Genomic DNA, 71914 nt, shown 5'->3' on the forward strand with positions numbered 1-71914 from the left:
AGGGCCTGGACCACACGAGTGATTTGGAAAGAATGCAAGAATTGCACTGTATTATCTTTCTTCATTTTTCAATTAGTCTGCTGAACAAGTTACTCACATCTAAGTGGTTTAAATTCTGGTTTAAACAGTGAAATAGCACCACTTTTCTACCCACAGATCAATTGTACTGAATGATTACAAATCAATATTATTTTGCCTATCTGTCAGATCATGAAACTGAGGCAGAAATGCTTGGAAGTTAAATTGTTTTTCCATGCAATGGAAATAAAGCACACCTATGTCCAAAACTCCTATCTCCTGTGTCCCACCTGTGTACCTTCTCTGTTGGATCCCATCTCTCCCCAGTAACATGGCATGAAAGAAGAAGCTCTTCTGCAATGTTCCTTTGTTATGACAGTCAATTGTATTTCTTTGTAATTCATCAGCCTAGTGATAAACAGTCCGAAATGAACCATAGAACGAAGGAGGGGAGAACAACCTTATCTGGCAGTATGTTCTTCTTTATCTCCTCCAAGAAATTCAAGTGTTTTGTTCTGAAAAAATAAATTGGCATGGTCTTCTAATAAGACATGCAATGTCCATTCTCTATAAAATACAGGCGATAATTCTGATCCTATTGAGATAAGCAAAGACTACATCAAAAATTTTCTTTTCATTATCCAAAGCAATGGACTTCTTTTTTTTTTTTTTTTTCTAAAACATGTAACTTTCCAGAAACCTTCTGTTCCTATACTGCAGCTTAAAGCTGTTTGTTAGGGAACACTTGAGTATCCCTGTTAGTTATCGTAGTGAAGAAGAGGGCTCCAGAGGTGCAAAATGCCAGTCCACGCTTAGTTTGTTCCTTTGTTACATGCATTATTGAGGACTCCTCAACAACACAATCGTATTGCCATCCTACATATCCTTTAGAGGGTACAGATGGTGTTGACTGGGTTATTGAATATGTAATATTTCTCCATATTCAATGTGAGGCGTTTGTGCTACATGTATCTGAATGAGCTATTTGCACATGTTCCAAATATAACTTCTTCATATTTCTCTAGCAGTACTTAACACTTCAGGAAGAGTGCTTCACAAACATCTGATCACCTCCTCTAAGCTCACCTCTATGTATGTTCACAAGAGTTCATTATTTCTCTGATAAGGAGCTGAAAGAGAGTCTGTGAGTTAATTTCTCAAGTTCTTATTTCTTTATGTGCTTTCCAGTTTTCAGGGAACTCTGTAGCTTTAGAAAACAGCACCAACTGACTGAAGTTATTTACACAGTCAAGTCATAAGTGGTTTGTGACCAAATGTGAAATATTAGGGCATTGCCGAACTTCACCTAGGTTGCTGAGACTGGGGGAAATTAGTCTTCATAGCAGCAATCTGCTGCCTAAGCCGTGAAACTTCCCCATAAATTGGCTCTTGCAGCTCAGGGTCATTCCCTGAACACCATCCATCCTCTGCGCTAAATGAGGCAAAGGCCTTGGTGAATAGTAGAAAATAGCAACTATTTAGATAAGACTATATCATAATGCATATGTGCAAGAAAACCAAATCAAGATTACAGAGGGAACTGTAATTCTGGCCTCTAGAGCCTTGCTTTAACATAATTTCATAGCTAAAATATTTTAAATTAGGTTCTCTGCATATTTATTTCTCACAAATGTGTTATCAGAAATGCCATGTAAATCTGTTTTGCTAATCTTCACTTACTACAATGCAACATTCTCCTGTGTGGATTATCTCCTAAAGGCTAATATTTTCTTTCCTTGGCCACTTGCCTTTGTTTTTTTGCTCTACCAACTTCTTGTATCTTCCACACATCTTGCCTGTATTCCTAACTTGAAGTTGTCTACAGTGATCAGAGGTCGATACAATCAGTAAAATATTAACAGTTTTAATGTATACAGCTACTACAGTTCAACTCAGAGTAGACCTAGAAAATGTAACAATGCTTGCTTGACAGGTTGGTAAAAGCCTGAGCAATATGATGCAATATGACAAATATGACTATGCTCCATCCAAAACACTGGTCTCCTCAATTCCTAAAAAGCCTGTACTTCCAGGCTTCTGGCTTTTCAGTAGCTGCAGATTCACAGATTTTTGTTCTCTTCTACAAAGAATTTTGATATTTTGGAAGGGTTTGATTCACTCTAGAATGCAGAATTAATTTAGATTAATTAAAATTTCCTTTCTCTCATTATAAGTTACTTTCCCATGTGAAACCCTGGGACTCTGGTGTTTGAAACACCTTTATCCCAGCAATGCAAATGCTTCATAGTCATATCTATAGAACTGACGGTGCTAGGATAATTCCCACTACTAAAGAAAATATTAAAAATTTCAACTGTACACAGCACACCTGGGGAGAGGCAGTGAATAGACTTCTTTTTTTTAAAAGTATGTCTTCTGAAATGAACAAACATTAATAGCAGCCTGGTGTTCTAAAGGAAGTACTAAAATTATTCTCTTCCTTGGTCTGAAAAATAGACTGGGAGGTTTGTGAAATTTCTAGGCTTCAAAGATTTGAATAGAATCTAAACTCTTAAGGTTTTTTTCATAGTATGAGCACCTGTGCATAAGACTAGTGTTGATCAAAAGTTTACTGATAGGATTCCTGTCCTGAACTGAAAGAAACAAATAGATTCTCATCACAGAATAGTGCTTCTGTTAGCCTCTCTGCCACCTATGAAACCACTATGTGGGCACCAGTACAGGCTGTTCCACTTCACTACATCAGGAAGAAAATACAGATGGTGTAGATGGAAGCTGCGTACTTTTGAACATTTGTCCTTTCAAACTGTATATGTGGGCCTGGAACTAATGAACATCCTAAACTGCTGTGGTTTAGTCCAAATGATGGTTCTACCCAGCATGAATGGGAACATAGCAAGCACCAATTTAGTGAGATGTTGTACTATTCATTTCCACTTTTCAAATGAAACTGTGCTTAAAAAGAAGAATATTCTGACAGGTGGCAGTTAACAGTACTACCTTTCTGTTGCCAAAATTTCTGTGGCTCATCATCCACAGCGTATTGAAAAAGAAACCTAAGTGTTTCTGGGAAGGCTGGCTGTTGGGTTTTATTGTTTTTTGTTTGATTTTGTTTTTTTTTTTCTCCCTGCTGCATGCAAGAGAATTTCTAGGTATGTCAAGAAGGGCTGCCAGAGAGTTTGTCCACTTGGGTTAACTAAAGGTGCAGATTTACCCTCTGTAGTCCTTGATGTGTTCTAAGTACCAGCCTGAGGTTGGGAGAACAGGAATCACATCTTGGTTCTGCCACCACTTTCATGTATACTTTTCAGGTAGGAGGAAAAAAACAAAAACCAAAAAACAAACAACTTTTCACAATGATAGAATGTGAATGCATGGTCTTTTGATTCTGGGATATATTTTAACACAAAAAAGAGGAGTTTCTACTGTCTAAATAAACACGGTATAAACAGTTATTAGTGTAAAATTGCTCATCTTCCTTGAGAGGAGGGTAGAGATGTAACCTGAACACAAAATGTTCAGCTATCTAAAGGAAGCTGTATCAAATGGAGTTTGAATTTTAAGTCAGTTCCTATTCAACAGTAGCTGTTGCTAACTTCATGCAGATCAAAACACAAGTCTTAGAAACCAAGTAGGTTTCATAATGCTTTAAACAAAGTTCCTACATGATATATACTGGAAAGGAGGATTGCTCCAAAGAGTAAGAGCCCCCAAAATGTGTTGCACTGCTTACTTCCAGCCCCCTTGTGAAATGTCTCTTGTGCACTCTTTGCAGATTATGAACTTCAAATACTGTTGCCCACAGAGTTAGCACTCTGAGATCTTTCAGGAATCTTTGCAATCAGCTTTAGAATAGACCATCTTGAATATTAACCGTAAACCTGGTTTTCAGCTAGTATACTGAGTAAGGTACTGTTCTGAGCTCTGCCATGGGCAAATGGGATAGCTTCTCTGAGCCTGACTTTGTAATAAATTAAATATAAGCAAGGATTTATTTTCTTGCCTGCCTGGAATGAAAGGCTGTCTGAAACTGAAAATCTCTGGGAAGAGATTTATCCCTCACGTATACAAAAGATGCCCAATGTGTCACGACATTATTGTAACATCACTACGAAATATTGTTAGGGTTTTTTCCTCCTCTTATTCACCATAAGTTTAAGCTGAAGTGACAAGCTCACTATACTGAGTGATTTAAACTCAGTGGGTAAGTGATAAAATTTGTTAATACACTTATATAGGAATAAGGGTTTGACTATCATTTTTCATCTCTGATATTTATCCATGTTTTCTATCCTTGCTCTCTTGCAGAATTTTTGGCCCAGAAGCCCTTGTACTGCTTCAATCTGACATCCATGCAGGATTCAGAGATGATCCTTGCTGCCACTTTCCACTTCTATGCTGACAAACGCCCTCGGCACCGGGAAGTGTTCTGCAAGCGGTCCAAGAACTCATCCTGCCGCCTCCTTCACCTGCCTCCGATCCTGCGGCTCAACCTCATTTTCCAAAGCATTCACCAGAATTCTGCCTATGGGCTAGTGAAAGGGAACATCACTGTGTCTCTTCAAAGGCGAGGGGCTTGGCATGCAAAGGACATTTCACACATCATAAAAGAATCAAAACGGGCTGGAGAGCTCATTCTCTGCGCTGAGCTCGATTCTGGGGAGAAACACCAGGGCTTCCCTGAACAGGTTGCCAGTCATTTACCTTATATACTAGTTTATGCCAATGACCTTGCAATCTCTGAACCTAACAGTGTGGCAGTCACCCTACAGCGTTATGACCCATTCCCTTCCAGTGATGGGGACCCAAACCTGTCCCCTAATGCTTCTACGGATACCCGAGTGAGGAGGGATACGTACCTCTCTAGCTCTATTCAGAACAATGAGTTGCCAGAAGTAGATTATAACAACAATAAATACAACAAACATGACATATGGGAGAATGCCTACAAGTCCTTGAAACCAAAAGCCTCACGCAAAGACCGAAGGAGAAAAGGGCAAGAAAATACAGAAGCACTTACAAAATCTCAAGTGCTAAATTTCGATGAGAAAACAATGAATAAAGCAAGGCGAAAACAATGGAATGAGCCAAGGATTTGTTCAAGAAGATACATGAAAGTTGACTTTGCAGATATTGGCTGGAATGAATGGATCATATCTCCCAAATCATTTGATGCCTACTACTGTGCAGGGGCATGTGAATTTCCAATGCCCAAGGTAGTATGCCTTTTTGTTGCCATTAGCTTGCAAACAGTAGATCTACTGTTTTGCCTATCCAACAACTTTAGTAGTTAGATTTCCCTTTAAATTTTTATTGGTTTTTTGCTGCAATCTGTTGCCTTGTCCAACCTAAATTTTAGCAATACCATTTCCATCAACTTACTCATCAGAGTGCAGAAAGATTCCAAGCTATCTTTAAATGTAATCCGAAGAAAAATGTCTCCAGTTTATCTTAGAATTTCTCATCATATATCTTCAAACCATGACATAAAGACTTATGCAGCTTATTAAAATATGGTTACACACATTAAATCATCAAACTACTCTGTTGTGGTAGCAGAAGTACAAACTATTATATGCTAATAATAAAACAAAGCACAGTATCAGAATATTTTTGAGTTCCACTGGTAATACTTTAGGATAAAAATGCAGAGTAGTGACACAGAGATATTTTTAATTTTAAGAAACGGCTTGTCACTTTGAAAATAAGAATGCTGGTTAAGGTGATATTTGCATCTCCAAATTCTCTGGTGGTTTTTAAATTTACTAAATTCTTAAAATTAAGATAATCCTTCTGGAACAAAAAAGGTTATTTACTTTATGTGGACAAAAATGACAAATAGCTGTCTGTAACACCCTAAAGCTACCACAGTGAATTCCTTCATAGAAGCAGTGTGAAATTTGCTAATAGAGAGGCAAACATGAACTCCTGCTCCAATGGAATTTCAATTTGGCCCACTCCCATTCACTTGCTCTGGGGCAAGAGGTAGAAATTTTGGCAATTCTATGCAGCACAAGAATTATCGGCATTTTATAGGACTTTCAAGTAATGGGGAAGGGCAGGATTTGAAGCACTGTATAACCTGCATGTTTAGAAACTGTGATTATTTTGCAATTCTACCTACAAATGGCCTGATTATTTATTCTACTGCTATTTTTGCATGTGGTCACTCAGCACATAAATAATGGATAGTGTTTTACAGCAGAGATTTTCAAAGCTCTAAGACAGGAATCTGCCCTACTTTACATACAGGGAGATTGATGTATGTTTGTGTTGAAGTAAGTAGTATGACTTCAGGAATAGTAGATATGCAGGCTAGTTTAAGTCCAGTAACAGTGGAAATTGAGACACCAGAGTAGGGTGTACAAATCTGACCACACGTTCTTGTGTAGCTGGCTAATGCTGAAGCATATATACATAAACTGATTTATGGTCTGGTAAAAATTAAGCTTGCACAGGCTCACATAGAACTTCACTTTTTTGTTGTAGTATAAAGAAATCATGCAACACAATCACCGTTTAATTTATGCAAAATAAAACACAGCCTGGGAATATGGGTCCTCTGCCATAGATCCACAGTCTAGTGCACCACTGACACATACCAAAGAGAGAAAAAAACAGAAGAGAAGATACCTTTCAACACACTTTAACACACCTGGCTTCTTGTGAGCAAAACACAAAAGCAAACTCAAACACACTCATAAGAGTGGATCTGTTTCTAGCTGTAATTGTTAAATAAGCTTATATTGATGAATTATTTAATGTCTTATCTAGAAATATTACCTGCTATATAATAAGGATCCCTTGTAAATCAAAACCACTTGCTTTAATTCTCATTTTGATATTTGTTTTCTAGATAGATTAACATGGCTGCACTATCATCTTGGTGCCAAAAAAACAAATAATTAAACAAAAAGCCAGAGAAATTTAAAACTAAATCATAGATACACAGACGTGAGGATTTTTGGTTTAACACTCCTTGATTGGGTTTGATTTGGAAGAAGTCTGTTTTTTGCTAGCTTTGTATTTTTACGGGGAAAAGAGGGGGGATGGAAGCAAATTTACAGCTGTAACTTTTTAAAATGACTGTTTCCAAATGAACAGAGATAACTAGAACATCAATATGAATGAAGCTCAGGTCAGAATATAAGAATTGCTAAATATTATGGAGGGAGAAATAGGTTTTGTTCGTTCATATATACCCTAGGTCAAGAAAGCACGCACATGATCTTGGCATTCTTAAGTCTAAGGCTAAATCAAGGCTATTCATGAAGTCTTTGTTTACACAGTCAACCTGTGATGGACAGAAGATAACTTATTTCCAAGGTACCATTTTAGAACTATGGGGACACAATTATACTTGTATACCTGGTATGTAGACAATCATCATGTTGTATGATTTTTTTTTAAAGTATCAGTACATCACTCTGCACATCTACTTTAATAACTGCAACTCTTAATCCAGATACAAAATAGCTGTGGTGCAAATTTTGTCTAGCAAATTCACCTACCTTACTGCTGAAGTTCCTCTTCCCTGAACTCGGAGGGGCAAGACTAACTTATATCATTAACAATGGCTAGCTGCACTGCTGCATTTGCCAAATAAATGCTAGTGCTATGTGTGTCAGAAGTAGGTGGGAACACATACCCTTCCCCTGGTCTACAGTAATTAGAATTCTTTTGAATTCCTTGTAAGCGTCTCAGTTCATGAGTTTCATTTTGAGAGCTGAATTCAAACCTGAAAACAAAACTTTCCTGAAACTAAGAAATATTGCTTATTAAGACAGGGAGGGTGTTTTCTGAGGGGCTAATTAATGATAAAACAGACTTTAAAAGTGACAAGGCAGGCAGAAGGGGAAGGTCTAAAATATTTCAAATCTGCTGTTAATTGCTTTCCGGCTACATCACCATCCCTCTATCTCCAGAGGCCCAAAACGTTCCTAAGCTAGGATTGTCCTGGAAGTTAAGTAAGAGCAGAACCTGGCCTGCTGTATATAACTTAGTAGCCAGCATTTAAAACATTAGCACTTCCTTAGTGCCATCACTACTGGTCATTCAACTCATTATTTCAAGCTTTCTACTTCAGCACATTAGTACAAAGGCTAATGTGAAGCCTAGCCCAAGATTACTGAAGACTTTTGCCAAGTTTCCAGAAGGGCTGGAAAATTCAGAGCCTGGCTTGATGTGGGATGGGTGTGCTGCATGGCTCTTCTGTGGATGTAGGGCTCAGGCAGACAGATTCTGTACTGAGTAATAGTCCCTAATAAGTATTTTCTCTATAAGCATTTTTGTGCACTGTGTATACACTTGAAGGCATTAGAAACCTAATTAGTACTGTTGTCTTGGTAAACAGCTGCTCATGCTAGACTTTTCTCACACCTACCTGTTCCTTGCAGATATTAGAGACTGCACAGCTGGAGATCCTAGTTGCATGTTCATACCCAGGAATCCTGTAAATCAGTAACTGGAATGAGGGCAATGACGGCTATCTACTGCATGGGGTCAACAAATTCTGTTTCAGTAGCACATTACAATCTGTGACTGTTTCAAATAACAATATGAGATAATAAAGGTGCTAGGAACACTTTAGGAGGTTTTTCATAAATGTTAAAGTTAAAACTTCATTCTAGAAGCTCTAGTTCATTGAATTTCTAAACTCTGTTGTTGCTTAAATAGACAAAATTACTTCTTTCTCTTGCTGTCCAGATTTGCTGACATGGCCAATGCAGGTAGAAGCTTATTTCTACTTCACATAGCAGCTGTGAGACTAATTCACTCCAGCTTCTTTGTGGACAGCTTTGAAATCTAAAGATAAAAGGTGGCACAAAAGAGCAAGCTGTCAATAATTATGCCAACATACGTTAATTACAGAAAGGCACTTTCCAGGATTGGTCACTTGTTGGGACTTGGCTATAGGGATGCTGTCTTCAAGACCAAAAGGATCAAGGATGGATTTCACAGCTTCTCCATAATAGCTCAAATGAGGTTGCTTTAGTTAAAGGAATATCCAAAAGCCTTAATAGCAATTAATATTTGGATCTGATTTGTTGATATATTACACTTACAGTAAATGTATCAAAACTGAATTATCTTAAAAAATAGCTCCTTTGTTATACACATAGACTACATAACTTTTCATGTTGAAATGACAAAATCAAGCTTTGCATATACCCTATTATTATTTGAAAAATAGAGAAGATATAGGAGACATTAATTCTTCTCACCTGAAGTATCTGCTTCCATGTGGAGGTATGCAAAGTCCCTATTTCTTGTCCCACAGATGTAATCTTCCACCCAATATACAGCTATGTACCTATAGTGATGAAAGATTTCATGTGTCACATATACCAGATCCGTCCAGAAAACTAGCGCAAATGTAGCAAAAAGCCTGATATGACTAACATAATTTTACTACTGTACTGTACTGTTACTGTACTGTACTTGCTGAGAAAGTATTCAAGCATGACAACTGAACAGGAGTCACTGAAGCTTCAGCCTCAGTGGTGGGTTGCATGCCATACTATTGCCTCATGTAACTGGAGGATGTACATGCCATGCTATGCTGAAGCAATGACAAGGAAAGGCTGTCACTCTGTCACCAGCAAATCTGTGCCTAACTGTTTGTACCCCAAGCAACAGAAGTGGTGAAAACTGTTTAGTACCACACAGTTTCTCAGACTGCAAGGGTGAAGAGTAGCTTGTGAATAAAGGCTTAAAAAAAAATACATTTAACTACTAAACAGCATACAATCCACATACCTTACTCCTTTTCTTATTCTCAGTGCTGTTATGCCTAATGTCTACCTCCTCTTCTCAAATACTTCTCCTTGTGTTGTTTACTGCATCCAAAACTCAATAGGAGAAGTAAGAATGTGACTTAGTACCCTGAACAGTATATAGATGTGAAGCTGCTGTGAAACCTCACTTCACATTTCTGCCCTCCCAGACTTTTGTTTTCTTCTCCCACTTTGAGGCTAGTTCAGGGGGGAAAAAAAGCCTAGTGAGGAAGGCAGAGGGAAGCAGACAAAGACTACAGGTATGAAGTACCTGCTTGACATGGGGTTAAGATCAGAAAGGCTCTGTCAGGTTGTTTGACTATATTCCAGAGTACCTCCTTCCTGTGGACACTACTTTTGGAGCACTCTGCTCTTTTAAAAGAGTAACCACTCCAGGAAAAAGTAACTAATTCCAGGTTAGCGTACATGAGGAGAAATACTACTGGAACATAAGGATAGTTATTTTGGAAATAATTACAGTAGCCAATTTTCCAATTCAGGCAAGAGGTTAAGAAAACAAAAGATGACTGAGAAGTGTGCCCCACGTTAGTCCTTTTCTCCTGCCTGTCTGTCTCCAACATCTAGTTGGTGCAGTCAGGGACATTCTTTCTTCAGGCTACTGAGTCCTGTCTGTGCCACCAGCGCCCTCCTCTGGTATTTTTGAAGGCGGCATAAGGAACACAAAATATCTGTTGGATAACACCCTGCACAGGAAAGTTGGAAGTGTGAGGGACTGACTATGCTGCATGGCCCTGCGACTCAATCACATATATTCACTTTTTTGAGTAACAAAAAACGATAACTGTTGTAATTTTCCAAGTCCATCTGGGAAAGTGACTGCTCATAAATGAAGCAATAACTATTTCCTTCTGTGTTCCAGATTGTTCGGCCATCAAATCACGCTACAATCCAGAGCATTGTAAAAGCAGTGGGAATCATTCCCGGCATCCCAGAACCCTGCTGCGTTCCTGATAAAATGAGCTCGCTCAGTGTCCTGTTCTTAGATGAGAACAAAAACGTTGTTTTAAAGGTATATCCCAATATGTCCGTTGAAACTTGCGCCTGCCGATAAGTTCATACAAACACATCTTTAACAAGATCTACGTATCCTGCCTGACTACACTGGGAAAGCTGTGAATGGGAAATGAATCTACTTGTGTTGATGAATGAATGCAAGCCTACAACTCCTCTACAGAAAGTGTGCAGAGAGACTAAAACAATACACATGCTCACCTGGAAGGATATGTCTTACTGTCATCATTTGTCTTTCATATTCATCTTCCAGGAATTCAATCCTTTTACAAACATTTTCCTAACCCATCTAGCCAAGACACCTGGCATTTAGTGAGAAATTTAAGTGTAAAGTTTTCCATAACCAAAGGACTAAAACACACTTTTATACGTTATTTTTCTATTTTATCTCTTCAGTTAAGCAAGAAGAGGGGAAGTAAGCTTGCAAAGGCAGGCCTGTTTTAGAATATCACTTTTGTACACAAATCAAAACTTTTTGCCTCAACCACTCATACTCTTAATCTGCATATTTATACTGAAAAATGCTGTAATAAATGGCTTAAAATTATATTTTCTTCAGGATGCAAGTATAGTGCACTGCATAAGCTTTCATATAAACAGTATGTTAATATTGCCATTTCTGGTTACCCTTCCCTAATATATAATTTGTTCTACAAACGACATATGTAATATCCCACACTTTCAGTTTGCTGGATAATTTCAGGTTCTTAAATATATTCGTTGAGTAACACATACTATATAGTAATATGTTGAAATACTAAAAATAAAATAACCAAGATTTATATTTTTGTAAATTATACTTTATATCCTCTAGATTGTTACATGCTTTTAACAAAAGCTAATAAATTAAAGGTACAGTAGTATCTAAAAATAGTTGAATTGTCTTTCTATAAATGCACTCTGTTACATTCTGTTAATTAGATGGAAACATGTAGATACATGTTAAGCTTCTCATAATGCACCTCAATAGATTAAAGACAGAATTGAATGCTGCGATCATCTAGACCGACCTCCTGCATAGTGCAGATCAAAGAACCTTTCTGCACCATGCATTATGGAACTTCTGTTTTGAGCTTGGGAATATCTTTGAAAAACATGCATAAATTTGGCTTTAAAGATTTCTTGTGATAAAGTATCTCTACTGGACTACAAGTAGTTATTCCAAAAGTTAGTGCTCTTTGTTCAAAAGCAGTGGTTTAATCCTAGTCTGAATTTGTTGAGCTTTAGCTTCAATACACTGGATTTTACTGTAACCTATTTTATTAGATGCCTTTTATCTATTATCCAAAACACTTTCACTGTGTATTTTTAGTATATAGAGCAGGGTCAAATTACATTTTGGCTAAAATTTAAATGGGTACTTTGATTTCTTATTCTAAGCCTCAAAAAAATTTCTCACAACTTTTTTCTGAACACTTTCCAAAACTTTCATTAATGTTTTTTTTCCAACAATGAACATCAAAATGGGACACAATATTTGGCAGTGTTTCCATTAGAAGTCTGTATAAAATAAAGTCTCTGCATCCCTCTAACTCCTGTACAATCCTCTCGATACATTCATGGTAGCCCTTGTAACTGCAGCACTCCTTTAAGAGCATTATGGTTGTCAATCCTCTTTCTCAGTGTCCCTGCATGCCAGGAAACACTTGCCACATATTCCACTTTCACCCACCTGCTGTACAATAGTATAGGCAGACCAACAGTGGAACAAACTTCTAAAGACTGAGAGGTAGCACAGAGTGCAAAAGAGTAGATTTAGAGTAGACATTAGGAAGAAATTTTTCACTGTGAGGGTGGTGAGACACTGGCACAGGTTGCTGAGGGAAGCTGTGGATGCCCCATCCCTGGAGGTGTTCAACGCCAGGCTGGATGAGGCTTTGAGCAACCTGGTCTAGTGGAGGGTGTCCCTGCCCATGGCAGGGGGGTTGGAACTTGATGATCTTTAAGGTTCTTTCCAGCCTAAACCTTTCTGTGAGTCTATGATTCTACGATATGGACTGTTTCCTCCTCAGGAGGCAGTCTAATCTTCTGCACTATCTTAACCTATTAAAAGTTGTATTGTTTAGGGGAAGGACACTAGACACACTACATTCTGCTGAACGACTAACTAGGAGGCTCCTATCCTGCTAAGGTACCAGGTAACTTCTGCCACCAACATTCCATATTCACGTGGTGCAGATTCCCAGTAAACAGAGGTGTGTAAATGTGGTACTTCCTGCTAACCTAGCTAAAAGCAAGATTCAGTGTGTATGGTATTGTCTGCAAGATTACTCTAACAGCAGTTCTTGCTAGTTCCTCCTAAACAGCTCTCAATAAGCAGATAGTTCTAAGGCACCTTGTAGTGACTGCCAGTTATGACTGCCAAAAGGTAATGGAACCAGCTAGGCATTTCTTCTTCTTCCAGAGTACTACAGTGATGTACGCTGGAACTACTGGGATAAACCTTTGTATACTGTCGCTGTTAAAGATCTCCTTTAAAAATGTAGGCTCTTGTGTTGCTACAAATCATGAGAAACTCAGCTACCACTGACAAAGTAATGCTAATGCATAAAGAAAAATGAAAAAGTTATCAGAAAATCATAATTTAGTTCTACAGAATAGCCATAAGCATAAAAGTTTTCAAAGTATCTTAAGTCATTGTCATTTCTGTTCCCTATGAAAATCTACCCTTTTCTGTAGGTCTAGTCTTGCTCCCATTCAGAATCAGCTCTGAACAGAGTGTGTGCTTATGTTCTCATCTATTGCATTTGTTTTCCTTAAGTAATCTTTTCTAGATCTTAAATTAATCTTTGTGTACAAACTAACTTTCCAAGATGTGCTTATGCAAGCAATTTAGAAAGAGACACCATCCTATGATCTCACATAAAGTCTATAGGACATAAGGGAAAATGCTACTCCTGGACTCACTAGGATACCTATAAAAGCCTGAAAGGTTTAGTCTGCATTTAAAGGTTTGTCGGCATATCTATGTTATTTAGCATGGGCAAAACAAAATTATACCTGTAAATGGCACAGCTCTCAAGACATACCCTTACTACACAAGCAATACAATTCTCTTATTAGTAAAGTTTATTTCATCTGGAGTTTAGCTATACCTATTAATTCTGTAATACAAACAAGGTCTTAAACCACTATTTGTTTAGAAGTGGCTACTACTTTCTGGGTCTTTGGTCTTTGGATGTCTAATCTTCCTCTAGAAAAGGAAACTTTGCATTTGAAATGGCACAAATGCAGTCAGCTGCTGCTGGAGGACGCTGACACCTTTGCTCTCTTGATTCCAATAGAACTTTTGATTTTTATGACCATCCTGTAAACCATTCCACTCAATGTTTAAGTTTCTAGAGAAAGCTACTATTGACAAACACTTAAAATAGCAGGTCAGGATAATTCCACTAACTAGTCCTAAAAGAATTGAGGACATATTAATATGAGATTATTAAAGACAGATAAAACAGGAAAACGGCTGATACTAGCCAGCAAAGTGTTAAGGACATTTTTTTTCTCAAGCAAATCCAATTTCATTCTTTGAGGCAACAGTTTAATTGCCAGAGGTAACAGCAGCAGCTATAAGGTACCTACGTTTTTCAATTCACTTGTACAAGGCTGCATAGTTAAAAGAAACCACTGGACAATATTAATTTATTTGCGTATCACAGGAATTAACAACTGTCTCACTGCCAAATCTCAAAGAGCAGCTTTCAAAAGGAATTGCCACTGAGTGAAACTGTTCATTGTAAAGTTTCTGCAAAGCCGACATTTGGCCTGACACTATTTGATATCTTTATATATGAACTGGAAGTCTGTATATAACAACACCGACAGACAGTGTTTAGGAGAAAGGTATTTATATAGATCACTACATCTACCTGTACTTTATGTAATCAAAACTCATTTTAAGGTAGACAGATGCAGAACTTAGTACCTAGGCACAAGGAATGGAGCCTGCTCCTACTATGTAAAAGACTGCACCGCTGAAAGCCATCTCTTAAAACAATTTTGGTGGATATCATAGACTTATGGCACGGTATGAACATCCAGGGTGATACTGTGTAAAGAGAGCTAAAGAAAGCCTGGAAAAGATACACACTGGAGTAGTGAACCACATAAGCAAAGGAGATTTTATTTCTACATGAGTGTCCTTGGTTAAGCTGAGACAGAGTTAACTTTCTTCACAATAGCTAGCAAGAGGCTGTGTTTTGGGTTTGTGCTCAGAAGAAAAGCTGATAAGAAGAGATGTTTGTGCTGCTGCCAAGAATGGCAGACTGGGGAGGCTGGGAGGGAGCACAGGCCCGGTTGCTAGCCCAGGATTTGATCTTGGGTTCGGGACTGAAACCCAGAGTGACCAGTAATCTGTTCCGTAACATATACATCATGCCCAGTATACAGGTGAGGACCCTCCGGAAGATCGTCCCTTTTGGTTCCGGATCTCTTTGTCTCCGGGTCATCTCGCTCCAGGTGGTCACTCTCCCAACGCCTTCTCCCACCCACCCCGGTCAGCTCTCGGTCTGGGACGCTCGGACTGTTGTCTCCATTCCGTGAGTGTGGTTTCAGGACTCTCCCTGCTTTGGGATCGTTAGCGGGGAACAGGCTGAGCCTTGGTCATCGGGTGGGGGGGCAGTATCACTGCGTATCACTCATTTGTATATTTGTATATAGTATTATTTTCAATATTATTGTAGTTTTATTATTAAATTGTTCCTATGTCAACCCACAAGTCTTTTTTCCCTTTACCCCTTTAATTTTCTCCCCCATCCCTGGGAGGGGGGAGGGTGAGCGAGCGGTTGTGTAGAGTTTGCTCCCAGTCAAGGGTAAACAGGGCAAACCCACCACAATGAGCCACTGGTGGACTGCTATCAGAAAACTATGCATAGCCCCAGTGTTCACTCTTTCAAAAAAGACATTCAAATTCTTAAAGAGACACTAAAAAGAAACAAAGACAGTTAGAGAAAATGTCTTAGAACATGTGACTAAAAAGCACAATCTGTTTATGTTATCAGAAAGCAAACTGAGAAGTAACTTGATTACACTGTGCAAGTACTTTGACAGAGAGAAAATGCCAGCTCTACAGGGCTCCTAAAGCCAGCCAAACAGTTACAAGAACTCCTATCTAGCGGCTGAAGCCAGGAACAATGAAATAATAAAATAAGCATGGGTTTTTAAGTCTAAGTGATAATATTTTAGAGTCGGTGCTACAAAAATTGAAGAAATCTTTGATTCTTTGACATCTTCAGATAGATTCTGGAGGACCTTCGAAAGTTATGTTCTAGACAAACACAAGTAATCTGCATGCCGGTAGGAAACACAAAGGCTTTGAGTAAAATGTAACAGTCTTGCTACGCAGGAGACCAGGATCAATGCCAAACAATCATTTCTAACTTCACAACACATGAACATAGTTAACCAGGATCTTGGATCCCAGTTATCACTTGAACAGACACATAAGTGAGTATTTGAGAAGTCTGGGATCACTTTTAACACTGTGTGTCTACTGCGAGAAAACTGGAGATGAATGGCCAGAAAGGACAAAATATTGTCCTCATCCTTGTAATGAGATTTTTTTATTGTAAAAGTTTGAAGAGTAGTATGAGATTTATGACACATGTACAGTATTGACTGAGTTGTGCTTAGAAAAAACAATAGATTAATAGTACAACTAAAACATTTATGTGTTATTAGATTAAATCATAATGCATTCATTGAGATAAATATTGAGTGATACTTTTGTGTATAAATAAACTAGGTTTTTTTTCTTCTGTATCATGAGAAACTCTGTAATCAGTCTTGTATTTTTTCCTTAGCCCATTCTTCTCATGGATAACTGTATCTTCATAAATAATGTTCTGTATCTTCATAGATAATGTTCTGTATCTTAGAAACATAGAATCATAGAATGGTTTGGGTTGGAAGGGACCTATAGATCGAGTTTCAACCCCCTGCCATGGGCAGGGATACCTTCCACTACACTAGGTTGCTCTCTCTTCACAGAGACCTTTTAATTTCCATGTGGCTTTAGAAGGACTAGTTCTGTCTTCATTTGGAGGTCACTGAAATAATGACTGGTTGTTCTTGGACTGGATTGACCAAAAAGAATCTAAGAACTATATTACATAAGATACTATAAAAACAAGACTAAATTCCCATACACCAAAGGAATCAAACTGAAAAAGGACAAGCCTGCAAACAACATGAAGCAAACTTGACACAAAACAGATATTTCAGTGTGTACAAACAATAGCTCTTGACTGATAAACGGAAAGAAGTTTTAAGGTTGTTTGTATTGTCATGAGATCATGTCTTACAGAATCGCAGGTCTCCACCAAATGATTGGGGATTTTCTGATGGCATGTGAAGGGACTGTAATAAAGATTTGTGAGATGTTATTTACTAATAGCTAATAGAGTAACTTCGTTCTAGATCTCTATTTTCTAGTCTTGATGAAAACAGTGTAATCTTCTACATCCCTAAGAAAGCTTCTCTCTCTGTTGGCAAGGAAATGATAGAAAAGCGTAATTAAGCAATGATGACCCTGAAGTGAAATGTGGATTCTTTACAATATACAATGTCCTTCCCACCAGCCACATGTGTTTGTCAGATGTTTATAGAATCTTCATTAACTAAGAGCTTTGCTAGATAACAGAAGCTGAAGCATGGCATCAATGACTCTGATAAGGGCAAGTGTACAACCAATCTGCTTGACAACTGACAAGAGGCTGGGGTTTGAAACAGACTGCAAAAAAGAACACAAGCAAGTGATTTGCAAAGGGCATTCCAGTTGTTTGCCTTCCGTCTCCTTTCCTCTGTCTGTAATGAAACAAGATTTTTAATCAGCTAAAATACCCTTGTCTCTTGTCTCTCCATCAGAAAGTAAATATAGAAGAAATGCATTATTTTGGAGTATTAGCTGTACTGTCTGTTTTCAACATCATTGCTTGTTTGACAAGAGGCAAGCCTTTGGAAGACTGGGACAAGTTATCCACTATGGGCAAGTCTGATGCACACTTTCATGATCCTGAGGAAGTGGAAGATGAGACTCATTTTGACTTTAAATCTTTCCTGGAGGATATGAAGACAGATTTACTACAGAGTTTGAATTTATCAAGAGTCCCCTCTCAAGTGAAGACCAAAGAAGAACCGCCACAGTTCATGATTGATTTATACAACAGATATGCTGCAGACAAGTCCTCCATTCCCGCATCCAATATTGTAAGGAGCTTCAGTACCGAAGGTAGGAAAAGTCCTAAATATGTGGACTAGAATTTTTAAAGAAGTACATGGACAGTAGGTACTCAGATTCTTTTGAAATTCAGAGGGAACTGAGTGCCTAACTTCCACAGATTCTTTGGAAACATAATTTTGGATTGTAGTCTTGCTCTGTAGTTTCTTTCAATCTTTAAAATAATACAGTCACCTTTAGTTTTCTTCTATGATATTTTTACTGTACAACATTCTCCTCTCAAACGCATCAACTGCGGTAATGTACTGAATAATCGTGTACATGAATCATGTTTCTCAAAGCCAGAGATTTGGGACTGAGTTTTCATATTAGAATGCAAACCGCAAACTTCCGACCATTGAGACATCCATGCTAGATGGCTCTTCTTTCAGGTGGGCTCTCCTCATACTTAAAAACCACAGCTGACAACTGAGAAATGTGTCTCTGTATCCAAGCAAGGAACAGCAGTGCTCCCCTAAAATTCTGGTTTAGATGGAAAGATTTACATGGAAATGGAGCTTGTCTCAACTAAAAGAAATCAAGATCCCTGCCTGTGTAACGTTATATAGACTTCTAAAAGCTCCTTCAAAAGGAGTAAACAAGTTAGAAGTAAATGCAATCCTTGTGACAAAAATGAGACAAGGAGAACTGAAGCTTCTGTTTGTAGGAAAAATAGATATACACAGGTAATAGCACTACAGAGAACTCCACATTCCCAAATTAGTGCCCCTAATCCTGAAATGGAAAGAAATCTTAACAGCGTCAACTGGATTATAGATCCGTATCTCACTCTCCTCTCTGACTGCTTTTGCAGGTAAACACTGTGAAGAAGTATCAACATTAGCCAGTTAAAATTGCCCTAAAATCCAGTCGTGACTGGGTAATTATCTTACATTGACCATCAAATAGACATCAGTCAGTGATGACTTTTAATTACTACCAACCTGATCTTCCAGACAAATATCTGTCCCTCCCGAGGCAGAGTTGCTGGTACTGCACATACCTTTGCAGAAAAAAACAAACAAACAAACAATCAAAACCCACACAAGCTCAGTGAGTCCAGCCTGGAATGGACTGGGATCTGGGCATGAAAGGCTGTTTATCACCAAGTCCCAATTTAGACAGACCCCGAAGCTTCAATTCAGGGTTTTCAAAAACTTTTCTATTTCCTCAAACTCCCAGTAATCCAAGCTGCTTTTAAAGTTACCTGAAGACAATAACAAAAGCCAACTAGCACAGCTAGTTCTTGGAGACACTTAAATATATAGTATACTTCTCTGTATTAGGAGGGCAGTTAATCCTATTGCATGATGATAAGAATAGGAAATTCATTGGGGTTTTTTACGAATTTTTTGTGTAAAAATCTCTTTCGGAAATTGCTAAACCTGAACACTCACCAGATGCCTTATTTATATACTTAATACTGACCAGTATCATCCACGGCTTGTTCTAGGCTGACTCTTTATGCTCCCCTACCTACACTCATGTGACCATGCAATCTTGGTGAAAATACTACCAACAGCAGGAACCTCTATTTCCGCTTTTCACTCCCTGCCCTTGAAACTTGGCCAGGAGACAGTGTATTTTTTTTTTTTTTTTAATGCTGGGTAGCCATGCTCTTGTTTTACCCCCAAAATACATCCTGAGTCTTTTAAAAGCAAGTTACTTGCCCAGTCATAAGCACTGTAACCACATGTTTTAATTTCCTATTGCAGATGTTGTTTCTTTAGCTTCACCAGAAGAAAATCCATTTCAGAAACACATCTTGCTCTTCAACATCTCTATTCCACGATATGAGGAAATCACCAGAGCTGAACTGAGAATTTATATCTCCTGTCACAGGGAAGTTGGGTCTCTGCCTAGGCTGGAAGGCAACATGGTCATTTATGATGTTCTAGATGGTGACCACTGGGAAAACCCAGAAAGTACCAAATCTTTCCTTGTTTCCCACAGTATCCAGGAGTGTGGCTGGGAGATGTTTGAAGTCTCCAGCGCTGTGAAAAGATGGGTCAGGGCAGACAAACTGAAGACTAAAAACAAGCTAGAGGTTGTTATAGAGAGTAAGGCTCTGGGTGGTTTCACTTGTGGGAAGATGGATATCAGTGTTACCCCTGATACTAAAAATCTGCCCCTGTTAATAGTGTTCTCCAATGACCGCAGCAATGGGACAAAAGAGACTAAAGTGGAGCTCCGGGAGATGATTGTTCATGAACAAGAAAGTGTGCTAAGGAAATTAGGAAAGAACAACACTTCATCTGAAGAGGAGGAACAGGGAGACGAAAAGGCCATCACTGGGCCTCACCAGCATTCCTTCAGAAGCAAGAGAAGCATCGGGGCCAACCACTGCCGGAGAACTTCCCTCCATGTGAACTTTGAAGAGATTGGCTGGGATTCCTGGATCATTGCACCAAAAGACTACGAGGCTTTTGAGTGTAAAGGAGGTTGCTTCTTCCCTCTGACAGATAATGTTACCCCAACAAAACATGCTATTGTCCAAACTCTGGTGCATCTCCAAAACCCAAAGAAAGCTTCCAAGGCTTGTTGTGTTCCAACCAAATTGGATTCAATCTCCATTCTCTATAAGGATGATGCTGGTGTGCCCACTTTGATATATAACTACGAGGGGATGAAAGTGGCAGAATGTGGCTGCAGGTAGTATACAAGGCAGGATCTCTTTAGAATAAAAATGCCCCCTTTTTCTGCTCTGTGTAAATCTGTACATTACTGATGCAAGTGAAAATCCTTGCAAACCAAGTTTAAAGCAGGGTATGGGGCTGGTTGTTGTTGCTGCTTGTTTTAAAGGAAAACTGTCATTTAAAGAATGGCAATCATTGTAAATAGCCTGCATTATATATCATGGCAAAGTGAATACTGGATTAAAATATTGTGAGACTTAATGAAGCATGCATTATTTGGCAACAGTGATACAATTTGAATACCTTATTTCAACCTTTCCATTTAATTGGCGCTGTTTAGGTCACAAAATAAAGGATTTTCAATGGGGATTTAGGATGTCCTATAAATGTTTGATAGGTATTGAAATCTAATTCTCTCAGGCAACTCAGACATTTTAAACTTCTGTAAAATTCAGTAAATGGAATTTAGTCTGCATGGTAAAGTCAAGAGTCTAAATCCTGCAAGCCTTTTCTCATATCAGTAATTTCAGTGGCTTTTACAGGGAGATTCTTCACTCATGTAAGCGAAGATTTGCAGTATTCAAAACAGAAGAGACTCTCAGTCTTATTTAATTCCCAAGTTTCCTTCTGTGGGTAGCAGGTGCCTTGGTTTCATCTTTCTTATCCTCATCATCCCTATTTTTACCCCTTTATGGCACATACTTGAATGATAAGAAGTGCAGCCTTCCGCTTATAAGACACTGTTTCCTAGGAGGAACAGCAGCCCTTATCTCTGCACAAAGATAAGGAGTCACTTAGACCTACTGCATATTCTTAGTATTTCTTTACAAGAACATGCAGTCAAAAGATGTTCAGCCATAGAAGCTGTATCCTAAGAGCAGTGGGGGTTGGCAGAGCTCAGCACTTCTGAAAAGCCCAGGATTTTTTAATAAGCCTACTTATTTAGAGGCCTCAATATGTTCTTTGGAGTCTGATACTAGGCTCAGACTTTAAAAAAATTTATTCTGAGGAGAAACTCTTATTTTACATACAAAATTCTTTCACCCCTTAGAAGTCTGGGAAAAACTGAAAACTTCTGTCTGTGTTCTATGAGACTTACACTGTCGTAAGGGCAATATTGTATCATACAATGGTTCTCCTGATTTCAGTTGTATTTTCACTAAACAAGGACTCCAAACTTCCTTTGATTCTAATGAAGATTTTGCCTGTACAAAAACAAAGTGTCTTCTGTTGGTTTCAGGTGATAGGCAGAAGTTCTGTACAATGCCATCACAGTCTACTTCACTTCTATTCCTCCACCACCTTCCACACACACACACACACACACACACACACATCTATCAGAGAACACTTTTGATCCAAACCCACTGCAAACTACACATCTGTTTAAAATGGTGAAGAATATTGATGAGGCCAAAATCTAAACAGTAGCCTAATGTATGGAAGCAACAGGATTTAAATTGATACATATGTTTTAAATTAGGTCAGTCTGTGGGCAAGACTAATTCATTTGGCATGAAAAGGTCAGCTTGAAATATAATACACAGTTTACTTACTATCGTTAACTTAATACAGAGCAAATAGCAGGTGCGAGTGAGCAGGGCAGTTGTAATTCCATCAAGAACGGCTGGTTACATCACAAACCATGAGCACAAAGCATGATTCACCAGAATCCTTGGACTGATTTATAGCCTTTTCCTTTAGAACTGGGAGGCAACTGGATCAGATCCGAGATCTGGGCCCATGCAAACTCCATCCATCCATAGCTGCATGACATTAACCTCTTAAGCTTCCCATGGCAGTCCTCTCATTTTACCACTCCCCACTGGCTTCTGTCATCTTACAGTCATCATTTTGTCTTTCTCCTTTCAAAATCCCCTGTATTCTCTCCCTGTTTTGTTCATGTCTCCTAAGCTCATGATATTTTGCACAACTTCTCTTAATCAAGTGAAAGAAACCACCAATCAAGTACATGGTGTGATCATACTAGAAAAGTTATTCACCCATGTGTCAAGGTAATCGTAGCTGTGTGCCCTTAAGTTATCTAAACACAAGGTCCCACTTATACTTTGTTTTCACTGAATACAGGACTTTGTCCATAACTAAACGAAAAAGTAGGGAAGGGGAAAGACCAGTCCCCACACGCTTATAGAGAGAAATTCTCAAGAAACAATTTTTTTTTTCACTTTCTGAAGTCAAACATCGATCTTTGTTTCCCAAGTTTAATTGGAGTAAAAAAAAAAAAAAAAAAAAAAAACAAACAAACAAACAAAAAAAACCCAACCAAAAACCCAAAGCCATTTTTGTCTCAAAAACTGCAATCCTAGATATGCTTCCAGAATTCCAGAGAAGCTCTATAGATCCTGTCCCAAAACTGTACAACAAGTCACCTTTGTATTTCAACCAAAAAAATCAATTGCTTTTCCAGCCAGCTTTAATGATCACACTCCCATAGGCTTACATTTTTGCTGGTATGGTAATAAAACAAAACATTAATCTTTCCATAGGGTGAGGATCAGGGTCAAGAAGAAATGAGAACCCAGCAGTGACGACAGATGCTACCTACAGCATGGCTGAAGCATGTGTCAAATTGATGTTTGGTTTTAATTGATGTTTTATTTTTCCTAAATTTAGCAGCTTGATTTATGTAGTTTTGAACATTTGATTTTAAACAATTGCTCAAGCGCTCTTACATTTCAGCTGCTTTGGGATGCAAGGAATCAGTCAGGTGCCCAAGATGTGCTAGAGGGTATATAGGTTGCAAAGAACAGGCAAAGCACATTGCCTCCTGCTTCGGGCTGGGCCCCATCAGACACTGAGAATACTCCCTCTCGTCACTGGATTCTGAATGTCAACCAGCACGTTGTTGCTACTAAGGAGCAGGTTGGGGCTTATGCACTGTCCAGCAGATGTATAGTTAAAACTTATTTGTTTAACACAAACACATGGCTGGAGCATACCCTCCCTCTGGGGCCTGTTAGCTCTGTGTGTGACAGCCCTGTAACATCAGAATCACCAGCTGACTCCAGAGACAATTTTAAGGCTACCCTATAGCACTTCAGTCTTAATAGATAAACATGGTAAGCTGGTGGAAGCTGGTCAAGAGATATAGCTGTTGCTATTTTTACATAGCTTCCCACCTTGTCTGTGCACATGGCAGGCACAATGTCCTCTGATCTCATCCACTCCTCTGTGCCATGTCCCAACACACAAGAACAGCAGATGCAACTTATCAATTAACAACACAGCATCAGCAATCACTGATCAAAAAGATCTCCATTTTCACTATTATTTTCCACAGGTGAAGAGGCAATGGCCTCGTGGCAATCTGTAGGTGTTCAGCTTGTATCTGCTCAGACACCTTTACACTGGAAAGATCCTGACAATATAGAAATGTTAAGCTAGAATTGCCAATTCCTGATATTCACAATAATAGGGTTTAGACTGCCTCCCAAGGGGGCTTATCATTTCAGATCCAATTGTCCTCTAACGCAATCACAGCTAATTGTTCTCTCCAGTCTCCTCAGAGCCTGGCCATTACCACGTAGGTAATGCACAAAGGTGCGTGGCCATGCACTACGGAGGTTCACATAGGCATACACTGGGAGCTTCAGGAGGTATCAGTACCTTGCTGTAGCTCCTCACGGCAGCACTAAAGCAAAGTTTGTTGCTGCAAAGACTGAAGCTGAAGGATACAGATGGGAACACAGAACAAGCAGGTAAGGCCAACAAACAGTAAATGAACAATGGCTGTGAGGCAAGACCCCAGCCTTAAACAGCGTAACAACAGCTCCACATCCCCTCTGGCTGCTCTGAACAGCTAACAGGCTGCTGCATTTGACTACTAACCACCTCCCTTCTCCCCGTGTTAAATCCCTGACGTACCATTAGTTGTGTGCTTAATGGAGACAAAGGCAGGGCAGGTCCCTCCGCAGTCTCTAGGGAGCGAGGGGTTCAAAGAGCTCTGCCCGCCCAGTCCGTCTGCTGGGCAGGAGGCTCTAACTGCAGGTCCCTGAGAGCTGCCCCGGGGCTGAGCGAGGGCTACAAACCACCTCAGAGCCACCTTTGGTCTCTCTTCAACCTTCAGTGCTTTCTCTAAGCCCTTCCTCCATGCTGTCCCCGTGCCACCGCCGGGCCGCCAGGGGCCTCCGGGCTGCTCCGACCGCCTAGCCTCCCGCCTGGGAGGCCTCCCTGCTGCCTCGGCGCCATCTCCAGGCCGCGCAGTGCTTCTGCGCCAGCTCTGTTCGTTACTCCCCCCTGTCTTTACACATTTTCTTACTCTCCTCACATGGTACCTTAAAATCTCTCAACTTAAAGGTGTCTCCAGCCGTCTCCCTCTGGGCTGCCCAGAGCCTTTTTTGTCCTCCCCATGTCTCTGAGCTGCACCGCTGCCAGCTCTGCACTGGCTGCTGCTTCCCGGCTGCCTCGGTAACACACCGTCCCTCCGTGCTGCCTCAGAGAGCTGCTCCTGTTTCCTTTTTGTCCTTGCCCTTAAGTCTTCTGCTGGACCATCACTCATAATTCAGCTAAAAGCCTCACAGAAGAAAGGCTTCAGTGTAGCCCTGGAAAATTGGATGCCATGAGCCAGTCCCCTCCCTGAGCTGTATGGTTTGGCTGGAGCCCGGCAGACCAGCCGTTATCCCTCACAAAAGCTTTGACACTGGCCCAGCACACTGAAAGAGAAGAGCGACCAACTTCCTGACATCCTGGGCCTTGGTATTGGCCCAGGCCAAAACTTCTGATCCAGCAACAGGGGAGAAACCTAGTTCTTTACAACAAATGGGGTAGCTTAAGATGCCAACAGCTGTGTGCTGGGCACTTCAGTGCTATGTGAGCATAGCAGCAAACAGTGGCAGAGCATGTTTGACCAGTCATCAGAGGTGTTGGGCCCTCAGCAGCACAGTCTGTAGGAATCGGATCAGTTTGGTGGCAGCTGTTCATGGTGCCTGGCCCCTAAACACAAGCTACCATGGATGACTGGAGCTCCCACTGCTTCAAATAACAATGTCAGGATAGGAGACCTCTTGATGCAATATTTAATATTCACTATTTATTGTCAGCTAACTCCGTGTGGTGCATCATGCTGACCAAACATGTAGATCTGTCAGAAGGATCTAGAGGATACGGACAATACAATGCAAGCACATAATATACCAATTCTCCAAGGACTGCACGTCAATTTCCCCTTTTTGTTGAAAAAATGCGGAACAAAATTCAAAACTATATTCCTGAATTAGTTTAGATTAGATAGCTGCAATGCATTTTCCAGAAGCCCTCTTGAATCTTCGGCTTACCTAGACTATGACAGTTCATCTGTTAAGGGGAGTTGGTCAATGTGAGTCTATCACAGCTCTGCTCTGTGAGCTATGATGACTCTCACCTGCTCCTGGCTGAAATTAACGAGGTTTCAAAATGGAAATATAAATTTTCTACCCTTCCTCAATCTTCCAATAAAAATATAAATTGTCTTCTCATTCTTTTTTTTTTTTTCCTTTTCTCTTTCCTAGTCACTGTAAGAAAGAAGGGAAGGGAAGGGAAAAGGAAACTTAACAGAAGAAAATCAAAAGCCAGCACATTTTGGATTTAAGTTTTTCTTATTACAAATGTAATCATTAAAGAACTCACTTGAAGTGCTATTTCCATTTTCATAAAATGAAAAGCTTTCAGTAACAAAAAAAAATGTGAAAGAAAACTTCCAACAGCTTTAATTTTAATCTATTCAGGTTTGCACAGCATAAAAACTGAAAAATTTGGTTACAAAAACCTAACATTACTTCTTTTGGCATGAGAATTATAAAAGAGTCTAAGGGTGATACTACTCATTATTTGTATTACTAAGGGGCCTAGAAAGCCTACTCAGGGACAAGATTTCCTTTGTGTCAAACAGTACAAGAACAACAGAAAAGACAGTCTTAGACCATACCTATGGAATCCAGTCATGCCCGTCGCAGACAGCCATGAAGTAGCACTGACCCAGACTTGTACCTCTATAAAAGGCAGTGAAGGTTTGTCTAGAAATACTTACCAAAGTCCTGGAAGCATTAAATATTTCACTAGCATGGTCCTGTGCTTGAGCTAATAAACCCTCCCTCTCAGTATTTAGGAGCCAAATATCACCTTTACATTAATTTTAATTCATATATATAATTTAAAATAGGGCTGTAGTAGAAGGCTCTACTAAAATCAGAAGTAGTTTCTTTCCAAATTTCACCTTTATCCTGTTGGCATTTCTGTCAGTGAAAAAACTGTTCTTGCTGCCACCTTCAGATGAGCCTCCTGCTACTGCAGTTGGTCTGTGACCAAATGGTATATATGGGCCTGATGCGGGAACGGTGAGATCAGCCACAGATGAGAACAAGGGAGTATTAGAGCAAAATACATAAAGCAAAAACTATCTAGAAAAAAACCATTTAATCTCGGTTTTGTGGAAGCTTTTTAGCATGCCATGTGAGTTTGTGGAATTGATCTGAGTGATGCAGGCCATGCATGCAGACTAGACTGGGATAGATAAAAGAAAATACCTCTTCTCAGAGTATGTGGGAAGTTCATACCCACAGGAAGTCAGAAAATGAAATACTTGTGGACAGATTTTAAAGGATCATAAATTTTTATGAGTTATAAAAGCTACAGCTGGGCCTGAGCTATTGAGTTCAGCACAAAACTAGAATCAAATAGGAATTTGGCTTGGGTTATATTAGAAATTAGAATTGATGGTAGAGTTACATTTTGGATCTAGGTACTCAGAGTTCAATGAACAGACTTGCATAAAACATGTTCAATAAAAATTTATATGTATCAAGGAATGAGTAAGTAAATAGACATTCTCCAAAGCCTGAAGAATCTACACCATACAAGGAAGGATTCTTACCTTCTAACACCATCTATAAAGAATTACCAAGGTAACAGTGAGTGACACCTGTCATTTTGAATTCAGGGCAAGAGAAATAGATCACTGAATGGATCCAGTGTGCAAAAACATTTTTTCCACTGTCCCAGCTTTTTAAGTCATGCATGTTGGGAAAAGTATTTATTTTATATTTACATTGTAAAGACAGGTTTGTTTCTGTGTGCTAGTGATAAAGTGCATGAGGAAGAATATGTATCTGAACTTGAGGAATAAATTGAGCTGTGGAGTGTTACCATGTCTTGGCTTTTACTGGGTAAAACTAATCACAATCATCTACATATTTCTCAGAACCCTAGCTTCATAAAAAACTCAGCTACAGTTTCCAGCTCTTCTAATATGAAAATCTTTAGAATGTGATATGATGCACAATAAATGTTAGAAAAACAGAAATAGATTCTTTTTCTAATCTTATTATTTTACAGCAATCACAGGCAGGAGAGGGCTATTTCATGGTTTTTAACTTCTAGATAAGGCCTCACTGGACAAGAACATTGTGAATCTGTAGAAATACTTCCTTAAATGCAAAGAAAAAAAATCATATAATGAGTTTAACAACGGATATACAAAACTCATTTAGTTATGGAAAGCAATTATCTGGCACATTCCCTGATAAAAAATGCTCAGTTACTGTCTTTTACTGTCTCCTTTCTGAGTGTGATCTTCATGGGCAGTTCATCTATGTCTGTTACATTCAGAGTAAGATGAGGTGACTGTTAAAACCTCATACGTAACATCTGTGACGCCCTATAACATCCTTTGCACAGCAAGTTGAAACTGAGGTAATTTGAGTAATTTGTCATTTCAAGTTATGTTAATTTCTATTCTAAAAGCAGAAAGTGGCAGGGAATAATACTGTGAAAAGGAAAACCCTTCTAAAAAACAATGTGTTCTTTTTAAGATTTGCTGTTATTTAAACAGCAGAATAAAATTACTTTAAAGAAATCCAGAAAATATTAATTTCTCTAATTTTTATGGTAAATTATTTAACCTTATTTCCACCATTATCCTATACTTGTAAATAGCTTCATATAAATATGTGTCCATTATGTACTATGTACTCAAGGATTCAAAAAGAAAGTACTATGTATACTCCATAAACATGCAATGTCATTCTTTTTTCTGGGATAGAAAGCTGCATGCTTAAATCTACTGTACAGACAGACAGAAATAGAGATCCATCATGACTTATTCTTGGGGACATGTATTATTGTACTTTTTTTCCCAATTCCTGTCAGAATGGATCAATTTTGTAAACTGCTCCTTGGCTCCTGGGCATGCTCTCTTCCAGCCCCCGGCAAGATTAAAAGGAAGAAAGAAATAAGAAACAAAAAAGGAGACCCATCGAACAACCCAACCCCCTAGTCCAGCAGGCGAAGTATCTAACTCTTCCATGTTTACACATTTTTACTTCATTGTTTTCTTTATGCTTTGTTTCCATCATAACAAAATCAGTTAGTCTATATCTTCCCTTTCAAGTTAATTGAAAGATGTTGGAACACACAAAAATTGCGAGTAATATTAAAATGTTAAGCACTCCAAAGTGGGAAATGTCAGAATTAAGATTATCTATGCATCATCCACCTCATGGTTGTATGCATTAATTACACAATCACAGCTCATAATTTCACAGCTCAATATTTCAGATGTCCCCTACCTTAGTCAGTGCAGAGAGCACATGGTGCTTATGAATTAAGTTGGGAATTTATGAAATACAATATCTTGTCTACTGAATTTATTATCTTAACGTACACTACAGTGTGTGCAATTAATTATTCCTCTGGTAATGACATTTAGAGACTGTATCAGAGGTTGGAAGTAAAGGTAAGGTATATGGTAGACATTAATGTAGCAAAAGAGATCCCTTGTCCCAAAAACTTTCTAAGATAGACAGACAGAAGGGCCATGGGTTAGAAAAGCAATAGAATTCAATCTGCCCAGGGTCCTGTCCACTCTGTTGGCCACATGAGGAATTAATGCAGCTCTGGCAATAAACCCTATAGCTCAAAAGTCAATTTCTGGACCAGGTGTGGCTATGCTTGAGAGTTTTTATTCCAGCTACCTTTGCCCTAGACTGCTGGTTTATTTTTTGCAGGAAGAAAGCAGGAAGAACAGTTCAAACTGATGATAATGCCCTGGAGTTAAGTCTGTGATGGATGTCACACATTGTCACAATATAGAGCAGCTCCCCAAAATTAAGAAGATACAACAGATTTTAATCTCACTGCTTCTCTACCAATGAGACACACAGAATGTTGCTGTGGCACACTTGGAGTTTAATTAGTTATTTATACATTAGCAACAATAATTTCAGCTATATCGTAGACCTCTGCTTTGATAAGGGAAGTGGCAACATTTTTTAAACTAGAGTTTTTTTACAGATGATAGCACAGTCTGGTTACCAGAGACACCTGTGATTATAACATCAAGTTTTACAGCTTTTGCCGTAGAGCATAGTCCATTTCTCTAATGGACTCTTAGAACAATTTAATTGTTCTCTTTGATGGCTTTGCATTTGTACGTTGACATACGCACAGATACGAATCAACCATGGGATGATATAGTACCTGAATATATAGATGAGGCTATTCCTATACAGAGCTGTTAAAGGAAGGAGCTTCACAAAACTCCTTTAGTACTACACCTGAATGACCCAGTGAGAGGACTGCACTAAACTTTGCTTATGTGAGTGGCAGGCTTCACTCATGACACTCACACATGGCACCAAGAGAGTGCACCTAGCCAGGCCAGACTATCTTCAGACTCTTCCCTGCACATGTGTTCATATGTAGCAACAAGTGACATTTTGAAAGCAATACAGAAATGTGCTCTTCCCAGATTCTCTAGTCTATTGCAGCTACATCCAGCAAGCAGAATGGCTGGGGTAGCAACTAATTTTGGACTTACAGCCAAGAATCTGATCTCGTATGTCTTTGGCGTGTCATACTGGAGCTCTGAATGTTGACAACTCACATGGGTACAGCCTGCAGCTGCATCCCGCATATTCTGATCCTCTTTCAAACTCTTAATACAATAGGGTCTCAAATACATTTTGAGCAGAAGAAAACAACCCCCCACGTTCTATTTTGGTATGTTGAGCCTCAAGTCTATTGGCTGGGAGCTGTCATCAGACATGGCCATATGTTACTCAATGGTATTACAAGTAAATCCTAATTGAGTGCAAATTATGAAGATTAAAGTCACCTCAGATTTAGCTGTATTATGTTGAGGCAAATGTATTTCAAAGTCCCGTTTAAAATACTGGCAATTCTCAGCACAGAAATTAACAGGCTGTCATTACCTTGGATTTTATGAGCTGTTCTGAATGTCTGGAGTTCCTTGTTTGGAGCCCTTAGTCATAGAGTGTAAGAACAGTCCTTTGCAGCTCAGACTGAAAAATACCAAAGACAATGTATTGTCAACAACTTTTGAAAAAAATATTAAATATTGATACAACTAAGTCACTGAAGAATGGCCTGGTATAAGCTTTTCATAAATAATGGTAAAACACTGCATGACTGCTGTTCTAATTGTGGTTAAAATAAAAGTTTTGCATTTAAGCAATCTATTGTCAGGATAAGCCAGGACCAGTTTATAGCAGGCCATCCATTACCTTTTGGAAACAATTAACTGCCAGAAAGATCTTTCTTGATGATTGAAGTTTATTACTGTTTCATAAGAGGGTGTGAAGTAGTAAGAAGCTGAACTTCGTCTATTGGTGCACTCCAGATGATGCACTCCATTTTAATGAGATTAAAGGTTTAATGCAGATAAAAGATTTTTATCTCTTCAGTGCACCTCGATTCAACACAGGGATTTCAGTGTGGTTCTCAAACAGAGAGTCGTTGAAGAGTTATGTTCATTTTGATCAATAATTGCTTCTGACCTCTTTCCTTCTTTTCTATTCCATGCAAAGAGAAAATGATCAGGACAAATTTCTTCCTGTTTTCAGCACTGATCCTGTGCAGCATACCTGCTGAGGAAATCTTTCAGCCAGCTCTAGTGCTGGACATGGCTAAAGTCCTTCTGGATAACTACTGCTACCCTGAAAACCTAGTGGGAATGCAAGAAGCCATTGAACAAGCAATCAAGAGTGGGGAGATCCTGGACATTTCAGATCCAAAAATGCTGGCCAGTGTCTTGACAGCTGGAGTGCAGGGTGCTCTGAATGATGCAAGACTTGTGATTTCCTATGAGCCATCACCGCATGCAGCTCCCAAACAAGAAGCTGCGGCTTCTCCCACTCGTGAACAACTCCTGAGTCTTATTGAGCAAGTGGTCATGTATAACAAGTTGGAGGGCAATGTTGGCTACCTGAGGATTGATTATATCATAGGACAGGATGTTGTGCAGAAAGTTGGAGCTTTTCTGGTGGACAAGGTGTGGAAGACCCTGATAGAGACATCTGCCCTGGTGATAGATCTTCGTCACAGCACTGGAGGACAGATTTCTGGCCTCCCCTTCATCATCTCATACTTGCATGAAGAAGACAAGATGCTGCATGTTGAAACTGTGTACAATCGTCCCTCCAACACTACCACAGAGATATGGACACTGCCAAAGGTGTTGGGAGAGAGGTACAGCAAAGACAAAGATGTCATCGTTTTGATCAGCCGGCACACCACAGGAGTGGCTGAAGATGTGGCTTACATCCTCAAGCACATGAACAGGGCTATCACTGTTGGGGAGAAGACAGCTGGGGGATCACTAGACATCCAGAAGCTGCGTATTGGCCCCTCCAATTTCTATATGATGGTTCCTGTGTCACGATCTGTGAGTCCCTTGAGTGGGGGTGGACAGAGCTGGGAGGTGAGTGGGGTGATGCCATGTGTGGCCACTGAGGCAGAGCAAGCCTTGCAGAAATCCCTGGACATCCTGGCAGTGCGCAGAGCAGTGCCTGGCACCCTAAGCCATCTCACAAACATATTAAAGGACTATTACAGCTTAGTGGACCGGGTGCCAGCGCTGCTGCAGCACCTCCTCACCTCTGACTTCTCTTCTGTGCAGTCAGCAGAGGACCTAGCCACCAAGCTCAACACTGAGATGCAGACCTTATCTGAAGACCCCCGCCTGTTGGTCCGAGTCATGATGCCAGGTGAAGTTGCTGCCCCCCCAGCTGAGAAACCGATTGCAGTGGCAGCCAACTTACCTGATAATGAGCAACTGCTGAATGCCTTGGTGGATACTGTCTTCAAGGTGTCAGTGTTGCCAGGCAATGTTGGTTACATGCGCTTTGATGAGTTTGCAGATGCGTCCGTGCTTGATAAACTGGGACCTTACATTGTCCACAAAGTGTGGGAGCCCCTCCAAAATACAGAGAACTTGATCATGGACCTGCGTTACAACCCTGGGGGCCCTTCCTCCTCTGGTGTGCCTGTGCTACTCTCCTATTTCCAAGATACTGCTGCTGGCCCTGTCCATCTCTTCACAACCTATGACAGGCGCACCAACCGCACACAGGAGTACAACAGCCAGGCAGAACTGCTGGGCCAGCCCTATGGGGCTCAGCGTGGCATCTATCTGCTCACCAGCCATCACACTGCTACAGCTGCTGAGGAGTTTGCTTACCTCATGCAGTCCCTGGGCCGTGCCACACTGATTGGTGAAATCACAGCAGGAAGCCTCTCACACACGCATACCTTCCCTCTGCTGCAGCCTGAGCAGGGAATAACCCGTGGCCTAACTATCACAGTTCCTGTTATCACCTTCATTGACAACCATGGGGAAAGCTGGATGGGGGGAGGAGTTGTACCTGATGCCATAGTGTTGGCTGAGGATGCACTGGAGAAGGCTGAAGAGGTGCTAGCTTTCCACAAGAACATGGGAGTACTTTTAGAGGGTACTGGAAAACTCCTAGAAGCTCACTATGCCATCCCAGAAGTGGCTGGTAAGGCCAGTGCTATGCTCAGCACCAAACGGGCCCAAGGAGGTTATCGATCAGCTGTTGACTTTGAGACGTTGGCTTCCCAGCTTACCAGTGACTTGCAGGAGGCCTCAGGAGACCATCGGCTTCATGTCTTCCACAGCCATGTGGAACCAACACCAGAAGAACAGCTTCCCAATATGATTCCCAGCCCTGAGGAGCTGAGCTACATCATTGAGGCACTCTTCAAAATTGAGGTCTTGCCAGACAACCTGGGCTACCTTCGCTTTGATATGATGGCTGAGGCAGAAACTGTAAAGGCCATTGGACCTCAGCTGGTACAGATGGTATGGAACAAGCTGGTGGACACAGATGCCATGATTATTGACATGAGGTACAACACAGGTGGCTACTCCACTGCCATCCCAATACTTTGTTCCTACTTCTTTGAGCCTGAGCCTCGGCAACACCTCTACACTGTCTTTGATCGTAGTACCTCCCGCAGCACAGAGGTGTGGACTCTACCCCAAGTCACTGGAAAGAGATATGGCTCCCTCAAGGACATCTACATCCTAACAAGCCATATGAGTGGCTCAGCAGCTGAAGCTTTTACTCGCTCTATGAAGGACCTACACCGGGCCACAGTTATTGGTGAGCCCACAGTGGGTGGTTCCCTCTCAGTGGGCATTTACCGTGTTGGTAACAGTTCACTGTATGCCTCCATCCCCAGCCAAGTGGTGCTCAGCCCAGTCACTGGCAAAGTATGGAGTGTGTCTGGGGTGGAGCCACACATCACCATCCAGGCCAGTGAAGCCATGGCTGTAGCTCAGCATATCGCTAACCTGCGTGCCCAGGTGCCACAGATACTGCAAACTGTAGGCCAGCTTGTGGCAAATAATTATGCCTTTATGGATATTGGGACTGTTATAGCATCTAACCTTACCAAGAGTACCAGCAAAGACAGTTATAAAAGGATTAATACAGAAGAGGAGCTGGCCAGGAAGGTGACTGCCAACTTGCAAGCTCTTTCTGATGATGAGCACCTGAAGTTACTCTACATCCCTGAACATGCCAAGGACAACATCCCAGGGATCACGCCAGCACAGGTACAGCTGTCTTGTACCCAGCTATACTGATGCCAGCTAGAATGGGAGCACTGAGTCAGAAATCTTGTTTCTAGCCCATATCCTAAACCCACCTGTACCCAGAGGAGAAACCGGTGCCTGAGTGGGTTTTGGAGGCTGAGCTCTCTCTCTTGCACTAAGGCAAGTTAGGGTAGTAGGTTGTGGTAGTAGATGCTAGTTCTGGATGCCTGAATTTTGGGAACAACTTTCAGGCTGTGAACCTCTTTCAGTTGCCATGTGCCACAAGCAAATATGCAGGGCTTCACAGTTAGAGGGAAGATATCTCATTGTCTCTCTGATCCCCTCTCTCTCAGTGCTGTGGCTTTTCAAGCTGTAACAAATTAATGCAGAAACACAGGTTTCTCATTTAAGAAAAATTTGTTTGGACTAGAGTAAATGCATAGACCTGAAAAACATGCAGCCACATGCTTTTAAATGGATTTTTCTATGTAAAATTTTTGTACCTGACTTCTATTACATCAGAATGACAAGCAACACCTTTGGTAGTGACAGTGAAAAGTTTTTCTGATTGTATCTCATGCTCAGCATCAGACAGTTTCCCAGTGACCTAGAAATACTCTGGAAGAAGTATCTGGGTGGAAGTTAGGTGACCCCATGGAGAAATTGTTTTTTAATAATCTACTTTTCCCCTTACTGGGTGGTTTGCATAACAGTCTGTGCTTTTTTCTGAGCCTGGGTATTTATACACTGGTCTGCCTTGGCAATCTTTCTTGTTCATTGTTTTGCTCGAGGGAGCTCCTAGGAGCACTTGTTAAAATTCCATCTTCAAATTAAAGGGAGGGTTAGGATAACCTGATTCCTTTCTTGGATGGAGTTAACTCCTTTCTGGCTACTGCTGTAGCATGGCTACCAGAGACGTCTTTTCTCCATAGGCTCATAAAATTACTTTTTGAAGAGAATACTTTTTCCTTTGCAATGAACCAGAACATATGAAGTGTCCGGTAACTATTAAATGTAAATCTGTGGGCTTCCACCCACTGAAGTTTTTGCAGTGCATGATTTAAAGTGGTCATGACCTTTGTGGTATTACATCCAACACTAGGTCAAGGCCAAAGTCTAGGGATTGCTAGAGGAGGCCTTTTTTTTTCAAGTTTTTTAACCAAGAGATGGTGGCCCCATTCTTGCCTCTAAGCTAAATAGAAATAATTAAAAAATTTTTCTATTCCATCAGTCTTTCCCTCTTTACATTTGTTGGGTGTAGAAAACTTCACTCTAAAAGATGTTTTCAACAGACGTCCCTGATAAATTATAAGCAACATATCAGTAGTGATATATCATAATTTCTCCTCATTATACAATGTGGGCCCATCTTGCAATTTAGTCATAATATTCACTGAAGGCTGTTAATGGATATTGTTGGCTATTTTTACTTGTGCAAACCTTACCAACTTTATTCAGACCTTGAATGTTTAGAACAGGATGTATGGGACAAATACCTTATTTATCACATGACGTGAAATTCTGATCCTGATAGAGCTAATGAGGAAATGCCATTATACTAATTAATGCCTCTGTTTACCTCAGTTCTTTGTCAAGAGAAATGACTGGAAGAGGTCAGGAATACATCCACAAGAAGGAAATCACATCAGTGTGGATGAAAATCAGGACAAATGTGAGATTTCTTCAAGGGGAAATAATGTACAAATAGCAGAGGAGAAGCACGGGTCTCTTATGAGGCTAAAATAGTTTCCAAGGGCAGATGCATTCCTTCATAGTGCTTGAGGAAACTGGGAGACAGAGATAAAAGAAAGCAGTGTTAAGAGACTTTAACATGAAAGGGGGTGAGTGAACAAGACACCGAAGTCATTGAAGTAAAGGTGTTTCCTTGTGACAAAGGTAAAAGAAAATTCACCTATTCTGCAGAGCACTGAGCAGCAAGGGTACCTTCATTTCCTGCCTTGCTTTTGCAGGGCCGAGGGGGATGTTTTCTATGGAACATTTCAGGAATACCCTATACCAGCACCCCAGAGAGCATATGCCTTAAGATTACAGTGAAGCTTACATGATGGCACTAATTGCATTTGTGATTTTTTTAACCCTCCTATGGACATAGTGGGTTTCTTACGCTGTGTCACATTTATTCCTCAAAAACCTAAGAGCTACATACATTCCAAGCCACCCTTTCCCTTGACAGTTGGATTTGCTTGATACTGACCTTGACAGTGAAGCAGATCCAACACAATTAAATGAAAGTGATGATGAATAACTGCAGGAAGGATGGGATGGGACACAGGAGACAGACAAGTGAAATGCATATAGACCTTTGAATTTTCTACACTAGAAGAGCTGCTGGAGCATAATACAGGGTAGTGAATGTGTCTCCTCTATGACAGAAGCAAGGTCAATGGTAGCTGGAGTTGTCTGCTGCATAAATGCCACTTTGGAAAGTCAGACTTCCCAGAGTCAAGTGTTGTATATATTGTTTGTGATTCAGAAAGTAGCATTTTGCTTGTAAGGCAGAGCTCCGTAAACTTGCCAATGTGCAGTTCAATAATCCCTGCTTCTTATTCTTCTGTTTGCCTCTCTCTCCCCCCAGTCGTACCATCCTCTCCATACTGAAACATTTGTGTTCATTAATATCTAAGTATTGTAGACTACCTATGGAAGAACTGCTGCCTGATTTTGGCAAATGTGTTATGTCAATTTTAAGTGACAGGAGTCTCCCTGAATGACTCTTTTGGCCTCTTCATAATGCCCAAATACTTTTAATGCAGTCTTCACACCTAAGAGAAATTTTGTATTGCTTTAGATAAGGAGCTGAAAATTACAATTAGAGTAGAAGACAAAAAGCAATCCTTTATAAAGAGAAATTGTTCCTGCATTTGAAGTCCTCCTTTTCCCAGATAAATAATATGTATCTATAGCAGAATATTGTACTTGCTGGAGGAAGCAGTAGTTACAGATGTTTCACCGGAAAGGAGTATAGTTTGCTTATGCTCCTTCATTAATGAGTGAAATCAAAATGCTGAGCCTCAAAGCATCGAGATAGATAATCAAATCGCTACATCGGTTGCTAACAGGTGGAAAAAAAAGTTGTGTGTCCATATGATGCTGATTTATATCACCGTAACCACAATAAAGTCAGTGGAACTATACAAGTTTATGCAAGCCAAAAAATGTCTCATGTTTAACTCTCATTGACTCTTCTCCTTTTGCAATTCATGCTTGCTTCTAGTATTTGGTGCAGAAAAGAATATGACACTTTGTTAATCACTTTTGTTCTTTTTCTAGTATCTTTCATATTCTGATCTTGATATTCAAGCTCAATGTTTACAGTTACAGTCCCACCAAAGAGATCTGATTATGCTCATTTTTTTACATTGTCGTTAATCTTACAGTAGATTTGGCATTCGTTTTAAGGATTTTCAACAGGTTTTGGATGAAAATCAAAATTTAGCCATGAATCGTATTTTCAGATTTTCCTTTCCAATCTAATCTTCCAGGACATTGACTAGAAACTAACAGCTCACTGGCTTGCAATGAGTTATGTTGCAAGCTGTGTATTGCCACAGCAGGCTTACACACCACTGTGCAGTGCCACCCTTTGTGAGGTGAAAGTGCAGCTTCTCACTCTGCCATGCACTCCCTCAATGGTGACCGAGAGCCTTAAATAACCTCTTTTAATCCTTTCCAGAGCACTGTCCCAGAGGGTTCAGCTTTTGCTTGTGGTAACCCCCTCATCCTTGGTGCCATGGAGGGCAGAATTAGAATTCAAAACTAAATTCTGGAAATGGAGAAGATGGAGAAATTATCTGTGAAAAGAAGGATGAGGTTAAATAAGAACACATGAAAAGTTCTTACACAGTTTCTAGGGTGATAGTAATTGACTGCACAACACTGTGAGGAAAAGAGCTTGTTTAGGGGGAGTCCTGTAAAAAAGTATATGAGTTATTGAGAGTTCATAAGCTGAACACAAGTCAATAGAGTCAAGTTGTTGCAGTAAAAATAATCATCATCAGACTGAGATGGATAAGGAGGAATATAATCAGTAAGACATGTGAAGTCTTCTGCTATATTCAGCTCTAAAGAAAAGTCAGCTAGAGTAAACTATGCACAGTCTTGGGCAATGCTTTTCTGGAAAGATGTGGCTCAAGTGGGGACACCACAGAAAAGAGTAACAGGAATAAAGAGAAGACTGAATAGAGTTATCTTGAAAAAGTTTGAAAGACTTGAGCTGTTTATTCCAGAGAGAAGAAAATTGAGAGGAGACATGAAAACAGTCTTCAGATACGTAAGCGGGTGTTACAGATGTTAAGAGAATAATCTGTTCCCTTGCCTATGGTGAATAGGCCAAGAAGTAATGCACTTAAACTGTAGAAAGCAGTGAACTCAAACTGCTTACACTACATGTTAAAAACATCTTTGTAATAGTAAGACTAGTGACATACTAGACTGGATTGCCTGGAAATCACCCAGAGATCTGGGTGTTTTTAAGAGCAAGTGAGAATCAGCTCTCAGGGAATACAGCTGATCCTGCTCTGTCCTTGAGCTGGGGGACCTACTAGGATGGACCATTACATTCCAGCCTGTGAAGATACACAAGGAACCCAAATGTTACTCTAAGAAATAAAGGCACAACCCCGCTACCTAGCTCCCAAGATCTCATGGTTCTTAAACCAATCTCACGATTTGCAATGGCACAAGGGTGTTTGCTGATAATATTTTAGTAGCTGGCTGTTGACAGCATTAGCAGCCTAAATAGAAATCAGTGTTACATGGCAATGGTCAGCACAAAATTAGCTATGAATATACAGTTTCCATCTAAATAGACAAAACAGTTTAGGGGAGAGGAAAAAGGAAGGAGAGACACAACTGGAAAAGCAGCTTGCCCATAGTTGGTGCATGTGTCAGTAGCAGAATCAGTGGTCAAATTCCATGCATTAATTCCAGGGTAGAATTCTAGGTCCTATTTTGTATCACACTACATTTTGAGTTAGGCCACTCACATGTGGAAGGAGACTGCAGAATAGGGGTGAAGACCCTATATAGTTGACAAAAATCAGTTCTTCCTTGGCTTAAGTGGTGTTAGCTTGGAGGTCCTTTAGTCTAGCCACATTGCTTATAGTGTTCTTACTCAGGGCGCCTGAGGGTTTATATTTAACCATCAAGTCATTTGTATGTAAACATTGCCTTAGTGAGCAGCAGGATCTTACTTCAGCTGCATCCTCCCCAGCTTGCACTTGGCCTGCAAACAGAGCCCTGCCTTTCGAAGGAGAGTGTGCTGTTTTGCTCTGAAGCTAGACTCACCTCTGATACCAGCTGCACATGGCCCATGTGCCAATCTCATGAACCTGCAGTTTTCCAGAAGAGTGACTCTCAACTGTCAGTCCCAGCCTCCTCCCCTCTTTTGTTTAAATATTAAGAGGCTGTACTTTTTCTCCACCCCCTTGAAATTACTTTCTGAGTGCTTTTCATCTTACTTCTGGTCTTAGAACCTTTAGAATAGATATATTCTCTTACCTTTTCCTTCAGCCATGAAGATTAAGAAGAGTTTCTTTGAGATCCCTGCATATTCACTTTACCCCATGAGACCTGAGGCTGTAAGAGCACCCTGCCCACTTTGAAATCTGTAATGAACTTCCAAGAGTTAGTAACACTGCTAGCAAGTACTGAGTGAACAAAGATGTGATGCAGCACAGTAAAAGAACAAGTAGGAAAAAAATTACCATAGACAGAAAGGTTATTCTTAATTAACATGCTTATGGGTATGCATCTAGCAATCACTGTTGGAGACAAAGCTAAGAAATCTATGTGTTCAGTTACAGGACCATTAGTAAGTGGCTGAGAGTAACACATCAATTTTATTTGTAGATGTTACCAATGAGTGATGATTTTTTTCTCCTGGGGAGACCAGTACCTCTGAACTAGATATAAACTCTGTCAGAATAATGCAATGCATGCCGGATATATTCTTCAAAACTGTGATTTGTAAATCAAAGTACAGTGGGCAGATCAAGCAGCATTGCTGTCACTGGGAAGTAGACTGGAAATTACAAACTCAGTAGTGCTGGACTGATATGTTTACAGTCTGGATACAGTGGTTATTTTTGCAAGGTACAGTGAGAAAGAGGGGTACAGAAAAGGACTCAGTAGAGTTTGCCCTTACCATCAGAACAATGACTACTGGCCAACAGGGCTTTTAATGTTGGAAACTTTGGCATACAGAAGGTACTGAGTGATGAAACAGCCCAGACCAGAAGTGTGATACTTTGGGTAACATTCCCCCAGGTAAAGGTAGAGTGCTTGAGCTATGTCAAGTACAGCTGTATTCACACACCTTGGAAATCCTCCTTCTGCTGTGGCGGACCTGCTGTTGGCAGGAGTGCAACCCCCGGACAGAGCATTACATGTAGGGCAGGAGATTGCCTGATTCCTCTACAGTTGCAGAAAACCCAAATGCCTCCCAAGTTATGTTGCATATTGCAGGTTGTGAGAACACCTTTTAGCACCTGGCTCACTACTGACTCCTTCTTTTGTGTGTAAAACTATGGATGGTCTGGGGCTGAGCTACAGCAGAGGGCAACTGATTAAAAAGCAAATATAAAATAATTTTCACAGCACCCCTGAGGAGAAAAAGGAAAAATTGCTGAAGGTCACATAAGTCACATATATCCCAAAGCCTTACCTCCTTAAGCTGAAGGAGAGTTTTCCATTCCCAGACACATGCATGCAAGACACAAGTACGGTAATAGGAGCAGGCTATGCCTCCAGTGTGTGTAGGGGTTACTAGAATAACTTTATTAGTTGGCTACACATTGCTATTAAAAAAAGTTCTGCTGTTTAATAACATAAGCTAAACAAAATGAAATTAATCACAGCTTAACACGTGAGACTCCAGGCACATGGCCACCACATAGGAGATTTAACATGTCGCCTCATGAGTATCCTAGCACATGCCCAACACATCAGGTTCCTTGCTATCACAGGGACTGTCTCATTAAGAGGGGCTGGGGTCAACTTCACCTGCAGCCAGCAGCTGTTTGTCAACTAAAGCCAATGAAGAGATTATAGAAGTCACAAGTGCCTTATTTAGAATGAACTGCTAAAGAAAACAAGTGGGCTTTGGTGGCAGGCCTGGGATAGTGGCCTATGCTGCAGGGTTCTTATAGCCTGCTCAGCCTCTTTGGCCCAAGGAAATTCCTGTATTTCTGAAAAATAAACATGAGCCTTGACAAATAGGCGCCTGATCCAGATCCTGGACATGCTATTAATGCACCCCATACTGTGCAAATGGTGCAGCAGCCCATGCTAGCCTATATTTAATATACACAATTCTTAATGTCATTCATTATGTTCTTCAAACTTGGTCACATTCATCACATATGTCCCACCTGGACTGACCCACATAATTCTCTCTAAGTCTTGTGCCAAGCTATCAGTGCCAGCAAATAATTTGCTTTGTTCTTCCAAACTCTTTCAGATCCCGTCCCCAGAAGTATTTGAAGATCTGATTAAATTTTCATTCCACACAAATGTATTTGAAAACAACATCGGCTATCTGAGATTCGATATGTTTGGAGACTGTGAACTTCTAAACCAGGTGTCCGACCTACTGGTAGAGCATGTTTGGAAGAAGGTTGTTCACACAGATGCATTAATCATAGACATGAGGTAAACCTTGTAATGCCAAATAAGCAAAGCTCTTTCAAAACAGCATTTTATTTGTAATGGTGAATTAGCTTTACATAACTTACTGTCCTGTTTACAGGCTAACGTTGCTGGGATTGAATAAGAAAAGGAAAACAACCAAGGAAAACAATAACAGTCTGGAACTGTATCTCAAGATAAATTGTGCCATCACTTGAGATGTTTAGTACTAAATAGGCAAATTTAGGGAATAAGTTGCAAAATGCAATCCTTGATGTCACATCCGTTTTCTTTCTCTGATTTCTTTCTAATCTAACTCTGCATGTGTCTTGTATTAATTATATATATACACATGGATTAATTAAATCTTTTACTGCAGCCAGTGGTAAAGTGGTTGAACAGTCAAAAAACCAGACCATACGTAAGGCTGTGTTACAACATCTAGTTTGCAAATATCAACTAAAGAAAAAAAGGCCTTTGTAAGAACTCATTTACAATGCTAGAACCACTTATGGTTGTTGTCATCATAGGGCTCTCAGTATTTGGTAATCTTAATATTCTTCTGGGATTTGCAGTGTGTGCAGGAAAAGATGAGCACGGTGATGAGAGCAGAGACAGAGATCTCACTATGTGAGCACAGAGGAGGCAGGGCAGCAACAAAACACACCCTTAACTGAATTAAAATTCAACAAAGGCACCACCGTCTTCCAATAGACTTCAGATAGGACTGGGACTTTCCTGTCTCTTGCCCCAGTTTCCTCCCAAGCTAAAACTCACATCAGGACTAGGAGCAATAAACCAGCAAAAGTGAAATCATGTCCCAGGTACCAAATGGTCTCATTATAGTTCTTTTCTTGGGTTGCTTTGGGTTTTTGTTATATTTAATGTATTTCCAGGTCTTTGAGTGTACACAAAAGACCCAGTCTCTGAAAGCATATAAAAGAGAACCCCAAACATTTTACCTTTTGAAATTCTCCCTAAACCAATCTTATGAATTTAAGGCAAGGCTGATAATATCAGTTTTGCATGGGATTAACTGTAATGTATAATATTTCTTATTTTACAAGTTTCCCTCCCTGGAACAGCTGGGTGACTCATGGACTTCATATTTTGACAACTTCAATTTTGCATGGGATTAACCATAATACATAATGTCTCTCAATTTAACAGTCCCCCTTCATGGAACAGCTGTGCCACTCATGATCTTCGTACTTTTAACCTTCACAGCATTGAGAAGAGACACTGATAAACTAAACAACTTCCCTAGTGTCACACAAGAAGTCTGTAATGAAGGAAATACTTGCCTCCAAGAGTTACGCTAAAACTCTAACAACTGCTCAGTCATTATTACTGACTAAAGTTTCTGCAATTTCACTGTCCTAGATACAAGGGAGTCCCAGGAAGAGCTCTCCAGCATTGCTCTAGCTGTCTACTTGCCACTCACTTCAGCCATAATGGCAGCTGCAGGAAACTGGGCCCTGCTGGGTCTAGCTGCCTCCTGGGCTGTGTGGCAGCAGCAGGACCTCCTGGCAGCACAGCACTATGCAGGACACACTGAAGAGGTTTATTTCAGTTCTAGCCATTCACAGTGTGAATACAGCGTACAGCTCAAATGCTGCAGAGTAAAGAGGTAGCTTCACTGTTCGGGACAGAGGCCTCCTGGATTGTCTGATCCTTTTTTGGAGGTGAAAAAAGCTTACTTATGGACTGCACTGAACAAAATTCATTTTCTAGCAGATTTTTGCTGGCATGTCTGTACCAGGCACTCCTAACATCAATTACAGGAAAGCACTGTATCTGTCTCCTACTAGTGAGCAAAGTATAAACATTTCCAGTGCTGTATGTGCCCCAGTACTAGTGAAAAGTGACAGACAAAAAATAATCTGCTATTCCATTGGGATTCTCCAATGATACCTAAGCCCTTCAGTGAATTTAATCTTCAGAGACTACTATGAAATTAAACTACAAACAAGTTTTCAAACTAAATGAAGTGGCTAATGCAATCAGGCTAATAGCCTGATCTTGTAAGGTGTCAAACACCAAGTATTCTCATTGTGTGCTGCAGTAAATAAGAACACAACAGTTCTACCATCACGTTGCTTAAATTAGGATCTACATCTATATATTAGTGTTTAGGTATTTACTCATGCTGCCTATGTCAGTTGCAGCATGGTTATTTAGAGAAGAATAGCAAGAATCTAATGTTTCTCTGCAGATAAAGATCCTTTGCTTACTTTCTGAATTTTTTCCAGGTTGAATCAAGAAAAAAAATAGACCATTCAGTTTTATGTTTGCTTTTGAAGTCAGTTGTAGGTTGTAACAGTCACAGACTTTTAGACAGGGTTTTGTTTCTCTGATAAATGTGCAAATGCTGGTGGGGGAGAATGAATGTAAACGTAGCAAAATGCAGCCATAAGCCCTTTCAGTACTGATGTTAAGAAAAAATACCTGGAAAGAAGATTTACTGTGTGCCACAAATTTTCAATTGTTTCCTCAATATTTTTAATTTTTGAAAAGATACAATATTGGAGGCTTCACCAATTCCATAGCAATCCTATGCTCATACTTCTTTGATGAAGGACACCAAATTCTCTTGGACAAAGTTTACAACAGACCCAGTGACTCAGTAAAGGAAATATGGACTCAGCCACAGCTCAAAGGTAAAATGACAATTTCTTTTTAGAGTAGCTTTTCATTTCAGATGTCCCTCCTTGTGTATTTAAAGTGAGCCGTAAGACACCATGACTCATTTGGTGAAAGCACCTGCCATGATTATCTCAGGTTGTGCATAGAACGTAAAAACAAAAATCTGCATTTCAGCCATGTCACTGAATGCCATCTACAAATAACAGTTCATTGCCCCTAGGAATGGGGTATGTTAGGCATGGAGGTTTGTAAACTGATCCCCACAAGTTTAGCTGAATACCGTGTACAGCAGTTGTGACTTGTTGCTTTTAAATGTTGCCAAATTAAAAATAAATCCTGGGCTGCCAAGACCTCTAGTAATATTTCTTCCAATACGCATAGTTTTATATGTAGCTCCTCACTTCCTACGTGTGTAATCCAGTATTTCAGTAGATGAAAACACCCACAAAGCCCAGTTTGTCCAGAGAATGCAAGAGAGAAAGAAAATGGCTAAATTTTGCACATCTGAATAAGACTGGAGCATTTGGCAGTGTGTCACACACACCACCCTGCCCTGCTGCTCATGGAAGTCGAAAGGATGCTGCAACATGCAGAAACAGAGCTCTTCAGCACTCATAAAGTGCAATTAGAGTGCTAAGAAGCTTTAAACATTGGTTTTAATTCTTTTCCCTTTTAAAGCTAAGGAGGTACCAAAAAAGGTGTCACAATGGTGTCTGCAATTATTGGCTTGGATCATGCTGAAATGGTTAAACTTTGTTGCAGGCTGCAGGGCCCATCTGTTTTCCCAGGCAGTCAGAGGTGGACTGTGCTAAGGGATATGATTACTATGGACACATTCCAGTTCCCATCAAAGAGAACAGGCAGACTCATGTGAACTTCAAAGGAACTGGTTCTGGCCCTGTATTATACATATCTAATGTGAAAAAGGTCTTCTAATGAATATTACATTTATAGTGAAATGAGAAGAGCAAAGATGGTGTGAAAATTAATTACCATGCTATTGGCCCCTCTCTCACAGTTTCATATGAGAATTATATATCATACTGTAATTTAGTTAAAGAATTACTTTTTATAGCAGTTTAGAGTAGTTTCCAAGTTATCAAGTTCCAGTTATGATGCACTGGACAATTTCTCAAAGGGACTAGGCTCTCAAAAACTATCTAGCATGTTCAGATATATTGAAAATAAGGAGCAGAAAACCTCCTACTCCTGTCAGATGGTTTATGTAAGAAAATGAGATGACTCAGATCCTAATAATAAAGGAATATTTGTTGAAGGGTTTGGGTCAAAGGCCATGTAACAGCTTCCATTTATAGACTATAAAAAGCCTGTGGGAAACCATGACAGTTATAAATTTATAAGATGCTGCCTGCATAGTTTGCAGGCCAAGCTCTGTAACAACCGTGTTCCTCGACCAGGGATGAAAGTGAAACCAAAGATGCTGCTGGTTGAGCTTTGAGTATTCCTACGGGAGCAGTGGAAAATGTTGCATTCCTCAATTGCCTACCCCACTCCTCTGGTGGGATCTAGAGCTCTTGTAAATGTCAAAGCTACAGAGGAGCCAGTAGTAGTAACCATGAACTGGCCTCCCAGCTGCTGGAACTCATAACCAGAAACTGATAGCACAAAAGCACTACGTGGAGTGACAGTCTTTTTTACAGTAGAGAGGCTGGGCTAGTGAAAAAAGTGCTTTGACACCATCGTAGGTCCAAAGTAAATTTCCAAACTTCCTTGGTTGATAATAGCAGGTAGGGAATGAAGTATGTTGTATCTTGGCTTCTCTTGCCCCGTTATGCAAATGGATCTCTGAAAATGGATACCTTTTCTGATGCTTTTTGTCCTTTTTGGCAGGGGAGAGGTATGGCTCTCAGAAGGGGCTAATAATCCTCACCAGTGCTGTGACGGCTGGGGCTGCTGAAGAGTTTGTATACATAATGAAGAGACTGGGCAGAGCTCTCATCATGGGGGAACAGACCAGTGGTGGCTGCCATTCCCCACAGACACATCAAGTAGATGGTACCAACTTCTACATCATCATCCCCACCTCCAGATCAATCACCTCTACAGAGAGCACTTCTTGGGAAGGGAAAGGGGTACGTCCTCACATAGAAACACCAGCTGACACAGCACTCATCAAAGCAAAGGAGATGCTCAGTGCTCACCTGCACAGCTCTAGATAGCCTAGTGGGGGAAAAAAGGTAGGCTGCAACTTCCAAAGGAGCGCAAGGGATTTACACTCTCAGTAGCTGAACCAGTGATTGGTTTGGGAACCCAGAGAAGGATTTAGCTATAATTTATGTAACTAATGAAAAACTGAGACCCCCAAAATCTCACAGTCCGTGTATGTGTGTGCATATGTGCATATTAGGAGATGGGCAGACTGCAGGTACTCCTCCTTTTGTTAACTGTCTGGCTAAGTAAACCATGGGTTGTTTACTGCACAAGAGCCCAGTCCCAACAGAAGTTGCAAGGCCATTCTGCTGCCCAGAATAATTCACAAGCATCATCAATGGTGCTGTTCTGGGCAGCAGAAGTAGATTTGAGTTCCTGTCAGCTGAGGGAGACTTCACAATGGAGTCTCATTTTTTGTGTGTGTGAGTTTTCTAATAACCGAGTTCTTAGGGAATGAAAGCTACCTCCCCAAATGTAAACCCTAAAAAAGGAGTGGGAACTTCATTTCAGTCTCTATGGCTAGAGGCTAGTTGTCTGTACGTAGCTCAAAGTGACTCCGTTTTCAACATGCTGGCTTTTTTAGCCTGTTCTCTGGAACCCAATTCTTTCTGGGCATGGATGAGATACTTGGATAATTCACTGGGGTTTCTGGATTCCTCAATTGTGGTCAAATGTAAATGTTCATTGTTGCAGTGTCGGTTTGTTAAGATTTAGCTCTAAATCACAGAGATTTCCTCTGGTCCCTTAGAAAATCCCACCGGTCAGTATTCAAGGCATTTATGCAAAGCCATCTCTGGTCATTTGGAAATTGTCTACATTCCTATTTATACATGTTAAAGGAGAATTAACAGTAGTTAGGAAAGTCTGTTTTCCAAAATGCAAGAGCTAAATTAAGTCTCTCCTCCATTTCATCATTTAGATGTACCAAAAATAACCATTCCTGGTCTGTCAGGGTTGCCCAGACTCCTGGTATTTTTTAGGAGCATGCCTATTTCTCCCCTAGTAACTGACAGAGGAATGGGGAAAGAGCAGGAGAAAGGCAGTGCATTTACTCTTTCACCCAGTGCTCATATCAACAGTCAGAGAAAAGAATCATATGTTTTTACTTAAGGCTAAAACGAGATTGCTGTCTGCCCTGTCCCAAAGACAAGAAGGCAGAGAAGCATCCATCACACCCTGCTAACAAGCTGCTTATTAAGTAATAGTGTATTCCAGAGCAGCTAGCTGAGTTATTGACACAAGCTTAATCAATGCACAACATTCCCTGTCTTTCTCGCAATTCTTATCTAACCACCTGTCTTTGTAATGATTTAGAAATACATATAAGTCAAATTTAGATCTTAACGTTTCTCATCTCTAGAAAATTCCAGCTGTAAGGCAATTAAGTTAGGAAAATGGTCCCCCCAAATTTAGTCAGCTGAAGTCTATAGTACCTACACGTTGCTGTTTGCTTGCTCATTTGTAATTCACTGTTTGGTTTTTTTTTTAAATTGTGTTTGAACATCTGATTGCAGAGAATCTCTTTCAGTATTTACAGGAAAATAATTTTAACAACCAAATAGACTTTCCATGTTTTTTACTACTTGTTTGTCTTACCAAGTACACTCAGTGCAATCGCTAACCTGGACTCTCTTGAGTCATTTTCGTATTCTGGTTTTTATGCACTAGCTAGTTGAACTTCTCAGTGTTGTGGAAAATATTTAAATGAATTAAAACTCATACAGAATTTTGTGTAAAGTGATATATGTGTGACAGATATTAAAGATACTTAATATGGAAAAGACTGGAGCAGTCAATGAATGAACAAACAACCTATTTCTTCTAATGCCTTTTAAGCCTCTTTAATATCTAAATGATCCAGATATACTGCTTTGTTTTCCTAAACACAATCAGTTGTGCTGTCATGTACAAACAATAGTAGTTGTTAAACCCAGCATTTAAAAACTTTAGCCATCCATTCAAGGACCAAAAGCTACACCCTATGGACACAAATAGCAAATAAATTCTTCCTGTAGTAATATGCTAAATACTCACAAATCATAAATGTCTAGAAATTGGAATTCAGTTGAGAAAACAAACAATGAAAATGCATTTGCTGGTGAGTCCATTTGAAATCAGTAGTGCTGTTAGTTCACTAAAGTGATCAATTTTACTGGAAAATGAATGTGCAACCTTGACAAACTCTGTTAATTGACAAAATGTTATTTAGTATTTCATAGGTCATCTACTGGCTAATTGGCATTGAAACTATCAGGCTTAAAACATTTTTTTTTCCTGTCTTCACAAACTGCTATGTCATATTTATTCCCTTTTCACTGAACTTGGAACCTGGACATGGTGTAGCGTAAATTGTATTAGAATACAGTTTTTTGCTCAAAATGGGGTCACTGGAAACATCTTGTTTGAGGACACTGAAAAGACTGACTTTCTCTTCTCAGACCAGATACATAACAAGCAGGATAGATGAACTATATCCTGTTGTATCTCACTTTAATACAGTGAAGTTGAAAGGGTGCAAATTCAGAACTGACAAAAAAGGAAATACCTGTAAAGGCAGAGCCTGCAGGACTCACTGAGGCAAGCGGCACTGAACCTAGTAAGACTGTACTGTTTCAAGATACCAAACACTTCTAGAACATCTGGAATTATGATAGGTAACAGAACATTCCCTGAAACCTAAATCTATACTTTCAGAATTAAAGCTGAACATCTATGCCATCAAGAAGACCTTTTCCCCCTGACACACAGCTGCTTTCTGCATGGATCTTCCACCTTATTCTGTAGTGTCAAACAAGCCAGAGCCTCTTATGAAAACTTAGCCAAATCATGACCACAGCACAGTGTAATCAACAGACCTGACAAAAATACAGACAGGAATTGTAGAGAAAATTACATGGCATTGAAAGGTTTGAACATCACAAAATTATGAATGAAAATTGGTTATAAAAAATCCATGGTTTGTGATTTAAATGAGAAAGTTAGGTAGAAATTTTCTCAGGGAGGGGTCTGCAATTTTGGAAGTGACCTTTCACAACGCAGCAGGAAACTGACACCCTTCCCTCTTCTGGTTCCAGAGCTGACATGGGCACTCAACAGTTCATAGCACCGTTTCCTTACCTAGAAGGACTTCCTAAAGTTATATTCTAATTGTGTTCCTTTTAAAGGCAGCAAGAAAGGAGTTGGTGTATCAGGCCTCCTAGCAGTATAAGCTTTCTCTTTTTAGCATTCACTGAATTCTGAACAAGAAAGGGCAGCCAGCTTATTTATTTTTTTTCCTAGAAAAGGATGTGTTCTTGCCCCCTGGAGAGTGCTTCTAATGTAATTTTTCCTGATCATACCACAAAAGCTGTCCTAGTGCTGTGATTTTCAAACTGTGGTCTGTAGACCAACGGGAGCCCACAGACTGCATTTACTAGTGAAAAAATAGCCCAAAAAGCAAATAAATATATACTCTTCAAAATCCTATCTGAATGCAGTTTCAGTGGAGAAACACATCTTCATTAGAAAAAGTTCAGGGGTCAGTGAGTGAACAAATATCCTAACCTTGCGTTCCGCATCAGTAAACTCACAGCCCACTGCAGAAGCACAAGCTCGGCAGCATTGTGTTATGTCCCTTTTCACTGATCCAAAAACAGATGTCGTGAGAAGCAGTGGTTTGGTCAAAAAGACACAGGCAGTTGCTAGCAAAGACAGGAAAAGGACCAGTCAGCTGACTTAAAATTGTCTCCTTCTCCTATTTTAAAAAACAAAATCTTTTTTTTTTTCTTTCAAGCATTTCTAATTGTAGAAAAGACACAGATCTCTGCTGTAAAATCAGAGTATTGCACTGGGATTGAATGCAGTCCTTCATGAATTCCTTAAGTTCCTTCATTTCTTCACAAAGCCCCTGCTCTAGTGGAGTGCCTTTCCTCCAGCAGGATTTCCTTTCATCTGCACCAATTTAAACAGTCAGACTTCTAGACATAAGGGGAAAAAAGCTTGCAGCATGACTCAATTATAGGAAGTTTGTTTTTCTTTGTCTCGTTAGGTTTCCTTCTGCCTGTGAAATATTTGGTTCACTCAGCTTTAATAGGAATATTTTCATTTAAAGAAATAAAACCTGCAAAAATTTTGGATAAGCCCCTTGGTTTATGTAACCCAGCTTAGATGAGACACTCAGTTAAACTTGAGACAAATAAAAGACATTCCGTCTGCCTGCACAAGGGGCTTTACACAAGAGCTTGTTTAACACATGGGGAATCAAGTTCTGGTTCTGTTGGCATCTATGCTGTTTTGCTCTGATGTCAGCACAGATGTATCAGGCAACAAGATGTCATATTGGTCAATTGTGTGTGAACAAGTCTTAGTTCACAAAACACTTTAGTTGAGTATAAGAAGCAATTTGTTCACTCTGTTTTTATGCTGGTGGCCACCTACAAAGGAGCAAGGGCAGTATTGCACACATTCACCTGCAGTGTGATTTCAATGTTGGAAGAGGAAAATCCACAGTCTTTACAGGCTAGGACCAAACTGCACTGCCCCTACAGATGGAGGAGGTGAGGACAGTACCAGAAATAAAGCTGATTAAAAAACCTCTCCTCTTAATTTTTGCATTTTGCATCAGCAAAATCATCATTCACTTTTCTTAACTGTTTCTCTTGCCTTTCTGTGCACAGAAGGCATCTATACATTGCTTGTTATCACAGTTTGTAAGTTGCTGTGGCTGAGATATGCCCACAAATAAACTGGGTAAGAGTTTGTAACCTTTTTTTTTCCCCCTCAAAGAAAAACACTTAATGACATAAAGAAAAGCTATCTCTCACTGTAGCCTTGCTCTTGCTTAAGCCTCATAACTTAATCAGAGTGAAGAAGTTTGATTAATGGTGAAACCTCTAAGGATGTAGATGTAACACACCATTGGAAGAGGTTTTGAGATTCAGCAGCTGTTTATCAGTGGCTGGTTTTCTACGCTTTCTCAAGATCACTTACATCAACACTAAATCAGTGAAAATGTGTAACCATTTAGGTTTGGTACTGCTTCATTATGGCCTAAATGCTATGCCAGGTGTAGTGCACTGGAAAAACAGGCCCTTGGAGCAGGATAATGTTGAAGCAATGCACCAACATAATACCAGGGAGCATTACGCAGCTGGTCTTGTCTTCTTCCAGAAGAAATCTGAAGCTAGGTTTCTAACTATAAAACTGTTAAGAAAACATGGCATCTTTCGGTAAGTATGGAGGAGAACATTTTGCAGCGCTGGTACCAAAAAATCTTTAGTCTTATTTATACTGAGCCAGGTTGATCTTACAGTAATTGATGTAAAGCAAGGGTAACAACATGGAATTATTCTGGATTTGCACTGGAATAAATGAGATCACAATCTGGCCTAAGCTACTAATGGGAACTATAACCCTAACCACATACGAATGCAGTTACACCATGGAGTCCTTCATTACACTTTATGGACACTGACTTCACAGTAAACTGGCTGGCACCCAGATAAAACCAGATGGAGTAAAATTTGTCCCATTAAACCTTGCCATAAATATATTCCTTACCCAGTAAATGTTATTGGACACAAAATAGAGATGGAAAGATTAGAAGGAAACCACATCATCTCCTACTCAATGCAAGGCTGTTACCTGTGCTCCATGAGTCAAAGTTTTTGTTCATTTTGGTTTTTAATGACTCCAGTGAAGGATCTTCCACCACTGACCTTGGAAATCTGTGTTACAATCCAACCAGGTCTCCAGCATCAATTTATGTCTTCTGAATTCGAAGGCATAATGTAATAGCTTAGTCGCTTTATTTTGGGAAAATAAAGCTGGGGTGCACAGCCAGTGGTTGGCCTGCAATAAGTCAAATGTTTGTTAACAGGAAACAGACGTATTAATGTTTAACAGCAGTATATTGGGAAGAATACAGTCTCCTGACTTACAGAAATGTCCCAAGAGAGGACAATGAGTGTAATATGTCGAATCCAACTGACAGCCTAAGACCCTCAGGCTGTCTTTTATCACTCAGGTGTGTTTTCTTGCTGATACTTGCATTATCAGCATAGGCATCATCATGGGATCTCAAAGAAAACTTCTGTCCACTGTGTACCAAACACTGGACTATACCATCAATATGGTGGAAAATAATAAGGAGCATATTGCAATGTCCTTTACTCGTAGCTTGGAAATTAATGGTTTCTGATCCTTCTCTATCTGAAATGGAGTAATAGCAAATGAGGGTCAGAGACAGGCCACAAAAACATCAGACAACATGAAAAAATACTATACAAGAGAGAGAGAAATGCTCACTTGAAGAACACATCATAAGCTGTCAAGAGCTAAGCTCCTAAATGGATTAAAAAAATAATGAAAGGCTGATCAGACGAGCTGCAGTAACAATAGAGACGACTGTTCCTTCTTCCCCCCCCCGCCCCCCAGAGCAGTATAAACTCATCTGCTTCTGAGACTAAACAGAGCTCAGACCAAATCAGGCAAGAGAAAAATATCTCATATGAATGGGGTATAGAAAGAATTCGACACTTTCTTTAACAACAACAACAAAAAAAGCAGAATTGGCCCATGCAGAAACCAGAGGGTAGACAAGCTGGTCTAATGCAATGCAATTTATGTATGCTTGTGCCATTTTTTGAAGGACATTCCTCTTCCAGCTATTAGCAGCATAGAGCCTACCATCCACAACTTAAGTGTGCAGTCTGTCTACCAGTAGCTAATAGCAACTCTAATACCCTAATTGCTTTATTTAGTATATCCAAAGACTGAAAACCACAGGCCAAACTCTACCCCCTTCAGATCTATACGCCTACTAAAGTCACACAGATCTTGCAAGCACATATCAGGGCAGAATTTGTGCTCCCTGTCTACACAATAGCGCTGACAGTAGGTCACATTTTGATACAGATCCAGGTTGATTTGACTTTATAAAAGATGTTTCCAAAGTGGCAGAGCCTAGAAGAGAACTCAGATATACTAATTTACAAGTCACATCCTCTTTGGCAGTCTATCGGTTGGTTGCTGATGATCACAGATTTCAGATAGAGTCTTAGCTTCAAATCCCCTTCAAAGCCAAGGAGTCAGTGCGATACAAGTTTTTTAGTCAGACTCACAAATCTGATAAGAGAATTGATTCAGCTAACATAAAGGAGTAGGACTCTGCCAAAGCTGCTAGAAACAGTAATTTCTTTTAGCATATAAGCTCTGATTTTTTTTAGTGCTTAAAGATTCTTCATTCAATTAGGTGGTTATTACTTCTGTATTTACATTGAACCGCAGAGACACCAGCAAATCAAATACAAGCAAAGAAAACTCTGCAAAACAACCATTTTGTCCCAACTCTTTGCAAATTAATACTGCATGTGCATTCATTTCACTATTTTATTTCCTTGAAAATAGATTGACAAGAGCTAGGTTGAGTTTTCAAAACTTACAAGCCACTCAGACTCTTGTAAACATTTTATATTTTTTTTGCAAAGCATCTATTATAAATTATTGTAAACAGTGATTTCCTATAAGAAATTAATGTAAACTCAAAAAGAAATTGATACAAGTGAATCATGTTCCCCTTCTTTACCCAACCTGCCCAGTCCCGTGGTGAGATCTGTCTGCACAGCTCTAATTATGAGAGGTCATGTGCCGGGATAAATGATGGCGTTCTCGGAAGTACTCATGACAAATGGGACATGTTAGCTTTTCCTCTCGTCTCCTCTTGCACTGCGACTCAGTTGAGGAGTATTCTTTTTTGTGATGTGACCGCATGTGGAAGACTAAGTCAGACGTCATGCGAAAGGACAGGTTGCATTTGGCACACCAGTTCTGGGCAGCCACTCCAAAGGACGTGAAGGTGGGGGGAAGAAGAGTCAAGGAAGAGGAGGAGGAAGAAGTGGTGGTTGTGTTTTGTAAATGTCTTCCTGCTTGTTTGGGCCACGGTTCAGAGGTATATGGCAAAACGTTGCTCCGAGTGATGCTTGTCTGCAGCATCTGAGCATTACACAAATCACCAACAAAGAACTTGGAATTGAGAAGAGTGCTGCAGCACATGATGTCTGTGGTGGCAATGAAGCCAGACAGCTCCCCCAGGCTCTTTGGTGACTCACTCACAGGATGAGAGGAATTTATTGCAGCTCTTTCTGCTAGACACTTACTGGGTTTGCTGAAAGCGCTCTTCTGTTCTCCTCGGGCTCTGGTGGGCCACACAAAGGAGAATGCACTACTGGAGGAGTTCAGCAACACTTCCTTGGATACCTGCTCTTTACCAAGTGGGACCATGCCATCCTCCTGTTTTGACTCTTTTTGTTTCTCATTCCTCAGCTTCTCCTTCATCTTCCTGACCTCAGTGAAAGCGCTCTGCTTCTGCTCTAAAGCATCCTTCCCAGCTGACTGCTTCCCTGAACTAAGCTTCCAGAAAGAACCAGCCAATCCATGCTCTCCCCCAACTTCTTCCTTGCCCCCACAGTTATGTTCCTCACTCAGATTATTGGTTTTCTCCAACAACACTGTTTTCCTGCTCCTATTGTTCTCAGCCTCTTCAGATTTTGCTCTCTTTTCTCCTGTGAGACCATGGGCATCATCTTTACAAGCTGCCATTTTGACTTCTAGATCCCTTGCGAGGCTGTGGAAATTTGTGGTCTGCTCAGCTAAATTGCTCTTTTCAGTCTTAGAGTCCTGGAAGCTTCTCCATAGCAGGGCATTCTTCTCTGGGACACATAGGAAGCGGACATGGGAGAGATAGGAATGCTCGCACTTAAAGACTAGGTTACATTCTTGGCATCTCAACTCTGGAGAAACAGAAAACAGATGATAAGTTTTGCAAAGTCAGAATCATGGGCAGATCCTGATCTTGTCATTGACACAAACAAAAAACCCAGAAACATTTCTTGTGACATACAAGATTACACATAGTAAAGCTAATGCCAGGGCAGAATCTGCCCCTTGCTGCTATGGAAAATGGTTCACCCGTATTTGCCTGCAAGTACTACTTGCAAAAATACTTTCATTTAGACTCTCAAGCCAAGTTTGTGCTATGTAAAATGGCCAGTACACAATGGTCTAGATAAAACCATATGGACTTTATGAAAATTTGAAGTCTGAACCCAGATTTAGGTCTACACTTCGTAAGTAAGTCACTGGCTTTAATACAGACTAAATGTTAAATTCTATATACCCAAGTAATAATTTGGTTTAGACCTGGACTCAAAGATTCTGGCATGATCCTCTATTTTCTGCATAGGATACTCTGGAAGTTTCATACTTTTCACAAATCATCTGATGACAGTGCCTAAAGCCCTTACTCATGCTCATTTGCCAAACTGCTGTATGCCTCAAGGCACAGATGCCTGTGGCACAGAAAATAACTTTTGAAGTGAAACGATGTCAGTGATGAGCAGGAGGAATAGGGAACATGCACTGGTTCCTTCTGGCCTTTGGATGTACATCATCTCTGGTTCATTGAGATGATTTCTCGTGAACAGACAGAACACAATTCAGTGACCAAGACATGTATGGCACATCTTAACCTTTGTAAACAGTATCCACACTGCGTTATTTCACAACACACAGCAGCTGTTAAATGCAGAAGATGCCAGACAGCACATGAGCCCTGGGATATGTAGGAAAGTTCATACACTGATTGGGTAGACCTGTAGGCTCAGCACAGCTTAGATAGCTTCCTAAACTAAGGAAACTTAACTTTCTATAAGAAAATAAGGCTGCTGATTTGAGTGGGACATTATTACTGCTAGTTTAAAGTGTCAAGTCTAGATAGAGTGTTTCTTGTGTAGATAGCACTCTGGCCTGGTAAATTCATAGGGCTGACAGTGTGTCTGCACAGAAGCTAGCAGAATATGCTGAAATCAGTTAAAATGCTTTAGTGGGTTCAGACCGTGATTGTGTCTATATTAATTTAATATTAATTTACAGGCAAGTACATTATAATATAAATCTACCAACTCATACCTTTACAAACCTACACCCTTACTAACCAAGCTATATCAGCTGTGTTTAAATCAGCCAAAGGGAATGTAGAAAGGGTTTTGTTCCAGTGTAAGTAGATCAAAGTTTTGAGCAAGTGACAGCTGGAGTCAAGCTTGGCATGGACCTGATAGTGATTTACCTGGTCTCTCCATAATCTTTTAGAGCAATAAATTTCTAGCAATATCTCAGAATGCAGAACATGCCCTTTTCTTTGCTCCCACTGTGTTGCATGCTAAATAGGCAGACTGTGCTGTATGCAGCACTGTTTGGGTTGTTATGTGTTTTTTTACAGGCCTGCTCATTTACAAGATTAAAGTTGAACACTAGCCTATACCTATTTCTTCAATAAGCTAAAAAAGACATATTTCCAATTGATATTTTAGGCTTTTAGGATTCCAAAGTAGTCAGGTGCATAGATGTCCATTACACAGCTCAAAAATTTTCTCTGCTGGAAAGTAGCAATTGAAATGGCATTGAGAACTGTAAATTTGTTGTTCCTCTATGCCTCCAGCTCAACCCCCAAAGCAGAAGGTCTTTTATTTTAGCTGACCATCTAAGGATTTAGGCAGGTTTTATTTCCTGTATTACAAGATCACTACATACTAAAGAAGTTGCAGACTCACTTCAGTCCTCCGTGGATGCTGCTGTCAACAATTTAGTACTTACCATTATGGGGACTCTGAGCTTTTATCTCATTGAAACCCAAGAGGCTGGAAAGCTCCTCATCATACCACACCAGCAGCTCCTCATTTTTGTTGATTTTCCGAGTAGAGCGATAATATAACTGGCTGTTTTCTAAGTAAGCTTCCAAGTTCTGCTCCTTGCTATTGGCAGCTGCTTGTACAAGTCTCATCCAAGTCAGTCCTGTGGGACTGTGCACAGACTTAACATCTACCTGTGATACAGGACACAAAAAAGGGAGTTTCAGGTTTTGGGACCTAAAACAGATTTTAATCAAATTCAATAACAAAGCCTGTGTTCTATCTCACACAGAGCCAGTATGCCAAAGTTGTGAGCCCAGTTCATATGTGAAGGCTTCCCGGTGTGAGTGTTGAGAGCTCTGGAAATACAGCTGCGTGGGAGGGAGCGAGACACACTAGTGTTCACATGTAACCTCTCTTGGCAATGCCAGGGACAGTACATTGTCCAGTCTCCAGCCCACTCATGGCAAGTATGATGTCCTCTGTCTGATGCAGGTTGTCCCATGAGATAGTGTCAGGTGTGGATCACAGAGGTAGAGAAGGTGTGCTCCTCTGCAAGTAGGGGTCTGAATCCCATGGGAAAATGGGGTATCAGTCAGGAGTGCTGGGGAGTGTGAGATGTGCAGATGCCTGGATCCATGCAGTGTGAGCCCAGAAATGAACACACACTCTGGGCAGCTGCATGTGGAGCTTTTCACTGACATAAGAGGATATAGATCCAGAAGTGTAAGAATAATCTTGCTTTTTTGATTCAACACCCCAAGGAGACAACATCTGCATATATAACTGTTCAGCTAGATTACATAAAAATTTTATTTTAATAAATACAACTAAGAAGCACTTATATGACCTCTTTCCTTTTTCAGAAGTAAAATTATATATTTCTATTCCTGCATTTGATAAATAAATTAAATTCATTTCAGGGTATCTAAACAGATAAAAACTCATCAGATTAATATTTTTCATTATATCATATCTGAGAGTAGCAAGGGGTTGATTTGCTTTCAGTATGTGTGCATTCAGAAATAACAGATTAAGTTAAAAAATGTTGCCTAGGTTGCAAGGTCAGGCACTCAGAAGTTAAAAAATAATATTAAGTCTACTGCTCAAATTAAATTTCCCTTCTGTGTGTATATTAATACATAGTCCTCAGTCACATATACTCTTTTCTCCTGAATCATTTAGTCACAGGTTGATCATGTTCTGGAAATAATATTACTATAAAACATTTGTCTTTGCCTTCCTTATTCAGTGTGTGGCTCACATCTTGTTTACTTCATTGCATTTGCTCTGAAGAGGAAATGATTTATTCCTTTATAGGTTTTTCCCTGGTGTTTACCACAACAGATCTCTGTTCCTCTGCAGCATTTGGAAGATGGAGAAGCTTTTCATAGCTTGGAGGCTAAAACACAAGGAGATCAAGGGCAACATTTACATGCATAAAAAGCCTCAACTAATTTTTGAAGCACCAGGTCATTGTTTAGAAAGGAAAAAGTTTGGAAATAAAAAATGTCTAATGACAAGTATGATCTAAATTTCACCCCAAGCAATGTATAGCTCTTTGTTTTCCACTAATTGCAGGGCAGCCATTCGTTGGTGTTTGGTATCAGAAACAGTATTTTGGCTCTGACAATTATCTACCATGAAAAGTAGAACCACATTATTAGCTTCAATACAAGAATGAAACATTAAGGGGCCATTAGGACAGGAGTTAATTAGTATAAGGGAGAAAATAAATTAGCATGCCCTGTAACTGGTTCTCTCCAAATGCCATAGTAATTAACAGTGATTGAGAAACACAGAAGTCTGACAGCAACACAAGCACACCCACCCACACACAGTGGTTGTAACTAACAGCTATGACAGAGGCTGTCATTTATTAGTTTCTGTGTTTCAGAAATACCAAACATCCACCCGGTGCTCTAAGCAAAGTCAAAGGGAACACAGCTCATCCAGGAACCACGCCTCCCAGGAAAGAGCTGCGAGAGTTTAAAGGAGGTGAGGAGGAGTAAAGAATAGAACATAAGACCTGGGTGCTGTCAACTAAGAGCATGCACCAGCTTTAGTTTATCCATGTGTATAGAGACACTACCAGCCCTGCAAGTCGACCCTCTTCTTGAGCCAATCCCTCAGACTAATCCTTTGTACGCATGTATAAGATAAAGGCTTCACATCGCAACAAGCTCCACCACAGGTGGGCTACGGAGTGATCTGGCTTCCTTGGTAGAGGCTTGGGAGAAGGGGGAATCAGACTCTTCCTTGGAACCCAGAGTCAAACCTACAAGAAGCTGTAAGGGGCAGAGGAACTCAGGGGGACAGACAGCTTTGTAAGGGGCTGGTTTGCTTTGCTGAGGTAAGTGATTGTCTGTAATGAACCACCTGTGCCAATGGTTGCCAAAGCATTTTATTTTGCCCAAGGGTACAACTGGCCCAAGGAGCTCAAATTAGGGTCTCCCAGAGGATGAGAGAAAAAACATAGAGCTCCCTTTTGGACTGAAAGTAAAAGCCCAAGATAAGGAAACCCTGGTTAGAAATAACATTCCCCGAAGTCTTGTAGGAGTGCTGCTGAACTATGATGACATGAACCTCAGCTCGGGAGAATACACCTTGACAAACTATTCCTGTGTGTATTCTGTTTGTACCATAGCCAGCATATCAAACCCTGTTTCTTGTTTTGCACCTCAGTGCCATAACAACATAGTATGACGACTGAATTGTTAATTAATTGTCTACACATAGAGTTAGGAGCTTAACAACAGTTCCTGATTTCTGGAAGGTTTACTTTTAATTATGAGCAGCTAACAAGACACAGGACCACCAACTGCATCCGAAACAGCTACTTGCAGAGAATTTGATGTATTTACTGCCAAAAGACAAGAGATCTGAGCCAACTCAGGCATCCAGTTTCATGGCTGCATAACAATTACTTAGCTCAAATGTAGCAAAACACCAAAGCCATCCCTCTGGAGGGCTCCTGTAATGTAGAAGCCCTTGGAGGCTCTTTCTTGAGTCTGCAGTCATTCCAAAACTCCCAGGGGAAATATAGAAATATTCCATAAATAAAGCCTCATTTCAGGGGAAATCTTTCTCCAAAGAGCTTGTGGTTCTCGTGGAGTACTAAGAACACTGTCCAAGTAAGCAAGCTTGTACTAGAGACTCAAACAAATAGTCAGAAAAACCCTGAAGCCACTTTTCTTTCTTAATTTGTTTAAAGCAAAAGTGTCAAACAGGTGTCTCCCAAGAGCTGCATCTTCCATATTACACATACTCCTTGGGATTTCACTCCTCCAGAGCACAGAAATCTTAGAACAACCTGGATCTCCCCGAGACCCATCCATGCCATAGCATGTGGGAATCTCGCTTGTCTCACATTGTAGAACACTACCTCCCTGTCTTCGTCTAGATCAATGGTGACTGAAATGCACTCCAAGACTCAGAAAGCCAAGGTAAAAGACCAGCATGAGAAATATGAATTGTCCAAATGAAAATGTTATGATAAATAGTGCCTAGGGAATAAAAAAATAGGGAACTTGAGCTGGAGACTTCACACTCCATCACAGTCCTGGGGTTTCTGACTTTCCTTACATGACAATTCCTTTTGTTTCGTAGATGTATCTCTGTGGATTCTCTACAGTGATTGAAAAGTGCAGCTGTAATGCAAACACACTGCTAAGGTAACTTTAGGAGGTGCATGTATTAACAGCAGTAAGTTGTGGCTGCCTAAAGATTGTGTGGACTGGTTGCCTGACTGATAACTTCTCCAGTTCATACAGCCTGTGCTGAGGTGATTGCCCTTGTGATTTTCCTTCATGGATAACTGAGCAAACTGGGTTAATGCTTGCTCAGATCCATCAATAAACGCTGCAAATGTACCAACCGCGTAATTCACTGGAATGCCACAGTCTTCCCTCTCTGCTGTCACACCTCCTGATAAGCCTACTTTGTCCTTTGTAAGGAGAAACCTGAGCACAAAGTTTCAAAACTATTTATCCCTCTTTTCTCGTATTGCTGGTTCAGTACTGACACAGATCATCAACCATCAGCATAGATGTGGGATTTTGCATTCTTTCTGCAAAAGAGTTTTCACCGAGGTCCCTCCAGTCTACAGCTCATAAATCAGAAATGCACTGGCTACCTCTCCCTGTTGAAGGAGCTGTTAGTTGTGCTGAACAAAACAAAAATCTACCCCTTGGCAAAGTTACCTTCTCAGGAATACTGTAATCCTTTTTGATAAGAGCAACATTAAATGCTGATTTCTCTTACCTTAAATACATAATGGATGTTCCGTCTATCAGAACACTTGAGAGCAATGAAAGCTACAGTGTCCAGCAGGGTGTTCTGGAGCATGCACGGTCCAAAAACAACTTCTTCGGGAATGTCTTGTGTGGTATGAACAGTAGCCAATATGTCCAGAAAATGGTGCTGCAGAAGTTTGTTATCACTTGTCCAAAGGAATTTAGGTAAAGATGGAAGTTCCATCATAAACCTGCAAAACAAACAAGAAAACACATTTGGAATAGAGATGGGACTGGAAGGGGGCCTTGCTACTTACAATACAAAGACTTCCAGAAACTGTAGGTGAATTGTAAGAGCACGCCAGGACATTGTTGGTTACGGAGTTTACGGCTTTATTAACATCCAGTTTGAAAGAGACAAATGACTTTGCACTAAGCCAAAATCTTAGGTTTGTAAATAACTGAGTTACTCTTTTCTGGAATAATCAGACACACCAAGAGTTCAATTCCTGCTACACTGCTACTCTCTACAGCCAGGAATAAGAAGTTTGGGAACAGTAAGCAGAATTTTCAGAGGGTGGAACTCAGCATATTCTGGTTCAGCATATTCTCAGATATCCTTCTCATTTATTTTAGTAGCTTATACAAGTGTGAAGAAAGGTAGAGAAGGAGAACAACTAAAACAAAAAAGCAAACACTTTTTGAAATGTCTTTTAGAAAAGCTGTGCTTTTTGATTTGGAAAGTGCAATAGCAGTCTAGTTTCTGGATTGCTGCCTTCAGAGGATGAATTTTCCTGCCCTGAATGTAGAATATTAGATTTTTTTCAGAGCAGACTCAATTTCTGGAATATGAGCCACAATCTGAGAACTCTGTATGCAGCAAGGAGGCAGGCTTGAGTTACTTGTCATTGTAAGCTTCTCCAGTTTTTTAATAAAGATATTGCCATCTCCACCTCCCTGCTGGAGGTCATGGAAAAACCCTCATTTATGCCATCAAGAGTTGGATCAGGTCCATTAGGCAGGGAAAATTAAAGAGAACAGCAACAAGCCCTGAAGAGGCCTTAGCCTAATAAATACTGAGATGCAAGGGCTGAAGATCCAGTCTAATCTTTCTCACTCTCTACCAACAGAATTGATTTGTTACTCACTGACTCATGACTTAAACTGAAGTGATATAAAATGCTCAGGAGAGTTGCACTGATGTAACTAAATCAGTTTGTAAATCACTATAGTTAATTCAGTATAATTTCCGCCTGGTAGGCAAGGTCTAAGGGCCTACCTTGAAAATATTAAAATACATGGTTACATATGCAGTAAATAGTAAACACCTGAAGGATGAAGGCCTAAACAAGATAACCAAGGCAAAGATGGGGAGGTAAAGGAGTCAAAAAAAGTCAGATGGTTTGCCAGAGATTAGTCACTAAGAGGAGGATAGAATGGGTCTCTGCTGTCTGTTAATGGTGAGTTTCATTGCCTGGTTTCCCAGTAATCTCCTAAAGTTACCATTGGTGTGAGAACAGAACGAGGGGATCTTCTACACATTTGTACAATATATAGGATCTACCTAAATCAACATAACATATTCATATATATGTGTCTTTCCATTTAAACTACACTGATTTTTAATAAATTGAAGCAGTCAAGGCATATTTATTTTAGATAATTCAAAAAAAAAAAGTTCAAAGCCACCAGAAAATACATTTGAGATCTAAAATGCTTTAAAATCTCTCTAAATAAGAAAACGTTTAGAAATAAATTATAACCTGAGCCACTTCCTTTTCTAAAGAATTCACCTTCAAGAAATTCCTAATCTCTTCTAACCTTATTTCACTCATCCATTTATGACCCTGGAAGGCAACTCCTCTAACTAAAATGTCCCTTTCTCTGAGATTCAGATTAATTTTTCCACATAAGCTAAGACAGCACTGTGCCTTGGAGCACTGCTGTCACTCTGGAGAAGATAGGAGTCCAGGGCCCTCAAAGCTGATTTTCAATGGGGAAGGATGCTGGATTTGAGCATACACACTTCTCCTGGGAAGAGGGTGGGTGCTACCTGTGTGCAGTCAGTCTCTTCCTCCAGAAATCTGAGCGGAAGCGCAGACACGAGGGTCTGAAGAAGCTATACTCCCTTGCAGCTGGCTACTGCTGCCTGCTACTTTCCTCTATTGCAGCAGCTTTCAAAGAGCTACTGTGAGCCCAACCCTAACAAGAACCATTTCTCGGAAGACTGAAAATGTGTGGATTCCAAGAAAAAGTGGGAGAATTACGTGTAACAGCACCACCTAGTGATTTCTGTCGTAATGTACGTCCCAAAGAAAGATTCCCAAAGGGGCAGGACACGCTTTAGCACTCGGGTTTTGTTACCTGCAAGACGCATCTGCAACCGGGAGCTCGCAGAGCGCACCCACAGCTCGCCTCTCCGACCCGGACAGCTCTTCTGGCCTCCTTGGTGAGAGTCTCAACAGTTTCCAGCAATGGGTGTGCTGCTTGCTGTGCTGCCTACTCCTCTGACCCACATCCTGAACACAGAAGGGCTTCCATGCACCCAAAGGGAAGAGCAGGAACTAATCCCCTGTACGCAGGAGCCTCTCTGCCCTACACACTGTCCCACTGGCCTGCCTGCAGGCTAATCCTCCCTTCTGGTGAGGAGAAGGGAAGCCACCATTCCTCATTAGAAGCACTGCCCCGTGGCAAAGGTATCTGGCCACAGGGCAAATTAATCAATATTTATTCTCCAGCAAATAAATCAATAGGTGCACATCTTCAGTTCAATTCAATTCTTTGAGATTGATGGGATGGGGGAAATGCAGCTTAATAAGGAACAGCAGATGTTTTCTGACTGACACATCTTTCTCCTACCCGAACTCAAACATTTCTCAAACTCAATATGCCATTATGGTTTGCTTGTTTCTAAGTAACTTGCAAATTAACAAAAGATCTGGGATGGAAAATAAATTTTGCCCAAACCTTCCGGCACAAATGCCAAAGTCTCAAAGTGCTGCCTTGGCAGCTGTGGTCTCATTCAACTCTTGCACAGAAGGGTCAACTGTGTGAAAAGTTATTAAAAGAATGTACTGTGCGTACACAGCAAATGGGCTTGTTACGGTCAGCCAAAAACTTTCAGCCTGTGCAGATCAATCTCTTCAAGTAATCTGTCGAAAGCACCATCTAGTGTAATATCTCTGTATAACACAGTGTCCCAAGACAGTGACAGCAGGACATCCTGAGTCCCTGGTGTTGTTGTTAGCTGGTTGCATCACTGCAGCTTCTGAGCACCTTGTCAGGCATAAATCGGTTCTCTGATGAGTGGGTCATTCTCTCTGACACCCTCTGCCCAAACAGGAGGTTAGGTGCCTCCAAAGGTGCTGATTTTTATAGGGTTTGGCCAGGCTTATGTCAGGGATGGAGTGTAATTTAAATTTACAGCATTCTTTTTGAAACAGAGGAAACAGGCTGAAGATGGGCTGCTGGTACTCAAGAGTGGAGAATGGTGATACTCTGTAACATCTTTAGAAGAAAAAATGTCAATCTTTTTTTTCTGCAGTCTCCAAATAGCATGAGAAAGCTCTTCCCTCTGCATGGACAAGCTTTCAGCTTGTATTACAGAGGCAAGTCCATCAGCTGTGGGCTAACATTGAGCAGGCATGACTGTGCTGCTTTCAAACGTGAGCTCTTTACTCTGCAAAGGGATGTACCGCATACCGTGGACTTTCTGACCTGGGTCTCCATTGCGAAGTGTGGATCCATCCACAGGACAGTACTAGAACAAGTCCTGCCTCCTGTGCAGGTGAGGGGTGGTAGGGGGCTCTCTGGTAGCCTCAGCCCTTATCTTGGAGAACTGAAATACTGACCTTCTCAAAAGTAAAGACTGAGAGGAGAGGGAAACATTGAATTTATTTACTTTCTGAACACTGGTGGAGCAAAGCAAACAAAACAGAGGAGCTGAAGGGAGATAAAAGGGCCACAGACAACAGAAGAGGTGAAGGGGAGTTAAGTATCTATAAAAGCTTTACAGGCATCACTGAAATATGGCTAGATTGTGCACCTCAGCAGCTGCAGCATAAAAGAGGGTGTACACACACATGTGCATACAACCTAGGCAATATGTTTCTACATCGCAGACTTTTTAAAATCACTTTTTAATGGCTGCTGCAGTTATAGAAATTTATCAGGCTGCATGGCACTTTCTAAGCAAGTTTACCAACATAGAATTTACCTTTGTCCCATAAGTTTGAGGATGGCAGTGTCTAGAAAATGCATACAGAGGTGCCTTTTCAGCAAAGCTTAGCAAAGTCTATCAGTAGCTCAAGCCTAAATCTTCCCTGTGCTGTTCCCTAGTAAGTCTAGTAAAATACTCATTGACACTTTACAGGAGTAAATCTCAGCAGGGTATGGGCATGAGATTGCCCAGGGCCATAATCAGCTCTGCTCTCTTCAGTCCTGCCACCACTCTTTGCAAACCCAGACATAAGCAAGGAAAGGTTGTGTGCAGTGTCAGGTCCAACTCCTGCCAGACAGGCATCTGCTGGATCCTCTGGGGGGGTCAGCAGGTGTGGGACTATACTATGGCAGCATGCAGTGCAGAAGGGCAATGCAACTTCATAGCTTGATAGCACCAGCAGGCAGCTTAGCATTGCTGAAATATAGCAGCATTGCCTGCAGTGCTTAAAATGGATGAGAAAAAATGAGCTGGAACAAAGTAAAATCACCTGTAAGTGGGCCAGAATATAAATCTGAAATACCTCTCAATTTTGGTGAGAGTCTGATTTGGATCTAGACTTGCCTCTACATGTTTTCATTTCTTTATAATCTGAATTCAAAACTTCAGACACAATCAAGAATGCTTGGTGTTTGCAAAACTTTCCTTAGTCTTCAGGAACCTCGGACTTGAACCTGAATGTGAATTCAACACCAACCCATGAACTCAGTACTTGAGCTCTTGTTTAATTCTAAATTCAGTCTCAATGCAAATCTCACTTCTTTGCCAACAGTCTTCATAGTCTAAGGAAAGTCATACTTATTAAGAATCTACAAATGGAGTAATAATGAGATATAGAGAAGGTATACTGGAATGCCTGGCATTTTTCTTCAACAGACTGAAGCAGATTAATTGCTCACATTCTTCGTAGTGAGCAAAGGAGAAAGAAAATTATCATAATTCTCTGAGACTTCACCTGACCGATTACTCTTGTCTTATGTTATTGATTTCCACACTTTGACTACCTCCTTTAAGGAGCAATAGTTCTGCTGTACTCTAATTTCTTACAGATTCTCTACCTGTCATACATCTGACTAACTCCCTCCTCTTCTACTATATAGCAAAGTTTAGAGAACTCTGTCCTAAGCCTCTTTGTGAAGGTCATATCTTCAGCACTGTGTCATGCAGGCAATGAGATATTTGCCTCAAACTGCCAATGCTGGGGGTGCTATTGCCTCCCAGAGACATGATCCCCTTCATGCAACATAATCCTGCTGTTGCCACTCTTGTTCTGCATAAACAGTTCCTATCCCTCTGGGCTCACTCTCACACATGCCTCTGAAAGAGTGAAATAAAATGAATATTTATAGTGCTTTAGTAGCACATTAGAGTCAGATTACCTGTTAGACGATAGGTACTCTCCATATTCTAACTGTCACAGATGCAAGTTCTTCATATGGATGAGTTTAGGGACTTGCTGTTTAATGAACTCTTCATCCCCCAGAGAGTATCTGATACACATATACCATGTCCCTGAGTGATGGATTTTGCATCTTGATTTCTGAGAAGTGTGACAGATCTCTCAAACAACAAGTACCTATGGGCAGGCAGCTCCCTATGGAATATGCAATTGTGGATGTTCCATCAAAAAAAACATGAAATAAATGATGCTCACAGTAACTGTTCCCATTCTGCTTGCTTGCAGAAGCAGCACAAAAATTGTTAGTCATCTTTTGTTTTCCTGAATGCTCTTCCAAGCTGGAACCCTGCAGATAGCCAACTCTTCTCTCTCCCCATTTCCTGGAACTTGAGTATCATCCCATTAAGTAAGTAGGGTTACAACTTCTGCCTTCCTGAAAAAAATTTTTACATATCTCCCACACCTCATGAGAGAGCTATGTTTCTAGAGAGGGGAAGTGAGAGAAGAGCACAGGAACAGTTCTGAGCTAATTTTCAGATCCCTGATTTTCTACTGTATGGGCTTCAGATGTCACTGCAAGCTCTTCTAAGAAATGTCTGGAAATGCCCAAATGTAGAAAGACTAATTTCAGAAAGGACTCCCCTGTCTCCTGTTTTCATAGAATTTGGCTCAATTCTCCTTGCCACTCTGACAACGTTGAACTGTGGCATCACTTGATGTTTCTTGGTGGTCATAAAAGCACTGGTAGCCTTGCTTAATATTATGATTGATTTTGCAAGTGTGAAGAAAACAAACAAATCACCTTTGCAAATCTTTTCAACCAGAACTTAGTTCAGCTCTTCATAATCATAAATGTAAGAAGATAATAAAATTTGTTTCTCTTAATTTTTAAAAATTTCAGTAGTTTCTTCTATTTCACCTTTACATGCCATTTTAACTGTGGATTAATTTGCACATGGTGATATCATTTTCAAAGCAATTACCCTAGTTGGAAGAAAACCAGCACAGAAGTTACTCATAAAAACTAATGAAGGATTTCATTCTGGAAAGCATCATCCCACAGTCTCTCCAATCATTTTCACATCTACTCCAGACTTTTTCCAAAGCAGAGATTAACATAAACCCTATAGCCCTGCATTTGCCATGTCAACAAAACTGAAAAAAAAAAAAAAAAAAAAAAACAAAAAAAACAAAACCACACAGGTCGCCATCACTTTCTTCACCTTTTAAATCTCTCCTCTCTACTCAAAAGTGTGACAAGTTTTTCCCTGAAGCATGTAACCTGTGACTTCGTGCCAATGCACTCCTGTAGCTGCTGCCAAAACTGCCTTTGATTTCAATAGGAGATCTGTCGGTCTGAGGAATCCATGATGAGACATGCAGTGTCATGCGCAATAAAATACAGATATTAAAGGAATTGAGCTGATGCAGACAGAGTGCTTCTGTCTGCAGCATTTATTATTCTCTGTTGTTACAAGGAACTGAGGATTCTTAACATATGAAGGGAATTCCAAGGGAATCAGAGATTAAAAAGTGATAAAATCCACTTCTTGGGTTTTATACATTTGCTTTCATTCTGTGCAATGTTTTCTTCTCTTTTTATTCAAGTTGTGAACTGCAAAGGAGAAGAATCAAAATTAAAACTGGAAAAAAAAGGTAACTGGCAGGAAATCAAAGAAAGGAATGGAGAATTCTTGTTTTAAGTTATAAAATATGTAGTTCCAGAACCACAAAATAAATCCTGAAACAAGCTGCAACCTGTTTCCTAAATCTACTAACTTACAAACTGAGAAAGTCCTTTTAAAGCATGAAAAGACTAAATACGCCGTTTCCTCTAGCTCACTGCTGTTGCAAGTCTGTTCTGTGCCTCAGCTCGGGTGCAGGTCTGGGAGCTGTTTCCTTTTGGGCATGAAGTGGTTCCTTCATACCTTTAGTGCTGAAAAGCCCATGTACATGAAGAAAATTGTACGTGTGTACATAGAGAGGACAGGCAGATATAGCTACGTGCTGCCATTCCCAGTCTGTGTGGGCAGAACAAAGCCAGCTATGGGTTTGCTACTCCTCAGATAGACATTACATCCCAAGCAGAGTATACAAAAGTCTCGTATTACCTTGGAGAGGAAAGAGTTGCTGATGATTTTCAGACAGAAAACTTTCTGAAATCATGTATGACTTATTTCTGAGTCTCAAGTTTAGCATACTGCCCATCTTCCAGAAACAGCACATGGACAATATTCCTTGAATTCCTGAGCTCTGAGTATACTCTTTCATCCTCTCAATGTCACTGGTGGCAAACTTGGATCCCAGTTTGCATGGAAGCAAGGGGGCAGTTGTTCCATAGAAGGCCCTTTCCTGCCAATGTGCCACTTCCCATCTGTGTGTTAAAAACAGCTCAATTAGCACCGATAAAGAAATTGAGATTATAATAAAAATAAAGCCTATGGAGACTGGAATGTTTTTGCTGTCCAGGGCTATGACTGGGCCATACTGTGAGTATCTCTCTTCTCAGTTCCTCATAGCCCTTGGCGTACTGCTGCTCTGAACATATCCCCTGTACTCCTGGGATGACTCAGTCCCTACAGCTTGCCCAGGCTATGCATCTGGAAGAAGCAGAAGGAAATACAACTGTGCATCAAGGAGGAATTTGCTGACTGCAGAGATGAACTGAATCTTATAGAGACTGGAATAAAACTGGGGCTGAACTAGTCTGATGCATGAAAATGTTTTTCCCTTGGCATTCCAGGCATCTCCCGCTTTCTTTTGTCAGATCTTCCTCTACAGCAGGCATGACAAGCCCCTAAAAAAAGTGGGTAGAAAGAGGGAAACTCACTGCCTAGCATCCCCTGAAAAGATCATGAGGCAGCTGGGAGTGAAGAGCCTGGTGTCCACTTTGAGCTTCCAGAAACTCACTCTTTCTGGGGTGTGAGTTCAGTCTAGAGGTTTTGGTGTGAATCAGAGACCTCCAAACTTATGGGGTGCTCACAATTTTATTGCTGTATTTTCATTATATCTTCAGGGACCAGTTCTGCAGTTCTTACTATTTTAAGACTCCATGGTCTTCAGACTACCTTCCATCACCTGTAATCCACAGTACAGGCAATGTAAACTGACAGCTCTTGATGAACCATCATTATATCTTGGCTGGATACCCAGCCTAGTGAATCATGAAGCTGCCAAATCTTTTTATTATGAACAATCTCTCAAACTTCAGTGGGAATAATGAAGAAGACAGAGCTAAAATCCATGCTTGGAAATGAGTAAATGCCTCAAGCTCCACATTTGCCTTAAGCAAATCTTGTGAAATACAGGAGCCATTTGGAAGTGCAGACTAAAAGAAAACCTTGCAAGTTTCTTCCTATTTTCTCTGAGGATGGGGAAAGCTGAAGTGGGATCTCTCCTGATTCATGGCAACTACCCCACAATGCAGGCATTAGGAAGGTTCTTGATGTTTCAAGCTGGACAATAAACAACACTAATGCTATGCTGCCATAATTAGAAAGGATAAAGTATCTTTATTTTCTGCTATCCCAGTGATTCAGATAGCCTGGGTCTAGGACTTTGGTTCCATGATGCATAAGATGTCAATACTTCTGGTCTCGGAGGCAGAATTAGTACTTCTGTCTGGCACTGCATCTTGATCTAATGGACCCTGGTGGATGGTACTGGCTTGCACAAGTCAATCATAAGCCAGATAATCCACCTGTAGATAAAGAGGAGTTGACTATAGCTCTGTAGTCTGCTGGATTACAAATACTTAATTTTTGTGTGCAGGGCACTGTACTGAAGGGCTGAATCTTCACTGGACTACTGCTGTTCTGTCTAATGGAAGAATGATCTTTGTCCACCACTTTGTTCTCGTGCTTTCAAGGCCTAAGACCTAAAAAACAGGGATCCTGTAGGATATAGGGGACATGTTTTAACTCTTCAGACACATTTGAGGATTACCAGAGTGTAAACATTGTGAATTAACATAACTGCAGCTTTGTAGTACATGCAGTACACTGTATGGATATGTGTCAGTTCAGAGCACACAGTGTTTCATATTCCAGATCTGAACTGTGCAGATGGTCACCTCAGAAACTTGGTCTGGTTTCTGCTCCCACTGCTCTGGCATTGTTCACTATTCAGCAATAGACGTAATGCCCCAAAATGTCACAGGAGTTTCAAATGTTACAGGGGACAACCAGGAAGGGAGAGAAAGCAGATGTAAAAATGTCTCTACTTTTCTCACACACAAAAAAGCATACAACAAACATGCATTTTAAAGGAACAGTGCAATTCCATGGGAGCAAGAACAGAGAAGGCAACTATTCATCTGTCAACATAGTGGGAGAAAGTTAATTGTCACACAGCTGTGTGTATCCACTTTCAACAAAATCCTTGTTTGATTCATGTAAATAGGGGCTAACACATTTTTTCTCACACAGATTTGGGCATTTGTTCC

At 40.4% G+C, this 71914-nt stretch overlaps 4 protein-coding genes across 4 annotated transcripts in view; 3 read left to right on the forward strand and 1 right to left on the reverse strand.

Moving 5' to 3' along the window:
- Positions 1-11658, forward strand: part of GDF10 (growth differentiation factor 10) — a gene marked incomplete at its 5' end in the record, with an annotated part of 13011 nt that extends 1353 nt beyond the window's left edge. The window contains 2 exons of the mRNA XM_010083870.1: positions 4288-5195; positions 10636-11658. Coding sequence (XP_010082172.1) covers positions 4288-5195; positions 10636-10827 — 1100 coding nt within the window. The remainder of the gene's footprint in view (positions 1-4287; positions 5196-10635) is intronic.
- Positions 11659-17428: 5770 nt separating this feature from the next.
- On the forward strand, positions 17429-20892 carry GDF2 (growth differentiation factor 2). Its single transcript, XM_010083867.1, has 2 exons — positions 17429-18012; positions 19716-20892. The coding sequence occupies exons 1-2, from the start codon at positions 17667-17669 to the stop codon at positions 20654-20656; spliced, it is 1287 nt and encodes a 428-aa protein (XP_010082169.1). The 5' UTR covers positions 17429-17666; the 3' UTR covers positions 20657-20892.
- Positions 20893-31395: 10503 nt separating this feature from the next.
- RBP3 (retinol binding protein 3, interstitial) lies at positions 31396-46961 on the forward strand. The gene is made up of 4 exons (XM_010083868.1): positions 31396-34509; positions 41969-42159; positions 44653-44795; positions 46633-46961. The coding sequence occupies exons 1-4, from the start codon at positions 31462-31464 to the stop codon at positions 46959-46961; spliced, it is 3711 nt and encodes a 1236-aa protein (XP_010082170.1). The 5' UTR covers positions 31396-31461.
- Positions 46962-54313: 7352 nt separating this feature from the next.
- Positions 54314-62100, reverse strand: ZNF488 (zinc finger protein 488). Its single transcript, XM_010083869.1, has 3 exons — positions 61881-62100; positions 57583-57811; positions 54314-55721 (listed from the first exon to the last, which is right to left on the reverse strand). The coding sequence occupies exons 1-3, from the start codon at positions 62097-62099 to the stop codon at positions 54559-54561; spliced, it is 1611 nt and encodes a 536-aa protein (XP_010082171.1). The 5' UTR covers position 62100; the 3' UTR covers positions 54314-54558.
- Between the last annotated feature and the right edge of the window lie 9814 nt (positions 62101-71914).

The sequence above is a fragment of the Pterocles gutturalis genome, unplaced genomic scaffold (genome assembly GCF_000699245.1).
Source record: "Pterocles gutturalis isolate BGI_N339 unplaced genomic scaffold, ASM69924v1 scaffold13375, whole genome shotgun sequence".
Lineage (NCBI taxonomy): Eukaryota > Metazoa > Chordata > Aves > Pterocliformes > Pteroclidae > Pterocles > Pterocles gutturalis.

What these genes read in the sequence shown, in the direction of transcription:
- GDF2 (XM_010083867.1), top strand. Translation starts at nt 17,667, where the DNA reads ATGCATTATTTTGGAGTATTAGCTGTACTGTCTGTTTTCAACATCATT. An exon ending in AAGGAGCTTCAGTACCGAAG is followed by an intron (nt 18,013 to 19,715) that starts GTAGGAAAAGTC and finishes TTCCTATTGCAG; the next exon opens with ATGTTGTTTCTTTAGCTTCA.
- RBP3 (XM_010083868.1), top strand. Translation starts at nt 31,462, where the DNA reads ATGATCAGGACAAATTTCTTCCTGTTTTCAGCACTGATCCTGTGCAGC. An exon ending in CAGGGATCACGCCAGCACAG is followed by an intron (nt 34,510 to 41,968) that starts GTACAGCTGTCT and finishes AAACTCTTTCAG; the next exon opens with ATCCCGTCCCCAGAAGTATT. An exon ending in GACTCAGCCACAGCTCAAAG is followed by an intron (nt 44,796 to 46,632) that starts GTAAAATGACAA and finishes CCTTTTTGGCAG; the next exon opens with GGGAGAGGTATGGCTCTCAG.
- ZNF488 (XM_010083869.1), bottom strand. Translation starts at nt 62,099, where the DNA reads ATGATGGAACTTCCATCTTTACCTAAATTCCTTTGGACAAGTGATAAC. An exon ending in ACATCCATTATGTATTTAAG is followed by an intron (nt 57,812 to 61,880) that starts GTAAGAGAAATC and finishes CCTGTATCACAG; the next exon opens with GTAGATGTTAAGTCTGTGCA. An exon ending in AGCTCAGAGTCCCCATAATG is followed by an intron (nt 55,722 to 57,582) that starts GTAAGTACTAAA and finishes CTGTTTCTCCAG; the next exon opens with AGTTGAGATGCCAAGAATGT.